Raw genomic sequence first — 60948 nt, forward strand, 5'->3', positions numbered from 1 at the left:
AATGAAGTACACTTTCAAATGGATGATGTTTGGGATGAAATCAGATCAAATAGCTTTTTCATGGCTCGTCGGGTACTAAAAGTTTTCCAGACGGTTTTCCACTTGAAAGTATCTATGAAACATTCCTCAAACTATTCAATATATATTTCGAATGGAATTTTCACACAAACACCTCGTAAAGGTTCTTCAGCGTGTTCGGTAGGTAGTGCAATTTTTTCGGACTGACTTAATTCATAAGTTATACGCATATGATAGCAGTTCAATTACGAATAAATTACAGAAAAAGCTATGGCCTGATGTATATCCTTATTTAATCATCAATAACTCGGGCTAGGTCTGCATCACTAGTGTAAGAATTCATTGGTTTGTATTTTTGGAGTTTGTAGAGTCTATGTTATGTTGGTCATTTTGGTAGTAAATATTCATTTGTGAGCTTTAAATTTTCGAGTGTAACGGGTTTTCGTAACCGGTTTACCGCCAGTAGCTCTTCTTTCGAATCGAAATAGATTTTCGCGATGACAAAATTTAACATAGCAAGCGACGATAATTAATTCGATGGTTAACTTTTGGGTAGCTTGAAGATTTGAGTTACACAACGGACATAAAAAGTTTAAATCAGTTTTGTATCCTCGACGACTGACTAATTATTATATTGAGATCTTTTGGAGACAGATCAAGCAGGAGAGTTTAACTTGCTGTTAACACAGCAATAGATCCTGCAGAACAATTCAAGATTTAACAACTAGGTTCATTTTAATACGAACCGCCGTGACAGAGGAGAAATAAACAGGTGTTGGCGTTGAAGCCTAGGCCATATATGACAGGTCACTGATTCAAGACATCATCAAAAAAATTGTAGTCAACTGCAGGTTTTGAGCCCGAAATCAACTGCTCCAATCTAACTTGTCTCTACTACCTGGTCACCTCAGTATCTCGATCAGAATATTCACAACCAGTCGCGGTTTACGAATTTACAGCTCGCTGCTACATTCATGGTGACCAAAAACACTCGGCTACCTAAAAAAAATATTCGCCATGCTTATAAAACTGAAGACACATGACATGTAAATAACTTAATTATCTCCGTGAAATCATCCCAAGAGTTTTTATGTGAAATTAAACCAAAATCTATTAACTAATTTAAGAGATATATCTTGGTAAACGAATAAATTGTAAGATCGCCGCGGGAATGTCAGAAGGGTTGTCCATTTTACAACACTTCTCTTTAACTTCACTTCTTGTTGTCTGTCTGCTACAAATGTTATATTCGATATTTAACACACTTCTACCTTTCCAATCGATCAGAAATTTTGCACACTTGCGTAAAGTTCGAGACAATGCAAGATTCAATTGACAGAATAAATAATTTTGAAAAATTTAAATTTTTTAATATTTGATAATGAAATTAGAAATTCATTGTACATGTGAAACATCGGAGACACTGAATTCTTTAGAAGGGTTGTCTTTGAAAAATAATTTTTAAACGCATATTATTACAGTATAACTCGGGACTGACGCACAAAATAAAAAATTTCTTATGACCCAAACACGAGAGAAAGTTTTTTTCTGAGTTTAAGTTCGAGGTTGTAGTTAGTTCTGTCAGTTCAACAGGGTGGATTTTTTATTTACATCAATTTAGCATAGACAACAACTTGTGAATATGGCTGAAATAAAAAAAGCTCACAAAGTAAACGCGACTACAATTTAGTTGGCGTTCAAGTTTAAAGTTCAATTCACTTTTTTGCGCAGTTTGGGAGGTATGTCTGAGCAAGTACAAATTCTTCAGCATATTGCCCATTGACCCGGGTTAAAAAAAATTACATTTACTGAACACGAGCGAACCGCAGGTACGGATTTATATGCAAATTTTCATTCATGCGAATTTAGTAGTTAAAGACACATTTCTTGTGCTTTGACTCTAGGTCAAAGGTCATCACTAGGTCATCACTGCAACTCATTGAAACCCCAAGCTCCTCTTGCACACTCATAGTATATAAGATCTGAGAGCATCTGCTAGCCCTGCACTCAGCACCTGGGTTGGCTGTTACCCTACAGTGGGTAAAAGGCCATGCTGGTATTCATGGCAATGAGGTGGCTGATAAGGTTGCACAGCTGGGCCACTCACATGACTTCAGTGTACTCTCGCATGTCGAGCAATCAGACCGTCTGAGCTGCCGGCGGAGGGGAATGCATGAGCGCTGCATGAACTTGACCAATGTAAGGACAACAGGAAAGGGCGTCCACTTGACCACAATACGCAGCAAACAGTCCCCTGTTCTATGAGTGATTGCCCCGAATCGTAGGGCTGCTGTCAGCCTGGCCGAATCGTAGGGCTGCTGTCGATTTGATATATCACCCTCTCCGATGTGGGACCACTGCAATGTGAAGGACACCATTGAACACTTCCTTCTTGATTGTGGACTATACCTTGAAACCCGAAGAATACCTGAAAGTGTTGTGGACCCCTTATGGGGTTAGCTCCCATACAGTGCGAGACCTGCCGAGTGGAGGAGACTTCACACGGGGATCGCCTGCCGTAGACCACAACTGCCCTGGATGCAATGGACCATCATGATTCCTGCCTTCCGGAACGTGGCCTTCAACACTTCAAGCCGTCCGTATCTAGGCCGTGGGTCGAACCAGCCCTCGGTCGAACGGCCACTTGTCGAAGGACGATAAATTTTGGAACAGAACTATGCTATCTGAAACCTAACCTCAGGTGCGGTGAACGTAAAATTACGTAATTTAACGATGCCCGGATGTCAGATTCGATCCGCGGCCTAAAGGGCACGGCAGGTGGTGGTCAAGGCCAGAGGAGGACAAAGCCGAGTGGTGCACGGCTGATTGATGGATATCCGGAGAGTTCCGAGGCGATCGATTCAGAGCTTATTGGTGCACAAAATTGGTGGTGCACGGCTGCGCTCACAGCTGACGTTAGAGCTGAAGTCTCAAATTCTTCGCTGCATGGGACATTGATTCAATTTACAAATATAACGATGAAATAATTCTATAGTATTCTTTATTTGTTTCCCACAGTTGATGCGAGCCAATATATTGCTGCACCGCAAAATTGAATGCGCTCGTCACACTTCACAATTGACGTAGTTAGGCTTGACCACATGCTAGCAAAACTCCAAGAAATTCGACAATTGGTCGTGAAAGACTCGTGATACGTGTTCTAACCAGATCAGAGAAAGTCAGTTGCGTTCGTGGCGAAAGCACGTGTGTAATTTTCGTTCCTTGAAATAACCGGCGAATTTTGAAGCTATAGATATTCAGATTTATTTGTAATCCCTTGCTCAAACCTACAATTAATACATTCAGACGCAACTGGCTCATTGCCACACATTTCCTACTACACACAGCAATCCCCCAATTGTGGCCTTTTCCTGTGTGTATCATTAGTGTTTAAAACAATCTTACATTAGTTTTATGATTTTACCTAGCTAAAAAACCCTAACATAACCGAACTGAACACAGCCCGACTTATTTATTATAAATAAGTGTCAGGCAGTCAGGGATATGTCAGGCCCTGACATAGGCTATCCTAAACCTAACCTAACCTGTCCTAACCTAATCTTACCTCACCTTAAAGGCTTAACCTTACTACACCTAACCTTACGGCTTACCTTGCCTAACCTTAAAGTTAAGGCTTACCTAACTGTCCTAATCCAACACAACCTAACCTAACCTATCCTAACAGGCCGGTCCTAACCTAAAGTCCTAAACTAACTTTGCCTTACCGGCAAGGTGGCAACCAGCTTACCCTAATTAACCCTAACCCTAACCCTAATTCCCTAACCAGTAACCAGTAACCACCCTACTCCCTAGCCTAGGGCTAGGCTATGTGATTACAGTGATTGTTGCCATAGGAACTTGTTCCTGGCTTGAACCTAACCTCAGCAAATGATGTAGGTATATTTTACAACATGTTTAATTTCCTAACTGTTCTATTTCGATTCTTCAATTTCCTTGCATGATTGTGGGCTTGTGGCCGGAGTTTGCATTTACAACACTCACTGAACATGTTGGAAATGCGAACTCCGGCCTACATACTCCAAACATCAATAACCTGGGTGTCAGTTTTCCTCTATCAGTAAACAGTGCAAAAAGTTTAAATACTTGAGTACCTAGTCAAGGAGAGAGGTGAGACCATGGTGCAATCTAGTCTGGAAAAGTCCTATTTTTGTCTGAAATATCGCGGCTCTAATATCATATAATTTCAGTAGGTATGAAATCTCGCGGCTCGAATGTCATAAATTTTTGTTTGATTAAAAAATCGCGGTTTGCACTTCGCAAACATGTCATTTCATAAAATTTTCAACTTCCGCAATCCGCATTGCTTTACCGTTTCCGCCAAAAATATCTTGCAGAAAAAACATAAACATCGTAATGTAAACAAATAAACAAAACGTTTGTTGAAGATCGCGCATAGTTGCGGTCATGTCAAAGCGGTCAGACTGTATATTAACACGTGCTGAACTTACAGTAGAGACAAATTTTATTGTTGCCGTTTGACTGTTTAAGGGTAAAATTAGAGATTTGGGGTAACACGTGCATAAACTTTGTAAATAAATTCGCATTCGNTCATGTAAAGTTTTCACTCAATTATCGTCTCGAAGTTCGGGAGCTTTATCTGCAGTAATGTTCTGTAACTACCTCACCCACCGTCAACTAACCACTAACCGTCATTACTAGATTCCCGCCAGTGCCGCCACTGTTGCACACGATTGATTCTGCATGCATGTATAATATAAAATATTTACGAAGGTTATTAAACCATTCTGATTTCCGTTGAATGTCAGTTACTGATAAATTTTTAATATAGAAGAATTCGTATCTCCGTTTTTCACATGACTATATTGATGTCGGTTTCACATTGGTTGCCGGTGCGGTTGGTATCCCTGCTACCTTCTTTGTTTATGTTTTTTGTTCGGCTGATCACAACGAAAGGAGATTCGGTGGTCAGTTTTGTATTTGTGGATTGAATCATATGCAGTTTTTCATGTATTTGTGAGTGAGTGTGCATAGTGAAGATGTTATTCTTTGCGATTTCCATCAATAATGACATAACTACACTATTGTATTACGCTCTTGAAATAAGAATTGTAGCATTACGCATTAAGTTAACATCAGTGCGTTAACATTGTGTTCATTTGAGGCGGTCCCTTCTAGCTTTCTATCGCTGATTGGATTCCAGTGGCTGTGATGTTGCACACGTTCTAGCGATGATTGGATCCCTGTGACAGTACGTTGGACGCGTTCAAGCGTTGATTGGATTCTTGTGACTGTTACGTTGGACGCGTTCAAGCGTTGATGGGATTCTTGTTACTGTGATGATGCAAGCACTGTTTTTTTCAAAGAAACAGCTGTGGCATCTTGCAGAGACTCATCAGTGATGATGATCGACTGAAAGTGGAAGTGTGCTGGACGTTCCAGATTTTTGGGTCCTGCTTTCCAATTTGCTATGTTTACCAGTTAATATATTACCCCTCTGGATTTCCACACTGCCGCCCCCAAATGGGGTAACTTAGACCACCTAATGTCAGCCCTGACAAGGTAACATAGACCGGCTTGGAAGTTAATATAAAATTACCATATATAACATATTTTATGTTTGACAGCCTATTTATAATTTTTCTTTATGTTTCAGACTCTACAGAGTCTTATATATGGTAATTTTAACTTAATTTCCAAGCCAGTCAATATTACGGTCCAGGGTTGGCAATGATTAAATCAAAATGATTAAATCATGTGATTAAATCACTTGATTTTTTTATAAAAAATCATGATTTTTTTTATTTTTTCGATTTTTTCATATATTTAAATATATTGAGTGGCAGTCTTTAACTTATATTGAGGTATTGTTATTCATGGTTTGGTATAAATGTACTATAAATGACAAATTGGTATATAAACTTGTTGCCTTTAGTGTGTATTAGGTTCCAATAAATTGAATGTTTTTGGTACAGAGGCATCAAGGGTGCAATACAATGTATGTAGCTAGCAGCTTAGCTAATTCTTATAAGGCTATAAGTAATCCTTAACTATTTGACTATTTGTTATATATTGATTATAATATACAATTTAAATGTGTTAGCTAGCTTATACAGGGTGGGGCAGAACTCATTGAACAGTTTTGGGGCAAAATAAAAGAGTAATGGAGGTATAGATCTATTGATAGTGCTGTGCACTGTGCTATCAGCTAACTATCTGTTATGTGACTCTTTAATGTTTAGAAGATCTGCATTCCTGATGTGTTTTTGTAGTGTTTGAAGTGAAGTGTTTGTTTTGTTTGAAGCCAGTTAAATGGTCAATATTTAGCTTATTACCTTGCTCCATACAAACTTTACAAAGCTAATGAATAGACATGGTACCAATAATTGTTTACCCAAAAATCCCTAAGTGGTAAACACCACCTTGGCCTGTCGGCCATTATTGAAGGCAATAAGTGCCCTTTTTAGCCATCCATTATGATCCATATACTGTTATTGTTAGTAGGCTAATTGCAACATAAAAAATAACACATCAAAAAGACAAAAAAGTTAAAAAAAATCAAAAAAATCAAATAAATAAAAAAAATCATGAAAAAATCAAAAAAATAATTGATTTTTGATTTTTTTGATTTTTTTAAAAAAATCAAAAAAATCGCCAACCCTGATATTACCCCCATCAGGGCTGCCATTAGGTAGTCACATTTCCCTCATTATGGGGCAGCGCCCCCTATTTGCAAACTATGACACTTTCCTCAAGTTTGTCATTTGCATATGTAACTAGAAGAGTTCTACTACAATGCACCAAAACCTGGAGTTATTTGGAGTTATTTTACCAAAAAATATAATTGATTTTACCACCCGGTCCTAGTATGGAATATATCTACTTGGCGAGCCGCGACTGAATTTTTTGAGCCGTGGTTGTATGGATTTGCCAGCCGTGATTCCATTTCTACGAGCCGTGATCCTATTTCACCGAGCCGTGAATTCCATATCTCAGCCATGAAAAGCCATTTACGAGGTGCGAATGCGAATTTATTTACAAAGTTTATGCATGTGTTACCCCAAATCTCTAATTTTACCCTTAAACAGTCAAACGGCAACAATAAAATTTGTCTCTACTGTAAGTTGAGCACGTGTTAATATACAGTCTGACCGCTTTGACATGACCGCAACTATGCGCGATCTTCAACAAACGTTTTGTTTATTTGTTTACATTACGATGTTTATGTTTTTTCTGCAAGATATTTTTGGCGGAAACGGTAAAGCAATGCGGATTGTGGAAGTTTAAAATTTTATGAAATGACATGTTTGCGAAGTGCAAACCGCGATTTTTTAATCAAACAAAAATTTATGACATTCGAGCCGCGAGATTTCATACCTACTGAAATTATATGATATTAGAGCCGCGAGATTTCATACCTACTGAAATTATATGATATTAGAGCCGCGATATTTCAGACAAAAATAGGACTTTTCCAGCCCTGCGTCATAATACGGCTTGAGCAAAATTCTACTTGAAATCTTGTTTGACGGCAGATTTCAAGGGAACGCCAGGGCCCTGAGCTCAACACTTGGGGCCATAAAAAGGGAATTTTTGTTTTATTCTCATTGTAATTTGTGTTAATTTTCTTCAATGCTGTACATTACTGAATTAAAAGACCTTAAGCACTTAGCAGTTAAGAATAATCCACTACAAAAAATCTGTATTGGACGCAGTGGTGGACTACAATTTAGTATAAATATATAAATTTAATAATGAAGTATAAACTTCAATTTAGATTCAGAAAAGTATTAATGGACATTTTATGATTGAACATTATTTAAGGAAAATGTATTTAATTAGATTAAAGAATAACCCATACTAAATGAATTAATTATTAATTGCAATTTTCAGTTAACATTGAAATTTAACAAATATTTGCTTGAAAAATAACTTCTCATACTACGATTGAAGGTTTTATCGGGAGAATGAATATTATTTGACATTATATTATGTAAAAAACTTTGACTTGGCAACACGGTTGAACTAGTATAGTTTATCCATGATTCCATTCCCTGTCATGAAGAAAATGGAGCGTCGTTTGAGGTGGACTGTCAAAGACGAAATGTAAATTGGTCAAGCTTCAGAAGTAAAAAATAGTGATGAAAGTAAGTTTCCAGCCTTTAATAACTTTCTTGAATTAATATATTATAGGGAAAATTTGTGATAATCTGCCCGAAACATGCGCTTCCACTACTTGAATCGACGGTTGTATCTTACGCAATGTAAATGAATCAAGAATTCACTAAGATGCGGCCTAAGGAGGAATTGTCACAGAACTCTTTAATCTTACAAATATTTGGAAAAAGAGGGCCTCGGCAGAACCCCCGGGGCCCCCCAGAGAGTATTTTAGTTTTTGTCTGATGATTATTTGCGTAAATTTTTTTCAATCTTGGTCTATACCGAGTTATAAGACCTTTAAAAATCAAAACATTTGAGTCAAAGACAATTATCATTCCTTCTCATCCCCCTTGTAAACAACAGCTTTATCAGCATGTCTTGCATCCAGTAATCTACATTCATATCCCCTGTAAAATGTAAATGGCTCCATTGCAAGTCTCATAGCAGTTCTCCCTTTCTTGACAATAATTATTGATTAATTTATGCTTTCAGTTTCAGAGCACCATTCAGAAAAAAGCGCAGATTATAATTAGTTTGTTAAATTTGTTAATGGAAAACTTTGAAACGTAGCGGGGAGCAAAAAAAAACCTAGATCTAGGTTTAGAAAGCTAGTGCTGTCAGCACTGCTCCCTGTGGAGCCCTTGAATTGCACCCCCCCCCTCTGCCCTTGAGGTTGGACCATCACGGTGTGCCTGTTTGAGTGCTGGGGCTAAATGCCCAAGCAGTTCCTAAAATTCCTCATTGGCTCCTGCTCCTGCCAAAATATCCAAAATAAATAACAAGTCAACCAAAAACCAAGAGAGGAGAAATTGTCTACCTTTAGGACTGCGACTGAAATGGCATTTCACGCCATTTCAGGAACCACGAGATTTCTGCCACATGATTTATCTCCTTTCTAATTGTTAACAAAAGTGCACGATTGGGCCGCAAGATTCGAATTGTATTAAAAATTGGTCACGTAGGAGCTGCGAGTCAACTAGTCAACTATGCTACCTAGTTAAAAGATTGCTCATCCACGTGCCTTGGGAAGAAACCCATATCGTAAAATTAAATACCATCAATAAAGTGGGTATATTCTATTTTTCATTTACTGCATCTGAATCTTGATACTCTTTTAAAATTTCCCATTCTAGACGATGCCATGATGTCAACATATACGGTATACGGTACTGCAAATTTGAAAAAAATAGCAAGTCACATCACTCCATGATGCTAATTATGATTTTTATTTTTAAATATTTTATTTGTTGAAGTTTATTCTGCGATGAATGATTCAGGAATGTTTTATGCTTAAATTTGCAGTAAGCGCGTGAACCACGGCAGTGCACTTCCGTAGTTATAATTTTTTCACTTGGTAACTGGTATTCATTGGATATTCCTGGGGAGAATAAGAAATTCACGAATCACATTTGTGTGTGGCTTGCATTCATCCAATGAAAGTTGTTACCTATATATTAAATAGAGTTGTGTTTTGGTAATTCTGGTGTAGTACCATCAAACGGGGTGAAAAGGGATGGCGGGGTAAATAGGGACGCGCGTCCCACATTTCGTAGAAATGTTGTAGCAGCTAAACTAATCAAAATATTGCAAAACTAAAAATAGTGGCATAAACTTCAAAATTTTTACTATCTATTATGTATAAAGCTAGTCAAGAAATGAAACATTTACTATCTCTAAAAAATCGCTGAAAAAAAGTGCGGAAAGTTGCAATTTTGGAAAAGTACCTCTGCTAAGGTCTGGAGCAAAAAAAAAAAATATATTCGCCGTATTGAAAAATTTCACTTACATAAAAGTTGCACCCAGGTGTTGGCTTGAAAACGTAATTGACAGAATTTGCCTATCTCATTCCAAAAAAAAAAAAAATGGCAGACATTTCCGCGTGACGGGGAAAAAAGGGACACCCCCCCGGNGCATTTACAGTAGAACCTCAGTTAGCAAAGGCTCCAGTTAACAAAAAAATTTATTAACATTAAAGAATTTTGATTACATTTACCTTGCTCAGTGAAAAAAATTCACTTATCGAAAAATTAGTGCATCATCGGTCATCACAAAATTTTACATAGAATGCTATATATAGAATTGTGCACGGGGCATCATAGAATGAAAAGTAATTGACCTAAACTATGATTTATTTCTTCAAAACATTTTCTGTTTCAGGTATGTTTTTCATGATCTTTTTTGTTATAGTGAAATCACTAGACTCGATTAAAATTGTGCAAAAACAAACCATCCTGTAAGCTTACAGATACAGAAGAAATGCTACATGGCTGCTGATATGAAGCTTGTAGTGGACAAGGTTCTTGTTAATGCTCAATGGCATGTCCATGGATACAGTAATATCACAATAATAATATGGTAATTAATGAATATGGTAATATCATATCGCTAAAGGAAAAACAAGTAAAAATGACAGAAAATGAAAAAATATTCATGAGGTTTGTTGCATATAAAGAATCCATTGTACATAAACTAAAGGTTATCTCATTTTCAACAGCTAGTGTTTTCATTGTTAAGTTATCAAACTACTGAAGAAACCTTTTGACTAACAACTGGATAAAGCTTATCGACTAACAACTGGCATCCGGTTGTTCTACGACCAGATGACCTTAAGATAAATTTTACAATGTCTCTTGTGTCAGACTATGGGACCTGGAAGCACAGCAGAATTATAGCAGTGAGTTGTAATTTCGAGATCACAAAATGCTGTGAATGTTCTGCGATGTTAAGAATCGCAGATTTACTTTTCCAAAATCACACTTCAGGGATTTTTAAAGGTAGTAAGTGTACGATTTCCTAACTTGCTTTATGCTACATAGATAGTAAAAATGTTTAACTTTACGCTGTTACTTGGGGGTTTTAAATACTATTTTTATAGCACAACCTACCTGCATACATGATCTTTATTCTCATTTTTAATAATATATTGAGAGGGCAGGTTGGGCATTAATTTTACTTTGTGTTACCGCCAACCGGGGCTACTCGGGACAAGCGGGGCTACTCGGGACAGGCCTCCGACACGGCACAAAACTGTTGTAGTAGCAAAACTAATTGGAATATTGCAAAACTAAAAATAGTGGCGTAAATGTCAACATTTTTCCTATCTATGTAGTATAAAGGAAGTCGAAAAATACTACATTTACTTGCTTTGAAAAATTCCTGAAAAAAATGGTGAAAAACTATATTTGTAAAGTTACAACTGCTAAGGTATGTAGCAAAAAAAATATTTGCTGTATTAAAAAATTGTAGGTACTTACGTAAAAGTTGCATCCAGGTGTCGGCTTGAAAACATAATTGACAGAATTTGCCTATCTCATTCCAAAAAGAAATGGCAGCCATTTCCCCATGGCGGGGCTAGTCGGGACACCCCCCCGGGGCTATTTGGGACACCCCCAAAAAACGCATTTACAGTAGAACCTCAGTTAGCAAATGCTCCAATCACGAAAAAAATTGATTAAAAACAAAGAATATTGATCACATTTTCCTTGCTCAGCGAAAAAAATTTCACTTATTGAAAAATTAGTGCATCATCGGTCATCACAAAATTGTGCATAGCATGTCATGTATAGAATTGTGCACCAGGCATCATAGAATGAAAAGTAATTGACCTAAACTATGATTTATTTCTCCAAAAGATACGTTGGCTGTCACTGAAACATTCCTTTCTGTTTCAGGTATGTTTTTCACGATCTTTTTTACCATAGTGAATTCACTTAACCCAATTAAAATGATGTGAAATTACGAGCCGTCCTGTAAGCTTACAGATACAAAAAAAAATGCTATAAGGCTGCTGATATGAAGCTTGCAGTGGACAAGGTTGTTGTAAATGCTCAATGGCATGTTCATGCATACGGTAATATCGCATCAATAATATGATAATTGCACATCAATAATATGATAATTGCACATCAATAATACGGTAATTAATGTATATGGCAATATCATGTCAATAAAGGAAAAACAAGTAAAAATCACAGAAAAAGTCATTTATTCTACCTCTACGTCATCTACAATGAAAGAGGAGGACTTCAGAGTACTGTTAGTAATGGATGAGTACGCTCTGCATGCTTCAAATTTTTTTAAATGAAGTTTTTTCCCATTGTCCCGAGTAGCCCCGACCGACGGGGCTACTCGGGACAATCTTTATTTTGCGTCTGGCACCTTACGAATAGCATATAGAATTTTTTTTGACAATGCCTTTCGATAGCCCTCGCAAAGAGCTATAAAATGAGCCTAAATTTGTTTATGAATTGTTTCATCGTAAGAAGTTATTAACAGTTATTAACAAGAAAATGATTAAAATATCATATCATTTAATAAAATATACAGCAATCCCTTGATTAGCACGGTTTTGAATACCGCGGTTTTGATTAACGCGGAAAAAAAATTTGCAACCTACCCTTAATCTACGTGGTGCCAGTTTTGATTAGCGCGACTTTTTTTCATGATGCATCATTTTCCCGCCTCTAGCCAGATGTGTTACGTTCGTAACTAAAGTGTTACTTTTTGCTTATTAGATCTTATGTTGTTACTTTTGTTACGACTTATGGAAAAATTCACCAAATGTTGTTACTTTATGAATTTCAGCCAATAATTCTTTAAAATAAGGTCCCGTTCCGTAGGCACTCGTGCTGACTACAGAGTCGGTTTAACCGCGCCTTGTCTCATTCATAACTCGAATGATTGAGTTCGGCAACGTTCGCCGGAAAGTGCGCCATGCCGGTGCTCTAGCCCTTTAAGCCCTGGTGTGACGAATTCGTCACACAGAAAATAAAAGCTTCTACCGAGAGTAATTACAGGTTTGGAGTCTAGCCGCAAGTGTGACGGTAGCGTCACATGTTGTGAACTCGTTCGAACGACGTTCGATGAAGTAGGTGCGCCGCTACTGCCAGTACAACACAAAGACTGCGCGTGATCTGAAAAGTAATTTAGATTGTTTTTTCACTTTCGAAACATAATTCAGTGCGTAAAGGGCTAGTTACTTGTTAGCCTTCAACTGGTCAAGATCGCTGCCATATCTACTGCTCACTTTTATCAAACTACATAATTTTCCTTTCCTTTGCTATTTTTGAGGATTCATTATAATTATTCCCATATATTCTTAAGTTTGATTAGCGCGGTTTTGCTTAACACGGTAAAACTCGGGGATTTATTAACCGCGTTAATCAAGGGATTGCTGTACATGCATGGTTTCTGAAGTAGAAAATTGGCACAAATCAGGAAATGTGATCAGGAAAGGAAATGGTGCAAGTAAAGACCAAATCAAAAAATTTAAAATAATCCTGAGGTATCAATAATTTGGCAAGTTATTGGAGAATTTTTTCAATTCAAGGAAGAGGTAATTTTTCATGATGATCCTCACCAGACTGGGAGAGCCAATCAGGATCAATGTATTGAGTTCATCACACCTGCATAACTATAGCTAAACGGCTACAATGCCACTATTTTTAGTTTTGCAATATTTTGATAAGTTTAGCTGCTATAACATTTTTACCAAATGTGGGACAACTGTCCCAAGTCACCCCACCTGTCCCTTATTACCCCATTTGACAGTATTTTGGGTAATGTGTTTTTGTAGCCTGTCTGGAAGGAAATGCCTCTAGTTCTGAACTTCTGAGTGCCTGTCATGTTTTAGGGTTCTGATTTACTGTGTTTTCTCCAAGTAGGCAATATTATGGTGTATGTGTGTAATTAATCCACCACATTCTCCTTGTTGCCTATCCCATGTTTGAATTATATAAGGTTGACCCATGAGGATTTTTGTCATTCAGTTCAGCTTTCTTGTTAAATCACTGAGATCAAGAAACGTAAACAATCCCGTCATTCCCATGACAGATTGGTTGACTAGTTTGATCACATTTCGGTGAATGGTTAATGCCTGTGACGTTACAGGCAAGTAACAAGCTACAATGCAAAAAATGAGCTTCTCATGGGTCAACCTTATACTAGTTCAATCATGGCCTACTGTGCATGATGGCAGTGTAGTTTGGGATGGATGGTGTCTTGTTCAGGTGTCTGAGCTTGGTCTCTTGTATGATGGCAACATGAATTTTTTTGGGGTGCATGTATTGTTTGAGTTTGAAGTGATTGGTGTGTAGGCATTAAATGTTGAGTTGTAGGATGTTGAGGTTCTGATGGCAGGTTGGCAGTGTGCTGGCTTGTGGTCAGGTGAGAAGGAGAGGAAGGCAGAGGTAGGGTTCCAGGTAGCAGCAGAAGAGTCAGAAGGCGCACAAGCAAGTGAGGTACCAGTGTACACCTAGGTAAATGTACAGGGACCTGGCAGTCAGCTCTCTAAATAACCAATCAGAAAAACCATTGGTTGAAGCCAAATGGGTAGCACCACTCAGGAAGCAACACTCTGGGGAGCCACTTCATCATGGCTCCCCAGTGTTTGTATGTTCTTTGTTTGTGTGCTAAAGTTAGCAACTGAGAAGTTCATATTCTGGAGACTTGGTCTTCAGGGATTCTAAAATTTGAAAGTTTAAACTATCTGAACTGTATGCTAGAATTTTATACTCACTGTATATCTGAAATAAGCATGTTACACTTAATTTAACTTCTGTCTCAGATTGTACATATTTGATGATAATAGCAAAATGAGCAAAGTTTCTGTAACAGCAACTTACCGTTTGCGATCTGATTATATGAGAATGAAGAAAGATCCCGTGCCCTATGTCACTGCAGAGCCACTACCATCAAATATTCTTGAGTGGTGAGTTGGAATTGAGATAATTGGAAAAATTTGTGCCTTAAAAATAGGATAATAATAATTTTTTATTAATAATAAAAAATTAATAATTTTTTAATAATTTTATCCAAGGTGTTTAATTCATATGTTGTGTTTGCCCTATTATGTATTCAAGCCAAGTGCTGATTGATTTCATCACTAAATCATTTATATAGCCCCCTATAAACTGATACAAATTACTTTTATTATATCAGCAATATGATAGTACTTTCAAATGCGTGGAGTTCATTACCATCAACCAGTCATTTATACCTATATGTAGGTATCTGTTTTTCATCATTAATTTCCACTTAATTGGATCATGCAGAGAAAATGTTACCTGAAGAAATATGATGATGATGGATTGAACTTGGTAATAATTATAGATATTATGAATACAGTAAGTTGACTGAACAATTGCAATGGGTAGACTAGGTATCAAAAATTCATTTAATGTTTTAGGTGATATGTGTACTTTGATTTTACCATGGGCATAATCTCTCTGCACAACATTGCAGGCATTATGTGGTGCAAGGTCCAGAAGACAGTCCTTACTATGGTGGCTTTTACCATGGCAAGCTGATGTTTCCAATGGAATATCCCTTCAGGCCACCCAGTATCTACATGACTACTCCCTCTGGTCGTTTTAAGACCAACACTCGACTTTGTCTTTCCATATCTGATTTTCATCCTGACACTTGGAATCCTGCTTGGTCTGTTGCAACAATCCTCACTGGTCTCCTTTCCTTCATGGTGAGCAATTTTATAATATAACTATAAATTCAATTTTAATCCCTATAATAAGTAATATGCTCATATAATATACCTATAATTGAAAACCAATCATATCCTCAAATGATATGAATTAGGAAAATTTTATAGGCAAATGGAGAAGTCAGACACCAATGGGCATCTTAATTATTTGATAGTTTGCTTACTAAATATTTCATATTGCAGATATAATGCTAAAATTTAATCAGTACTGATTATAATCCACTTAAATTTGGCACAACTTGTTTTTGGACTAAAAAAATTTATTGCTGGATTTCCATTTAATAAATATTTCTAATTTATTGCTCCTGCTTATTGAGGGTCCAATATCTTGGTTAAATAGTATAGGTAATATGAGGCAAATAAATAAACATCAATATAATAATTTTGAACCCATGTTTTTGTTTTGTACCACTTGAAATATTCAAATTTATGGCTTATTCATAATTGGGTCATGAGACATTGCTGCAATAATTTGATGGAACGAGGTCTTGGAATTGGAATTGAATAATTAACTGGAAATTATTGCAAATCTTTTGTTACAGCTTGAGAAGTCGCCCACCTTTGGCAGCATTGAGAGTTCAGATGCAGAGAAGCAAGCAATGGCCATCAAATCCTGGCAGTTCAACCTAGATAATAAAATATTCTGTGAACTTTTCCCTGAAATAGTGCAAGTAAGTTACATAGCCTCCAAGTCAACAGTTCACTATTTCTGCTCACTTGTAAAGTTTAAATTTATAAATATCTTTGTCACCAGATCTGTAGCAATACAAAACAGCATTTGGCATAGGTACGTTGCAAACATGTTTAGAAATTGAACAAGATAATTTTATTTTATATCAATGTAGGTATTGAATATATATACCTATAGGTATATATTTCTTTGTATCTATTTGAACTCACCTTCCGTATACAGATATATGTAGGTATGTTTGGACTTATAAAATTTTCATTATTATTCAATTTTCTTCAAACTTTTTTTAAGAACATGGCATTCAGAGGCCACATATATATATACTACTTGCTTTAACCCTCTACCGCCATACCTATGCCACTCCCTGGGCATGTAGGTAACTTTGTTAAATTAAATTATACATAAATTATTATACAGTTAAATTATACATAAACAATTGATGTAGCAGTTTGAGGACATTTGTACGCAACAGAGAAGATTTAAAAGTGGTCATACATGGCGGCAAACATCAGTGCAAATCATTTTGCGGTCACTAGCTACGTATCCTTTTTGGGAAGTAGGCTTCTGACAATATTGCACCGGTTACTCATGTCAGGAGGTAGAGGGTTAACAGTGCTGTACTCTGATGTTCTCTGTGTTTTTAATTTTAATCAGTTAACTTGATTATGCTAACCTCAAATTTATAAACAATATTTGGCATTATACATTAGTGCTACCTTATTCATTGAGTTAATACATTATGAAGAAAATATTACATTGTGAGTAGATCACAAGATCATGAGGTTTCCTTTCTGCCACAGGCATACTCGTTTTATTATTCAAGGTTGTTTATATCCTATTTATGCCTTGGAAAATGTGTACTAAGTAATGTTAGGCATTTCAAATTATTGCCTTGTGGCATATAAAGCTGGGAAACGCAAACTGCAAACATCTTTAGTTCATATTCATATTGCAATTCAAATGCCATAGAAACTATCTGGCTCTACGGATTTAACTCAATTTTAAATGAGACCTAATTGCTGGTTATATATCTAGTTTTCATTTTTTCAGATAATTAAAGAGAAGCAGCAAAAAAGGCTCGAAGAAATGGCAGCTCGTGTGCGTCTGATGGAGAAGAACAACAATGTGAGCTCTGCATGCGGCAGTCCGAGTAGCGCATCCGTGGATGCCAATACCAGCACTTCCATGGCGGTGCTCACGAACATGGCTGTTGTCACTGGTTTTGCGCTCATTGCCTGGCTTGTGCGATACATTGTACTGGGACTTTATGATGAAGATTTATAGTTATCATTCAGTAGCTCAGATATATGTAATCTCCAGAGACTATATAGATTTTTATCTCATCAATGCTATGGCTGGTGATGCTGTATGCTAATGTGTGTTGTGTACGGTATAGATATGGCGTGTTCATAGGAAGTGGTGGGGTTAAAGGAGTGAGCTCAATTTCTATACTTCCTATTATGAAATTATTCATTAGTTTTTGTCCACACATTTGGTAAAGGGCGCTTCAATTCAACGGCGAGCTACGAAAAATTCCTGATTCGTTTCTACAACTACAGTATTTATATAATCTAGACAGCCAAATAATATCCATGCTATTGGTAGACCTCAATTCGATTTCGCCTGCATGTTATCATGTGAAATTCAGCCGCGATATGTGCTGTTCTCTATTCTGATATTTTCCCTAACCACCCTAAGTTATTAGGGAATGATGAAGATGAAAATGGGGACATACTAACATGTTATGTTTTTTTCTATGACCAAGCTTCGTTTACAAAAGAACCCTCCATTCTCTGGTTGCTGAGTACCTTGTTAATGGTATCTTTGTTTTGGGTCGTTCTTCAGTCAACCGTAAAATTGATTCTAAGTCACACTTACTTGGTAATAAAGAGCGCGCGCAAATTTAAATGATTGGGTTTTGCTATTAGGTGCACAACTGCCTTCATTATTAGCGGTTTAAATACAAGTTGTTATTTTCTTCTGACTGCGGTTTGAGAAAACATGCTGTAGAGATGAGCTCACGAGCTGCCGAGCATTGGTGCGAATGGATCGTATGAGGTCGTTTATGTTATAAATTACACTCTTTCCACTGCTGCTTGTAACTTCCATTATAACTGTAAAAACATCTTTAACTTATTTATGCACTGAAGACATCATAGTAAAACGTAGGTTACTTATGTCTAAGGCAACAATGGAGTCCTTGCTTTATTTTAAATTAAGTACGGTAACATTTGATAATTATTTAGCATTCTGTCGCCAGTGTTTGCCCGCTTTGAGTGTTGAAAAATTCCCCACTTTTAATACCGTACCGTTTGTTTTTTCCCGTTGCGCTCTGTTATTTTTGGCTAGAAAAACAAAATGAAATTCTTGTACAATGCTTCTCGACTTTTTCTATCCATGATTTTAGTCCCAATTTATACCTCTTCTCGTTCTCAACCAATTAACTTGTACTTATTAGAATTCTTATCTAATTATATGCATGTTGTGTTATTATTGTATTTATCGCATGATAAATTCTTCCTCAGCTCAGACTGGAAGCTTGAAAATACATGAGCCTTGCATCATCGAAAATATCAGCTCTTCGGTATTTGAGGAGTTCAACTGCACAAATGCGGTATTACCATAAAAATGCTAACTGTGTGCAGAAATTTTTATTGGGTTCTTGATTACTGCTGTAGGTGGTGGGCAGACAGTATCAAGTTCCCGATTTTTGTGCCTGAGATTGTGACGAGACAGTTGAAAACCAGTTATATTAATGATCGTAACCGTGGCTACCGGTATAGTTTTTGTTGGATTATTCATCGGCTTATGTTGGCTTCATGAACTTAGGCTCGAGGACTGCAAAGATATTATAATTATTATGGATTCTTTGCATGCGCTTAAGATTATTCATGGTCAGTAGGATTTAAAATGACTCGTTCAAGTACTCATCATCTCACAGACACGTGCATGCCCCGCGGAGAGAACATTTTCGGTTGAAATTCGTCCGCAAATTGTGGTGAAGATTTGTATTGGTTTGTTCTGGGAAAATCTTGCTTGGTTTAGATTGCGTGGAAGAGATGGTACTTGGTACTTGGCAACCATTTGACCTTGCTGGGGCCATTGAATTGGGTTTGATGAATAATTTATTATGTTTGCCTGAAATAGTGATTGTAGTTTAGATCTGTGTCAGACAATTAAATTATAATCGCTCAAAGGGAGTAGTGCGGTTACTCGAACACGATAAGAATTCTAATGGTTGTTGTACTCCTTGTCACGGTGGTGCATCATCAGTCAATTTTTCGAAAGAGATTCATTATTTCAAAAGGAACGTTCTCTATTCATAATAATGTCGTTACTAATCAAACTATATCAGGGTTAAAAAAAATTCAGGCATCGAATATCTTAATGTTTTCAACTTGATATCATTGGAAAATCGTTCACCTGCATTCGCCTAAGACGTGTTTTCAACTAGGTGCTTGCCTGCCTCGTTAAAAAATGATTGATTTGTCCTGAGAATCTACGTAATGCGGTTGAATTTTCCGTTTGTATGCTGAACTAAACCCGATAGTAATAGGGCGTGTCTTGTAATTGTGATTATTGTCTTGTAATGAAGAATGTGCTATAGTAGCATTGGGACGGCCAATGTGTGATCATAGTCTCATGGATGTGAATGTGTATTCCTTGTCCTGTTATGACGGCTGGCGAATATTGGAACATCAGAATATGGTCTTCTGATTTTCAATGCTGCGCCTACCCTACCTCTCGTGTTTCCACTCGTGTCACGCAAGTCTTAAACAAAACAAGTTTTTGTCATCTTCCAGAAGCCGACATTGACTACTATAGAACTCAATTTCTGCCGCCTTTGATTCGTAAATTTTTATTATGATTATTGGCTTCAAGCTTTTGTTTGTTTAAAAACATGCCAGTTTTGTGTGTATGTTTCACACAGCGATATTCTGCTTAGTTTCTCTGATATATATTTTTAATTTAAAATGATGGTTTTTCTTTCCTAATCTTTAATTTTAATATTAATTCAATGCTATGATGGCAGAATTTTTTTCCGTCCATAAGACTAATTTTATATATAAAATTTATAATACTCTTGTGTCGAGCGTTGTGGCTGGGCTGGCGAGAGTCGAGGGATAGGTTCTTCAAGACTCAAGAGTTGACCGTAAGTATGAGCCACAAGTTTTCTCGTAAACTTCTAGGCAAATTTTTCATAGGTTCTCCGCGCATAACTTCGTAAAATCAAGACAAATCTTGACCTCATCAACAACAAAGTTGTTCATTGAATTTAGGCTCTAGCGAGCATTGCTACATTTGCTTTCGCTTCGTTTTTAATAAGCTCGCAAAGCGCCAAGTTCTAGCACGTTTTCTACGCATCGTTATGTCAACTCGAGATCAATATAGACCTAAATAACTTCGAAGCTATTCATTAATACAAAGCTCCTGCGGGCGTTTCCGCATTTTTTTTTTTTTTGTCCCCTTTGCTTCTACGTACGTAGTTGGCTGAACACTGCAATTTTAACTAATTTGGCGTTACGACCAGAAAAATTTTGACGAAGCTTGTAGGAGTGTAATGTATAAATTGATTCCTGTTTAATTAGGTAAGGATAGGTTTGGTTAAAGGCAACAAGCACCCGGATTAATTTCCAAGTGTTTAGAAGGAAATTATTGATACCGATTGGTCTTCATTTATGTTAATGCAGTAATTACTTAATTACGCTTCGAGTCAAAGACATGTGGAACAGCCTCCCTGATAGCATCGTTGACGCTCCGAGTATGAATGCCTTCAAGAATAGACTAGACGAAGCTATGCAGTTGCATATGTTCAGTCTTGAAATGCCTAGCACCTTACGGACCTGTGGCAATAAGTCCAGCAGCTATCTCAATCAATTCGTCAGTTATGGAAAGATCGGGTTCATAAGGCCTGATCCCTTGTGGAATCACGTCTCGAAAAGTACAAGAAATGGCAACAGGCCATGGGCCAATTGCTTCAGCGCCAACATTTCTATTCTATGTATTCTATTCTAAACAGCACCATGGCAGGGTGGCCATGTGGTTGTGAAATTTCTGCTTGAATCAACGAGCAAATGGTTGCGTTAATGATTGCGCCAACAAGCTGTACAAATTATGCAATGTCCAGAAGCAGTAACAGACGAAATACGACGCACAAAATTATGCAGAAATTTGAATTATCTGTAATCTTTAATTTAAAATAATATGAGAGTGCAATGAAAGTGGTGAGCTATTAGCTTGCTGCTGTTCGCGGAACGTCATATATCTATCACTATTGTACTGTCAAGTGGTCAAATAGACGTTTCTCATGTAAATGTTCACGTCTCGGACAAATTTACGGCCGGACTCGCGGCCGGTCTCCTTAAATTCAGTAAGCATGGAATATCTCCCAGAGTAATGAACGTAGCTCGATGAAACTTGGTACACGTATTCATTAGGACCTATCGGTGATGCTTAGCTTGTGAATATTTTTGAAATTTCACCCTAATTCGTGAGTTATATGACGATACGTGCCGAAATTTGCAGTGAGCATGACATTTCTTCTACACTACTGCACAGATTTGAACGAAACTTTCAATATAGAAACCTAATCTCCTAACGGTAATATTTAACTTATGACAATTTTTTGAATTTTGCCTTCTTTTGCGAGTTTTTTTTTACTTCTACCTCATTCGTGATTTAAACAGTAATATGTGCTTAAATTCGCAGTAGCTACGTTCATTACTTTGGGAGATATTCCTTGCTCACTGAATTTGAGGAAAGTCGTTATGCTGAAAAGTTCAAGCAAAACTGTGTTTGTTGGAAGTTTATAGTATTTTTTGAGAATTCTCTAATCATGCTGTGAAACTCGACGAAGCGAGAAATAGTTGCAAAACAATATCTAGGATTATTGACCGTTATGTGTTTCAAGAGGATGAAATAAGGATTTGAAAAATCAAAACTTATTTTTCCTTATATATCAGTGTTTTTGAAATGGCATATAATTTTTCTGGTTTATTTATTGTTCCGCGCTCTCGGAGCCTACGTTGTTCCGCTTTATTTGTTTACGTCCTCTTGCTCCTTCTCAACTCGTGGCGCTGGACGTGCCTTTGGGGCTCCCGAGTCCAGATCTCCCGTTATTTTATGAAAAATTTAGTGAACAACCACTACAACATACTCTGCGTGGCCACTATATTACACCATCCTGTTGTGTGGCAAAATTGCATAAGTCTTCAGAAGCTTCCATCGATTTTTGACTGAAAGAAAACGTGTGACACCGTGACACGTCTGCTTACTCTGTTGGACTGCCAATTGAATTTGTTAAACTTATTTTTAGTAGCATACACTTTTGGCATTGTCACATTGAATACGTTTGGTAAGTTTTCTATTTTTACAATGGAAATGATCTCTGTTAGACAGTTGGAGTAATCAGTAATAGAGTTGAATAGTTCGATCAAAAGTTTTGAATTGGTCATACCCATAGTCTAGTATGGAATATATCTACTTGGCGAGCCGCGACTGAATTTTTCGAGCAAAAATGGTGAAAAACTATATTTTGTAAAGTTACAACTGCTAAGGTATGTAGCAAAAAAAATATTCGCCGTATTAAAAAATTTTACTTACATAAAAGTTGCACCCAGGTGTCGGCTTGAAAACGTAATTGACAGAATTTGCCTATCTCATTCCAAAAAGAAATGGCAGCCATTTCCGCACAGCAGGGCTACTCAGGACACCCCCCCGGGGCTATTAGGGACACCCCCAAAAATGCATTTACAGTAGAACCTCAGTTAGCAAAGGCTCCAGTTAAGAACAAATTGATTAAAAACAAAGAATATTGATTACATTTACCTCACTGAGCGAAAAAAAGTTCACTTATCACACAAATTACAAGCATTCCTGTATGCTTACAGATACAGAAAAAATGCTATAAGGCTGCCGATATGAAGCTTGCAGTGAACAAGGTTGTTGTAAATGCTTAATGGCATGTTCATGGATATGGTAATATCACATCAATAATACAGTAATATCCCATCAATAATAGGGTACCATCAACTGGGGGATTCAGCCTTGTTCATAATGATGGCCAAAGCGGGGTCATAAACGGTCATAAACAATGGCCAAAGTCACTCCGGCGTTTATGACCTGGTTTACAACCCTGGCGTTTATGACCCGACGTTTATGACCCCTGCGTTTATGACCCCGGCGTTTACGACCCCGCGTTTACGACCCCAGCATGAATCAAAAACGAGGCTGAAGTCACCCCAATTGATGGTAATTAATGTTTATGGTAATATCAAATCAATAAAGGAAAAACAAGTAAAAATCACAGAAAATGTCATTTATTCTACCTCTACATCGTCTACAATGAAAGAGGAGGACTTCAGAGAGCTGTTAGTAAAGGATGAGTACGCTCTGCATGCTTCAAATGTTTTGAAATGAAGTTTTATTCCCATTGTCCGGAGTAGCCCCGACGGACAGGGCTACTCAGGACAATCTTTATTTTGCGTCTGGCACCTTAGGAATAGCATATGGAATTTTTTTGACAATGCCATTCGATAGCCCTGGCAAAGAGCTATAAAATGAGCTTAAATTTGTTTATGAAATGTTTCATCGTAAGAAGTTATTAAGTTATTAACAAAAAAACGATCAAATCTGTCACGAGTAGCCCCGGTTGACAGTAAACTTAATAAAGTAATTACAGCTACCGTGACTACTTTTCCATGATGCACACACGATGACACGAAACACGCAATTCATGGGAGCGAGACTAAATAGAACAACAGAAGCAAGCACCCGGCATGCAACTGCGAAAACGAATGACGATCGCGGCAGCGGCAGCACGGTTCACAACGTTAATATACTCAATGCAAGAGAATGATTAATTATGATATATCTGATAAAGATTTGAAATATTTTCGGAAGCCTAAAACTATAACAATTTATTTCGTTACTTTGACATGGTTGATTTCAAAATAAATATTTTAATGCGAATTCATGAAAAACGTTTAAAATAAATTGAATAATGTTCATTTATATCTATAGGTGGGAGTAATTTGAGTAAACAACTGCGAATCGATTTATTATCCTTTAAATAAGAATCTTTGCATTGAAACTTCTGGAAGATGTGTCCACCGCAATATTTGTACAGTGGTATCATGAGTCAAAGCCGTCAACCGATCGTTGGATGGCCGCAAATATGTCGCAACGTTCTACCTATTACAGTCAATAGAACCTAAATAAACTCTGTTCATCAAAAGGACAAGAAGCTTATGTATCAAACATACGTGGTAGTACAATAAATTTTGAGATCTCCAGTCATGAGACTTAAATTCATACTCATAGGTGATCTTGAATTTCTGCACTGCGTTCAATTAAGCAATTTGTAAAATCATAAATTTCAAATAGGTACCTACTTATTCAATTTAATTCTGAATGAGTCGCGTCTGTTGAATTCTAATAGGGATCATTAATTTTTGCATCGTATTTCTGAAAATCAAGTATTGCATTTCTTTTAAATTAAAAACATTCTTTTACATCCAAAACAACGATTTTTTTCTTACGGCTTCTTTGATAATTGATGATCTCACTCATATAACTTGATATTTTAAATTTAATGATTTTGTCATTTCGATGACTAAACTTTCTTTGGTTCATTAAAATAAAATAATTACTGCTTATAAACAGGTGTTTAAATTTTGAAACAATTTTCCATCATTTAAATGTCACTGTGATATGTGGATCAAATCTATTTATTATGAAATTGAACTTTACAAGACCAAAAAAAGGTGTCTGACACCGTCTTGTCTAATGTCAACAGTCAACACAATGTTGCCATACGCCGTGAAAGATTAACAGTTTATCCCATCATTCCGTGTGGATTCGAGAACTTTGTTGGTATTGGTGAAATCGTGAGAATTTTCTGCGAAAGTTTACGTAATTTTTATTTTTATTTTGGAACATATTATTCTACAAAATTTGTCGATACGGATACACAACTAGTGTATGACTGTATGTATTGGAGGGAAGAGTCGCCGACTTTTTATCGGTTTTCGAACCACACACAAGCGAGTTAAAGGAAGTGCAGCTGTCCGGGTCACCGGGTGTCCGCAGTTTCTGACAAGCTCAGTGTAAGAGTATCAATTGTCACTTCGGTGTAAGGTGGTAAATTTTTGGATACATTTTCTTTTGTTAACATGATAATATATTACCTATACAGAATTCCATACTGGTTTCCGGTACGTTGGATGGATCAGGACGAGGTAAAGCTTGTCCGGGAATCTGTTGCGATGAGTTCCCATCAAAAAAATGTAAACAAAATGTAGTTGCAGTCACATTTACACATTAGAGTGGTCAGACTGCATTATCACATGTTCAGTTGACACTTGCTGTACAATTGGACTATTTTTAGGGTAAATTAGTTGATTGGCGTAACACATGCATGCAAACTTGTAAATAAGTTTGTGGCTTGTAAATAGTTTTTCATTACTCTGCGTAAATGGCTTTTCAGCAAAAATTACTTGGCGATGCATCTTGAAAATGGTTGGCGACGCTTTGGGCTTAAAAATCCATATATTGGTGACGCTGCTTCCACCTTCTGCACCCTGGCATTTTCACATGATAAGTTGCCTCTTAAGTCAAGCATGGAAAACATCTACCTTTAGGCAAATAAATAAATAATAGGGCCATGACTAGAGCTTTCCTGCCATTTCAGGAATTGTAAGCTTTCTGTCAGATGAATGCTTTCTGTCTAATTGTTAACAAAAGTACACAATCAGGCTGCTAGATTCCAAATGTCTAGATTTGTCACTTTGGAGCTGCCAGATTTCAGAAACAAGTAGGATTTCCAATCCTGAGTCATATGTTAAGACAAGTGTTAATATTGACTATTTTTAGTGTAAAATTAGAGATTAGAGGTAACACATACACAGGACTTGGTAAAAAGTTTGAGGCTGTTGGCTCGTGAATGGCTTTTCATGGCTGAGGTATGGAATTCATGGCTCAAAGAAATTAAATCATGGCCTGAAGAAATGAAATCATGGCTGGCAAATCCATAAAACCATGGCTCAAAAAATTCAGTCATTGCTTGCCAAGTAGATATATTCCATGCCTACTGTAATATAATTAGCAGAAAATAGTTGTTTTAAATCTGAAAAGCTCTAATAGAATGTACAATTTTATGAACAATTATTTGAATTAGCTTTTTGCTAAGATTTTATAGCTCCAATAATATATTATATGTGTTTCAAATGTTGAACTCAATTGCGCTATCTTATCAAAATTACATTTGTAAGTTTATCAGTAGTTAAAAATCACAGGTTGAAGAAATGGAATCATGGCTTGCAATTCCATAAAACCACTGCTCAAAAAATTCAGTCATTGCTTGCCAAGTAGATATACATTCCATGCCTGCTGTAGTATAAATAAGCAGAATATTTGTTTAAAATCTGAAAAGCTCTAATGGAATGTACAATTTTATGAGCAATTACTTGAATTAGCTCTTTGCCAAGATTTTAGAGCTCCAATAATATATTATATGTAAGTTTTAAAAGGTTGAACTCAATTGTGCTATCTTATCAAAAATTGTATAAAGGTAATTCATCTGATAAAACATTTTTTTGTTCACTTCTGGACGAGTTAACTTTCATGGTCTCCAAACTAGACAGAAGCCACCTTTGAACCAGATAAAAATGCCATGAATCTGGCCAGTATTGGAATTTTTCTACTTGTTTCTCAAATCTCACAACTCCAACACTACAAATTTTTAATACAATTGGAATCTTGCGGCCTGATCGTGCACTTTCCTTAACAATTAGGTAGGAGTTGATTCATCTGTCAGAAATCTTGCAGTTTTTGAAATGGCAGGAAAGTTCTAGTTGCTACCCTAAAGGTAGATGTTTTCCACGCTTGGCCAATTTAACCCATTCCCATAATCCCATGCACCATGGATTTCACCCTATTTATCTAGTGAAAAAAAAGAAAAACTATTTTTACCAGCAATTTTTAAAAATCACCTGTGAACATCAGAAAGTGGTGCTCTTCAAGCTAAAGGATTGGCAGTACTTATTTGTCTTGACAGTACTTATCATTGTTGGGCCCCTAGTCTTGGCCCCCCTGGGGGGCTGGAGGTGTGTAGTGACTTTGGGGGAGTACCGGTAGGGACTAATAATTCTCAGATTCTCAGATCAAAGACAGCAATTAATTGAAATTATTTTTATTAAATGTAAAGTTACATTCAAATAAATTATCTAAAATTTAGTTATTTTTCAAGATTTTATATTTAGAATGAAGTATAACTTCACAAGTGTCAATGTCAAAGTACCAAAAATGGGAAAGTTGCCAGTTTCTCTGAGTTGGCTGAGCAATACAACACAAAGTACATGTATTCAATACACCATACACAAATCATTATTCACTAAGTAAATTAAAAAATGAAGAAATAAGCAGTAAAATATCTTTGTTCTGTAGGCTGCAAAATCCTTCCATGCTGCACAGATCACAAGTTATGACAAGATGAAGTTGGGAGCTTGCTGTCAGACATTGCACTGTACATTGTTCAGGGCAAGATGGCATTTGATGCCATCTTGACGCAATACTGGTACTTTATGACATGCAATTATTTTCAGAAACATTTTGTGGGCAATTCTAGACTTGGAATATGCATTTATTCTTATTAGATTTTATAACATTTTATTTAGCAATCTATGTCAGGAGACTTTTGTAAATCATACATTTGATCTTATTAAGTGGACCTAGACTGAGTGCCCTTTGCCATGACCAATCAGTACTGCCAATCCTAGATTTGCACCATGCCAGAAAATCTAAATTGGCCTAATGATACATTTTTGCAATTGAAGTGAAAAATTGAACAGAAGCCATCTGTGAATAGGACAAAAACATCTATCTAATAAATTTGGCCAATTTCACCCATTCTTATGGTCCTTTTTTCAAGTTCTTCAGTGGAAAATAGGAAAAATGACTTATTCCCAGCTGAAATTTTTTAAAATTACTGTGAAGCAAAACTTTTTATTAATTATGATAGTACAAATTAGTCCTGCAATTGGCAACAGTTTCAGTTCAAATGTTTGTCTTCATCTTTTTAATGTTGTAAATTAGTAGAAGCAAACATGATCTACATATAGATTAATTAACATACCATAATATATTACCTATATACAGTAATATGTGCCAAGTTCATCATTTAAAATAACAATCAAGGCTTTCTAAAAAATGTCCTCGAATTATCTGTACATTGTGCTGTTTTCAGAATAGCCATATATTGATCGTCTAAATTGCTCATGCATCGTGATAGTTATATGCACGTGCAGTCGTTAAATTTATAGTTATGTATGGCAAAATGATTGGAAATGAATAACATTTAATTTCATTCAAAATATTCAATGAGGTCTGTTTCGAGTTTACTTGATATTTTTCTATGAATTGTAATCCTTAAAATTTCAATTATTGTGACATATTTCTTTAGAATTAAAAACCTCTAACGTCATTCAAAGGTGCTGATAAGATTCTTTTCTCCTAAAATTTTTACTGCAATGTCATCTTTTGATCCATTGTAAAAGGTTAAGTGTATATGTACTATACACACTCAATCTAGTTCATCATATCGAAGCATTCATTATGTCCTTAAATACATTCCTTTTTTTAAACTGTTTGATGATAATTGTTTCATAGTTATTTCAAAGGTTGGTTATTTGTAAATCTGTATCTATTACCTACGACAGTTAAATGAGGCGACATAAAAACGAAATATCACACGGATTAAAATTATAATATTGATAGGTATGTACTATAGTTTGAACGTTCTGACGTTTGATTTATTTGATTTGATTTATTCATTTTACAATATGCTTTTTATCATATTTAATTCTATAGGTATTAGTTTATAAATTTCAGTGCTGATGGGACGAAGGTAATGAGCACGCGTCACGCGACGCTTGCAGTGTGTTTGAAACACGCCTGAAATTATGATGTAAATTTGATTCTTCTCGCTGCACGACCAACTTCTGTGCTGCTCTCCGTAAATCGAGAATCGTATCAAGTTAAAATGTTAGTTGGTATTACTTGTGAAAATGTAACACTTATAGCAAGATGAGGTATAAGGATTGATCAAATTTCAAATGTGCATCGTGTCATTGATGTCACATAAAATGAAATTGGTTTTGGCGTCTATTCTAGCTGTAAAAGCTTCATCATTTTCGCATTTCAATTTGATGATTCATGTTGTGCTGTCGCAATCGATTCAATTAAGCATGCATCGCATTCAAACTTCTTGCTATGTGACGCAAAGCCTGCCTTCATATTGACTAACTTGGGCGTTATTTATCAATCAAAAGCTCAACTTTAATAAGTGTTTCTAACATAAATACATCATTCATAAATAATAACATAAATACATAAATGTATCATTCTAGGTTTTCTCTGAAACATTGAGCGGACCATGATTGTTTCCTTCAGTAGCAATTTTGAAATACCCGTTGGAATTTAATTGGTTCGCGAGTTTTTTTTGGTGACGAATTTGCGAAGGATTGTTTCCTATTAGGATATGCTCGTGATCAAATAATGTTTATGTCTTTTTGTTGAATCCATTTATGATTTCAGCCTGTCGTGTATTCACGTTTCATTTTTAGTGTTCGGCTAATTTGTTAAATTCGCTTTTGATGGTCAGTATTTCATTTCCAATGTTGTCATGTCAAATTTCATCTGGTCTGTGTTCAACTTACGACTTCTTAAGTTCAACATCGTCTTTTAATTGTGTTGAGTCGTTGTGTCCTTCTCTGTGCAGCTACGCTTGCTTTGTACTATGGCTTCTGTGCTGGTCTGGAGCCGCAGTAAGTCTTTTATTTCATTTAACCATCTAAGTATTTGCAACTTGTTTTGTTTTAATTGTTTGCGTTTCGAAACTAGTCTTGAGTACGGCGTTGAGTTTCCAGCCGATTGTTTTTTTGAACAGGTTTATAGTTTTTTAAACATTTCTGCTAACACGTTCTGTAATATTTATAAGATTGCTATAATAAGAAAGCTTTCGGCTTTCATACCTATGCCTACTGTTGTTAAAAAATGAATGCCCTAAAAATGAATGCCTCTCTTCAATTGGTTTAATTATTATTAAAGATCAACTGTCATTTTGAAGCGTAATTTTTCTGTTAATAATTTAGGCAAAATCCATATAACCTGACAGCTAAAATGGGAAAAATTTGCAATTTTTAGTTTGCATGGAGTTTTCTTAGTTGCGGAATTGAATTTTTTTCTTTGTTTTATTTCCAGACAATCAAGTTTCTGAATTATATAAAGTTACGTAATAAATAGACCTCTAATATGAGTAGCTTTGCTGATAAGAACGTTTCGGAGGCAGCTGGGACTTGAGAACTTAGTGACGTTGTAAACTTAAGTGTGCTTTGCGTATGACACTGTTGGATGTATTTCCTCACTCGGGCTTCTTATAAATCGCAGTTTCTAACAAGTATCTCACCCGTAATGTGTTTGTTTTAAAAATTGTGAACTGTACAATGGCGTCTCTATATATTAACTATTATTGCTTTTTAAATTGATCACTATATACCATGGGTTTGACAAAATATGGGAAACGCCTGACATTTTGACATCGTAATTTTTGAACATGTTATAAAGATATAAAAATCGCCAGATTTTATGTTTTATTGTTTATTGTTGCGGCTAATTGATACTTTATCTTTTCACGTATATTTTTAGTAAATTCTTTGTCTATCACCTAACGTATACCCTAACCCATAAATGGCAATCCTCTAACTTTCAAAGAGGCCTTGACGTTTCTAGAGGTACTTTCTCAAAAGTAATGAATGCTTTTGTGCTTTTGAAAGGGAATGAAAAACGTCCTCAGCAAAACACAGGTCTGGCCGAAGTTGCTTGAGACAGACGGTACTAAATCGAATTGTGAGGGATAATCGAAAGACCACGGCTGTTAGAATTGCTGCAGACCCCAATATACAGGTACATAACAGTTTCTATATATTAAAGATTTTCCGCCGAAAGCGGCACTGATTTGGATTCTACGGAAGAGCTGCAATTAGAACACCTCCGGTTTCACCTACAAATGCTTCAAAGCTTTTAGAGTGGTGTAGGAACCTTCAGAACTGGTCCCTCAGCAGTGGAAAAATATGATTTTCTCTAACGATACATAGCTTACTTTATTCCCGACCTCCGGCCGAGTTTACGTTTGGAGACAGTTTAAACTCTAAAGAGTCATTTAATCCCTATTCCCTCCTCCCAACTGTCAAACATGGCGGGGGATCTGTGATGATCCTGGGTGTTATTTCTTGAAAGTCTGACTGACCAATGATTTCTCTTCATGGAAGAGTCAACAGCAGTGACTATTTAGGAATTTTGGGGGACCAATTTATTCCAATGGTTTAAGCACTGTTTCCGAAGGCGAGGGGAACGCCATCTTTCAAGATGATAATACCGCGATCCGTAACAATTGGAGACTTTGGAGTTGTTGGCACGAGGAACAGTCTAATGTAGTTGAGTCTCTCATTTGGCCACCACAATCACCAGACCTGGGGCCATACTTTCAAAACTTGCTAAGTGAACGTAAGTACTTACGCTCTATTTTCTTGTCTATGATTGGTGGATTTTGCTTGCGTGGACGTCAATGATTGGTGGATTTTGCTTGCGTGGACGTCAATGATTGGCTGATGGACTTACGATCTCTTAATTTTTTTTGAAAGTATGGGCCCTGAATAATATCGAACATTCATGGTCGGTTTAGAGATGCCAGTCGGAAGTCGATTCCCGCCGCCATCGAATCTGGAAGAGCTGGTGGGAGTTTTAACTGAAGAATGGGTTAAAATTCCTTCGGAAACAATTCACAATTTGTAAAAGTCAAGGCCTACACCATACTAAAATATATTTTGAGGATTTCTCAGGCGTTTACCTTATTTAATCTAACTCGTGTACCTCTGCTTTGTGTTATTTATGCTGCTTCTCTTTTTCAAATTCTAGCGTGTCAACGCATCAAAGTGTTATTATTTGTGGTATTGGTTTACGTATTTGGTCTACTAACTTGCTTCTCTTATAAAATATGCAAGCTGCTTTAAGATTTACGCATCTTCTGCATGCACCATAAGCTCTCAAGGAGTGAGCTACGGGTTCATTAGATGAATCCGACCGACAGATGAAAAAATAAAGCCAGACAAGAATCGTAATCAATTAGTGAATTGACTTCGATTATCTAGCGAAGGGCGATGGGCCGCTTTCAGATTACTTATTGATGAACGCGATCGAATTCTGTATCGAGCGTCCGACACGCGATATTGCTGTGCCATGCAAGATTACCAGCATGGCCGCGACATTGTTATAATTAAACAGTCTAACATCTTGCATTTCTTCAGCAATCGGTTCAATTACTGATGAAATACTTAAGTTTTGTTGTTTCTTCAACCCACGGTCGTCGTGAAGATTTAAGTGAATTTCAGTCATACCCTATAGGACTTAACCGTGACATTGCGTGTTTGTCAGAATGTCGTTACTGAGTGCACGTTGATTTTGTTTCATGCCAAATTATCGTACTACATGAATTTAAGCACGCAGGACAGAACGCAAGATATTTTGACAGAACGCAAGTCAGAAACGCAAGAAAGTCATTTTGACAGAACGCAATATCAGAACATATTTTGACACAAGACAGAACGCAATATTATTTTGTTGCTGGGCGGGTCCGCTCTGGTCTGGACACCATTTAGCGTAGAGGAAAAAAATGTAGCCTCCTGGGTTTCAGAAAGGGGGTAGTTGTTTTTAAGTTTAATTTAGAAGTACCGTTTTTCTTTGTGGAATGCAATTCAATGACAAATCTATTCATAGCAACGCAGAAAATTATCGTAAAATACTTTTAGTTCACGTTCAAATTTCTGGTTATATTTAGTTCATTAGTTAATTATTTCAATTGTGTGTAGTTTTGTTATTGCGTTGAATTGAGTAATTAGTTTAGCCTCATGGTTTGAATTTGTGGCAGAACTCGGCTGTCTTGCTTGGGGTTGAATGTTGCTTGTGGCCTGCAGTGTGTCGCGAGCTGCCGCCCAGTGCGTGCATACATGCGCGTCTTGTCGCATCTTGCATTACCACGCGCAACTATGATCAGAAAGATTTTATGAGGCCATAAATCTTAGATTTCAACTTTTACACGATGAAAATGCAGTAAAGATTAATATGTTGAATTAACAATCGAAGCAAGTACCACCGAAATAATGATCTGAAGTATTTCACATACACGATGGAAATGAAGTAAAGATTAATAAATTGAATTAACAATCGAAGCAAGTACCACGGAAATAATGACCTGAAGTATTTCGCGGTGCAAATTGTATTACAAGTTATACATGTTGGTAACACTCTCGCAAATACATTAACTTCGCCTTCTTATTCCTTTCTGAATAATACCGGGAAATTAAGGATTATTATTGAATACTTAAGAATATTGAACGAGTCTGTAAGAACAGTGTAAGATTGAGCATCTAAATATGTCAGGGTGTTGCCTTTCATGCTCCTCAGTTTTAAAACTTGATAATATAAATTAATAAATGACTTGGTAAAGGTTTCAAATGTTTTAGAAATGTCAAATTACTTGCCAATCTGGATTTAACCTTACAGATATATATTGTCTTTAGGTTACGATATTTATGCGCATTGTCTTGGTGGCCCAGTGGTTAAAGTTCAGAGTACCAAGATTGGCGCAGAGAGGCGCGGGTTCGATCACAGCTCTGTGCGTCAGTTTCTGGTCAGAATCGGCAAGGAGGCCGGGCGGTTAAGCATAGCAGAATTGTAGCAGTGAGTTGCGAGTTCGAGACCGCAACAAGCTGTGAATATTCTGCTGTGTTAAGAATCGGCGACAGGCCTACGGCCTAATAAATGCTGAAACCGCTATCATTATTTATTATTATTAAACTCAGGATGGCATGCATATTATATATAAATAATCTAATCAAGGAGAAATGTGTTATTAATTTGTGTGGGTATGTACTTTGATAACCTGCGTCATTGGCGCTGGTCTCTCCTGTAGCATTATGACTCTGGCCTGAAAAAATTAATAACGCGTGTGACTTATTCTTGTAAGGAAAGAATTATCCGTACTGGTGAACTATAATCTCTGTTGATTTTTTATTTTAAACTTTCTTTCTTGACTGAATTCCTTGCAATTTCCATTGGATATAAAATATTAATTAAATTGCCGTGAATCTTCGAAGAGTTTAAAATCTCATTCCCACAGCACTTCATGCTACAACTATATTCTTGAAATTTTATTTTGACGTTTTATTGTCATTAAAATAAGTGATATTGGTACACTTACATCTTCGTTACAAGTTGTCACTCGAATGAGCTTCCTTGCTAAATTTCGTTGACGAGCCGAAGTCTTATTACCGTAATGAGTGATGAAGCTAAATATGACTGTGGTGTAAATGTAGAAATTTTATTCTCCTTGTTAACTGCATCGGGATTTTTTCTTCTATATTCGAGCCGGAATACTGAATTTAATGGAGCTAATTTATCGTTCGTAATAATGATTGTTTTTAATATGTACGAGCTGATACAAAGAATTTGGGCATATTTTTTGCTATAGTAGACCCTGTAAGTGGAACATGTTTCGTTCCAGATTCTTAGCAATGATTCGTATATTGTAATCCATCGGGCAATGGCAATCTGTATTTGTAACCAAAACATACACTTGCAGGCGTGAGAATGAAATTAGCAACAGGATTACCTCTGATCCTATTGTTACCTCTCTGAGGTAGTTACTGAACAGCTTGCATGCATTCAAAGTGGTATGGTATTTTTAATTGTAAAAAAGGTTATCTAAGATCTAATGTTTACCGCCAACCATTACATTTGGAAGCCATTACAATGTAATTTCAATGGCTATAAAGGTTATGATACGTTATAACTTGCCATTATTTGTCTTAGTTTTGCTTCTCATTTAAAATTCAGAATAGCTGCGTGAATTCTCTAAACCATGCATGCACCACTCCATTGAAGAGCCTTCCTATAATAATAAAATCTGTTTTTAAAAGCAAGTACCCAATAAAACTAATTATCTAATACGGCTGAAAGTGTTGCTGCTAATAAAAATTATACGGTATTTCAGGTGCAGCTAGTCGTCTGTTTTCGGTGGCCGCTGTGAAAAGAATGGCTCCCAGACCTCTGGTGTTCTGCGGCCCGTCGGGTGAGAGAAAATAGCTTTATTCTCCTTACAAATAATCTGGCAGAATTTATGCTGCCTGGAACTGCCTTACCTACTTAATTTAGTAACAAATTATTCTAAAAATCATCCTTCTATTTACATAGCGGAATAAATATTTCAACAAAGTGTGATATAGGTAGTTTTACATCTGGTCGTGACATGCGAGAATATTTCTTTGCACCTCATTATAATGCCTTTATAAATAAGTAATTAATGTATTTCATGGTGCACTAAGCAAAAATGCATTATGTTATATTTCATGTCAACTTATTAATCATACTAGCCATTCAACTTAGACAGATCGTCATTCATTGTAAGCTTTAATAATTAAATTATAACCTACATTATAAGAGTCACAGATTATATAAATTTAGAGAATATCAACTAATCGCTCAAAAAACGGGAGGACAATTATTCTTTACCTTATCTTTATCTATTTACTTTAAAACCAAGTCTATGTGTAGTGGTTCCTGAGACTGCTACGTCCAAAACACATACTAATGGTACTTAGCGAGCCAAAACGAATAACAAATAAGATATTTCCCCGTCTGTCTGTCTGTCCCAATATCGGTATCTCATGTGAGGCGTAGAAACCAAATGACAAATTCATCATTTCCTTGTCACTGATATCTGATGCCAGGCGCAGGCAAAAGCACGCTGCTCAAGAAGCTCATGGCCGACCACCCTGACCGCTTCGGCTTCTCGGTGTCACACACGACGCGGTCGCCTCGCTCCGGCGAGGTGGACGGACGCGAGTATCACTTTATAGACACGGACACCTTCACGCGACAGCTGCAGGCCGGGGCCTTCCTTGAGACTGCCATGTACAGCGGTGAGCCGAGGGCATCTACGACCAAAATTTAGTGCGTCTGTCGCTCCGTGATAATATTAAAAAATTTGATTATCCGCGAAAGTTACTGGACAGAAACTAGATGTTGTATTGATTGTCTCTTAATGTCCCCTTTGTAGTCATTTTTCTTCTAACTATTGGTACCCCTCAGGGGGGACTTCTGACGTGTGTCTGTGCTCGTCAGAAGTCCTATGGGATTTCGCGTTCCTAGGCGGATTGTTCCTGAGCGCCCCACCGCTGAGCTCGCGGTGTCTAACTGTAGGTCTCAGTTGTAGGGTTAAGTTATTATGTAGGTAGGATTCCTTACATTAAGTTATTATGTAGGTAGGATTCATTACATTAAGTTATTATGTAGGTAGGATTCCTTACATTAAGTTATTATGTAGGTAGGATTCCTTGCATTTCCCTTCTCTGTCTCTCTCGTGCGGGCGGCCGACGTCCCGTGTAAGCGACCTCTTGTTCGAGTGTCTTCGTTTCTATTGCTTTTCACCTGTCCCTCCTTGTCACTTCGTCTCTTTTGAGATGCTAACGCTGCTTCTTTCGAGCCAGCTTCAGCGGGCTTGACATACGAGACCTTCCGCCCCTTGTGGGTGATGAATAATTGAGACCTTTCACCTCTATGGTGATGTTCATCTTGACTTTCGGTGCGAGATAGCTAGTAGCTGAAGCGCTAGTAAACATTTGGCCACTAAACTATCAAACTAACTAACTGTTGGTAATTAATTGTATCATATCTGCATGATTTTCTCATTATTTTATCATCACGAATTTTTTTCATATTGCAGTGATGTGTTCATTGCTCACCTCTTTGAAATGAATGTTCATCAAGTTGTTGAACTTTCAGGCAATCATTACGGCACGAGCTACCGGGCGTTGCTGGACGTGCTGGAGAGCGGCCAGTGGTGCATCCTGGACATCGATGTGCAGGGCGTGCAGCAGGTCAGTGCTGGACATGACGTGCAGCAGGTCAGTGCTGGACATGACGTGCAGCAGGTGAGTGCTGGACATGACGTGCAGGGCGTGCTCTTACTCACTAATTTTCATCGATTTCCACCTCGAAGTGTCTCCTTTTGTGTAGCATATGTAACCGGGAATAACTCTTCCAATTAGGAATTGTTTTTCTTTTATAACGTCCCCACTTGCACATTTGTACGTTTTGGCTTAAACGTTGTCACGGAGACGTTCCAGTCCAGCAATAATCTCCTTTTCCAACCTTCACCGTCACATGTGGTTTTTAATGTAGGTACTTGAAAAAAGTGTCGCTATTTCGAGACTCTAATTCCCGGTAATTAAATGTCTGATTGCTCGTTATATACGCGCCTCGTTGAAGGCTAGACACATGTACATATTCGACTCCAGTGCTCATATCAGTTAGTATTAAACTGGTGTTTTCTTTTTCAGTTGAAGCAAAGCAAGCTTCTAACTTCTCAGTACGTCCCCGTGTACGTGTTCATCTTCCCTCCGTCGATCGAGGTAAGCGGGTTACTTCCTGGTCGGAAATTGGGTTGAATTTTCGGAAATTGGGTTGAATTTTTATTCTGGGAGTTAATCTCAAGATAAAATTTTTGATTACCGACCCGGTTAGAAATTACTGGCAAAATGATACATATATCCGTAGAATATAATCCTATTTCCTAACTCTGTGTGTGTAAGAAGAGGAAGGGATTTTCGTTCGTAATAATGTGAAATGTGTATGATTATTTTTCCTGCAATCTGATTAGAATAATTATTGAAGGTCAACATTCCTTCAGCATGCATCACTTACGTTCGCAGAATTCAGGGTCTGGCAGGGAAGAATGGATGATATGAGCAGACAATATGAGAGGGATGGGGTTAAACAGTGGGCATTTCTGCGTGTTTGGAGCCGTCATTTCTGTAGCAATGGAAACGTCGTTGATATAGAATACACCCACCAGACATAGACGTTGAATTAAACCTTGTTTCGTTGAATCAACGTTGATTAAGCGTCGTTTCAAGGCCATTTTTCTGTGGGTTGTGTGTTCGTATATAATAAACGGGTCGTTCTGTTACAAATCAAAGAGACGTTTCCTGATTTATTTCAACATTTCCCACCGCAATCATCAATTCTTCCTTGCCGGACCCTGTTTTACGTCCACTCGGTCCACATAATAAGTCCTTGATATTTTCACGATATTTTGATCATTGCAGCACCTGAAGGAGCGGCTCACAAGTCGCCAGACTGACTCGGCAGAAGCGATTGCGCTGCGGCTGGCGAAGGCCGAGGCCGAGATGGCGTACGGCCACCAGCCCGGCAACTTCGACCTGGTCGTCGTCAACGACGATCTCGAGGCCGCCTACGCCAAACTAAACGACTTCTTAAGTCCTTTACTGGCCGAGTCTGGTGACAGCTAATATACTAATCAGCACGCAACCTACGAGGAATGTTGGACCAATCCCTAGCATTCATGTTAGTGGCTAACAAACACGCATTTTTCACCGAATGAAATGTTTGTATTCAGTGGGACTCATCTCATTCCAAGTTCAAATAGTGACTGATATAAATTGATCTATATGAGGTGTCACTGTGTGGGAAGTTTATTGCGTTATGCTCTCTGGTCTTATTAACATCATTTTATATCATGTGATCAATTATGCTTTGTACCATTGAAAAACCAGTTCGAATCATGTTGAAAATGAAGTAAACTTCGAATTCTTCTGTCAACTTCCACAAATAAAATTTTATTCATTCAACAGTGTATCTACTTGGAATAAACAAAGTTATACGGGATGACGAGCGTCATTTGGCCCGGAAAACATAATTTGAATTATAATTGCCTGGTGTTAATGCTAATTAAATTCACTGCCGCCTGTAAAATGAATGAGCATTTAGAGGACGTCGATTTGTGGGGGCTTCTGTGTACTCTTTATGGGCATCGGGTTCGTATTGCAGAATAGCAATCATTTTAAAATCATATTGTCAATTAACTAACCTAATTTTATCAGCAGGGATACAATTAATAAGCTCCCAAGCATGCATTTTACGGTTATTTTGCTGCTAGGCCAGTCGAAGACACAACGCTTGTTTTATATACCACTACATCCTATGATTGTGACTCTCGCATTTCAACTAGTCTTTATATGTTGTGCTGGATTCTACTTACGTCATCTGACGATAGTTTTGATGCATGTTTTATGCCTTTCACTCATTCAATACTCGAACTGTGTGTGAAATATTGCCTAGTATTTATATCAATTGAGTTGTAACACTCAGCGTAGATCCGAATTCAAATCGTTATTACATGACTGTTCAGTTAATGTTTAATGTATGGAGCTAGAAATTCCAGTACAGTTGCTCAAAAATAATCGAATTTTCGCATGCATGCTATGTTTAGAAAGTAAATTGTGCAAAAGTTTACTCCGGCTCGTGAGCAACTAATGCGTTACTAGGAAAGAAAAAGACATCATTTTGTAAACAGCGGTGAGGAAAACATTGTTCTCTGTAAGGTGAAGGGCTACTTTTGATTGGGATACACCATAAATTAGTCTAACAAATATAAATTTGTTGAGTGTACCGTATAGTCCAATTTGGGTACGTTTTTCATTGTTACTAAGGCTTCTTTAGTCTACTAATTATTATTTAAGTTTGTGACCTGCATTTCTCGTGAGTGTACTTCAATTATTTTACATTTACTAATTTTGGGCATTATTTGCACATAACGACAGTACCATTGGTAATATTTTTAATATTGGTTCGGACCTGATAATAATTACCATGTGTCGTTCACAACGATATCTTGGCCCCATTTTTTTGTTTTCCATTTGATCGTTTCCATCGATACATGAATTTTTTGTTGCCAATTTACGAATTTGTCTACACGTGTCAAGTGATTATCACCTAAGTTTATTAGCAGCAAAACTGCCCTGTGCCCTGCACCAGACTCGGGTCATTTTTTAGCAGATTCACGCCTGAAATATGATAATTTTCTCGTCTGCATCCTCGTTGATATAAGTAGTACGGTACTTCCTGCACTGAGCTTGTACGAGTTTTTATTGCACGAGCTTTCCAAAAGATGCAAGATTTCGTTGAGTCTGTACCAATTTCTTTTTTGTGCTGACGAAAATGCGCTACAAATCGCATGTGTGCGTGTGACCTAAAGTTTTAACTTTGGTAGAAGTAGGAAAATAATGACTTGATATTTATGGGATTAAAGTTATGGATCAGACCGTGATAAATGATGTTTAATTCGAGCTCTTTCGTTCATAGCATTTTAATAATTTAATGGTTCAAATAATGGTTCAGTCAAAGATGTACTTCGATGAACAATATAGCATCAAGGAAATTGTTCGCCACTTTTTGTGTCTAAATAATGTACGTGTTTTTTACGCCTGCGTTGCCATGACATGAGTTAAATGAAAATATTCCTGCTACTTATAAGTAGAATCTCGATCGTGTATTAATCCATGTGTTGGTAACAGGTGTTTTAGTTCGTGCTTAGGTCGATTTTTTTTGCACTTTTTCTATAATAATTGGTTTGTTGTTGATAGCTATCGGCACCTGTATTTTATCGCGGGATATAATTGTTAGTGGAATGTTTTCGTTATTTCTGGTGTTTTGCTTGGAAGTAAGTAATTTCCGCAATGTAGGACAATAATTTGATGTAGTTACCGCGTTGTTCGTCGTATATTTGTTAATTGAGAGCACACAATGTTCCTGTCTCATGATAATGCTCAGGCCAATCTCCCCACTATGGTGATAGTCAATAAAATAACGATAATAATAATTCAATGGTAGCTCTGCATTTATAATCTTTGTTGTGACTTCAATACGTGTTCACTCAGTCCGTAACTGGTACCTGGCGTTGTGATGTTTCAAGAGCTACGTAGAAATTAATAAATTTGCGTACCGGTTGTATAGTTGATTTATTACCTTTACTTGTCAAATACTTTATTGCGAGGGATTAAAATTTCTAGAATAAGCTTACTGTGACTTGCAGGATATTTTTCTGTTGAGTCAATATTTTTGTTTCTTCTGGAATTTTGTATTTATTTTTGAGTAACTATCATTATTTGGGCATCAACCCCAGTTTCCGGATATTCTGAAATTTTAAAGTCAAATAATTAGTGTTGGATAATTTTTCTAATGTCCATGTAATAGGAACGAATATACAAATTATATTGTCCTATCTAGTTTGCAATTTGGTATTATATAAGCTATAAGCATATGGGTAAATTTATATAGTTTAATATGTTTACCAAGTTTGCGATGGTTCAGTTATGATTTATTCTAAACGAAATTTTCTAAATCGTTCACTCGTAATACGGTGTACAACTGAGCATTCAATATTGCATTGAATATACATATTTTTATTTGTTATTTGATTGTACAAAGGAAAAATGTTGATAGAAATGTATGTTTGCAAACATTGAAAATATCGATCAAATAATTTTTATTCCCGAACACTGATCGGTTTGTGGCAATCGCAAGTGAAAGTGCGGGCCGGGAAAGATCCGGCAGATGATTATTGGTAATAGTATTAGCGGTGTCACCATTGATTTGGCTAATTTTTAGAGTACAAGGATGGGAGCAGCAATATATGGGTTCGATCCCCACTTCATGCTACATTTCTGGTATAATCGAGGAGCAGGCCAAGTGGTTTAGCAGCGCAAAATTGGAGCAGTGTGTTTTGTGTTCGAGACCCGCAACAAGGTGTGAATTATATGCGATATTCAGTATCGTCGGCAGGTTCAACGATCTAATTAACATTGACACTGCTATAGTATTGGGTCTGTCTCTGACTCTGAACATCGCAGAATTTTAACAGTTTATTAAAATTCTCCAATATGAAGCTTACTGCTTTAGTATCCATTGTACGTAATTAACCGCCCGGACGCCTCACTGATTTCAAACAGTAATCTACACAGTTGGCTGGATGGATCGTGTATACAACCCAATGATCCTATTCTGTTACTCATCGTACCAAACTCCTGGGCTATCCTGACGAGTGGTTAAACTAATTTTCAGCTTTTTCTTAGAATAGAATAGAAGTGTCGGCATTGAAGAAAATAGGCCCATAACCCTGTTGCCGATTCTTGAATTCTTGCTCAATTATACTTTTCCAATACAAGTTAGAGGGCAGATATTCAAGCTCTCATGCCATTCTTAGCCTAAAAATACATTATTTATCAATGTAGAGAAACCTGCAGAACAAAACCTCGTGTTGCGTTTAAACTATTTACATCTGTTCTAGAGCTTCATGAAGGTAAGATGTGTTCGATTCCTTATACCCAACTTAAATCCAAATTAATCAAACATTATTCTACATTATATGCAAATAAATTTTGAAGATCGATTTCTTCTTCTGCGCAAGTTCATTTTTGATAGGACTCGTCCAGGAATATTACATAATATTACATATTTCCGTTGACAACACAGCCCGAATTCTTAGATCGAAGCCTTTACTCATTGTAGGCAATTTTCATCACACGTCTGGGAGCCACGTCATTAGACGGTCGTAGTGGCAGTATCGCGTCCTGCAGTTACTAAAGTTGGATTGCAAACATGAATATTTTTAGACTTGGTGGTGACCTAGCTCACTTATTAGCTATAATAATTCTTCTTCTAAAAATATGGACGACAAGGTCTTGTGCTGGTATGTATTATTAATAATTGAATCAGAAACCTTGTTATTGTTTACTCGCTCTATTCACCGAAACCGAATGCCGGGTCAAGTTTCAACAGGAAAGACTGTTGTGGCTATTCTCCTGTTGACTAAGGCTTTAAAGAGGCATATACCTAATTCAATATACTAGCTTGATTCCTGCAATTTGCAAATGCTACCTATATATAATATTTTTGTGCCTGATTTCCTGTTGTGGAATGTTCAAAACTTCAAATGTTGGCCTACCGACTTCAGACTTGGGATTCTTCAACTTTCAAGTCCCATTGAAAATTGTTACTCAATGCAAGATTGATAAAAGTTTCACACAAATATTGTTTAATATTTTATCAAACAAGAATTGATTGTTCCCACTTCCTAGGCTAAAGAGGCAGCTGAGCCCTCTGAGCCCTGAGGCACTGGTGGTGGCCCTGGTGGGGGGGCTGCCCCTGCCAGCCTGCCAGGGGCCTGGGGCTGAGGGTGTGAGCAAGCTCTGGTGACTGGTCGTAGCTTACAAATCAGGATTGGATTTCTAACTTGTTACTGAAATCTTATGGCTCATTGGCTCCAACCTCCAGAGGCAGCAATTTTCAATTCATTTGTAATCTTGTGCTTGTGGCCATGGTGCCAATCCATAGACCATAGGTTATTCAAAAGAACCTGTTCTTAGGGTAAACGCGGTATATTCCGACACTTTAAGGACGTATCAAGAAATGAAAAACTATAAAAAAAACCGCATGCGTTACGTAAGTTCTGTTGCCTTCACATGACTCTCAAAACACTTCACTACGCGTCAGCAACAATGAAAAGTCACAAAATGTTGCCATATTTATTAAAAAGCCTTTAGAATGGAAACCTACCAAATCCCTATATTCCGTCACTTTGTGTGGCAAAATAATATCGTATTCTGTTTAGGCACAGTCTCTTAAAGTGTTCCAGCAACATATTTTCCATTATTAATTATTTAAATATATTAACTTGTGGTGCAGTAAGATACCAAATTGTTTGAATTCTAAACAAACATGGCGCATTCATCCAGATCCTAGCGCCAGCAGTGGCCATTCAAGGAACTACTTTATTACTTAGTATATTTACTATGATAATAATAATATATTATTCTGCTTAGGCACAGTCTCTCAAAATGTTGCAGCAATACATTTTCCATTGCTAATTATTCACATTTATTTATTTGTGGTGCAGCGAAAATGCGAAATATTGCATTGTTTGATGTCATGTTGTGTGACGTGTTCTTTTGTTGTTGTGTGACGTCACCGCAGTTAAGGCAGTGATCCCAGTGAATATGAAAACAGTTTAGTATTGCGATCGATGTTATTTGTGAATAATATTTTCGATTGTGCTAATACTATAACATATTTCTGATGGTGAAATAATTTTGATTGTGATATTGACACTTGCCAGTAGTATCAACATTTGAACATCGAAGTTCTAACATAATTAATTACGAGGTAAAAGGACTGAGCAGAGCTGAGATCATTCATGGCTGAAGCTTCTTAACTGATGTCATAATTGTCATTGTCATTTTTTACGTCATTGATATCATTCTGGAACCAACGTAAGTAACTAAGGAATTTCCCAGTTCAAATATTTATTGATATATATATATCAATTTCAAAACTTTACATATTTCTAAAGGGAGTTGTGATGAGACCATGGGAGTCGAACCGTTGAGTTTAGACCATTGCATTGATTGCAACTTGCAACAGGGGCCCAAGGGCCAAGGGCATGGGGCCTTGCGAAGGGTTAAGACCGCGGACCGCCGCACGGCGGTGGACCGACATAAGTACCTCTCTTCATAGACTTCCACTATGCATGTGGCCCAATTGTACTCTTTATAACTATCTAAAATATTAAGCAGAAGCCACCCATCATCCCATGCTGAATTGTTGTTGGTTGTTGCAGAATTTTTGTCTAATTCACTGCACTGGACACTGGTGCTGGTGGGCTTCTTCTCCACTTCCTAATTGTGCTAGCCTTCTTTCCAAGTGGACCAAGCCATGAAGCCCATGATAAGCTTTCCAGCCATTTTTGAAGCTGAGATTCTTGACAGATGAATTCTCTTATTTGATAGGTTTAAAAATGCAAAACTGGGCTGCAAGTGCAACCTGCAAGATTAAAAACTTATTAACAAAAATTCAACTATCAAACTACCGTCAAACGGGATAAAAAGGGATGGGCGGGGTAAATTGGGACATATGTCCCACATTTCATAGAAATGTTGTAGCAGCTAAACTAATCAAAATATTGCAAAACTAAAAATAGTGGTGTAAACGTCAGCATTTTTACTACCTACCTCATTTTACGGTATGTATTATGTATAAAGCTAGTCAAGAAATCAAACATTTACTATCTCGAAAAAATCGCTGAAAAAAGTGTGAAAAGTGCGATTTTGGAAAGGTACCTCTGCTAATGTCTGAAGCAAAAAAAATATTTGCCATATTAAAAAATTTTATATACATAAAAGTTGCACCCAGGTGTCAGCTTGAAAATGTAATTGACGGAATTGTCCTTTCTCATTCAAAAAAAAATGGCAGCCATTACCGCATGGCGGGGCTACTCGGGACACCCCCCTCCCAGGGTAATTAGGGACACCCTTAAAAATGCGTTTACAGTAGAACCTCAGTTAGCAAAGGTTCCAGTTAACAAAAAAAATTGATTAACAACAAAGAATTTCATTACATTTACCTCGCTCTGTGAAAAAAATTCACTTATCGAAAAATTAGTGCATCATCGGTCCTCACAAAATTGTACATAGAATGCTATACGTATACAGCAATCCCTTGATTAGCACGGTTTTGAATACCGCGGTTTTGATTACCGCGGAAAAAAAATGTGCGACCTACCCTTAATCTACGCGGTGCCAGTTTTGATTAGCGCGATTTTTTTTCACAACGCACCATTTTCCCGCCTCTAGCCAGAGGTGTTACGTTCGTAACAAAAGTGTTACTTTGTGCTTATTAGATCTTTTGTTACTTTTGTTACGACTTTTGGAAAAATTCGCCGAATGTTGTTACTTTATGAATTTCAGCCAATAATTCTTTAAATAAGGTCCCGTTCCGTAGGCACTCGTGCTGACTACAGAGTCGGTTTAACCGCGCTTTGTCTCGTTCATTCTTGTTCATAACTCGAATGGTCGAGTTCAGCAACGTTCGCCGGTAAGTGCGCCATGCCGGTGCTCTAGTTACTCGTTAGCCTTCAACTGGTCAAGATCGCTGCCATATCTACTGCTCATTTTTATCAAACTACATAATTTTCCTTGATAAATTACCGTCATAATTATGGACAAAAAGGGAACGCGTAAACATAAAAATATCACTTTGGAGACTAAGCTTGAAATAATTAAGCGTTTTGATAATGGTGAAACGAAAACGAAGATTGGTGAAGACCTAGGGTTTCCCGTGTCAACAATACGCACGGGAAACAATACGATAATTCATTCACATTTTTTAAATTTATTTCCCCTATTATTTAGAAAAAAATATGATGAATTTTAGTGGAAAAAAAATTATTATGTAACTTTGCTATTTTTGAGGATTCATTATAATTATTCCCATATATTCTTAAGTTTGATTAGCGCGGTTTTGCTTAACACGGTAAAACTCGGGGATTTATTAACCGCGTTAATCAAGGGATTGCTGTATAGAATTATACACCGGGCGTCATAGAATGAAAAGTAATTGACCTAAACTATGATTTATTTCTCCAAAACATATGATGGTTGTCACTAAAACATTATTTTCTGTTTCAGGTATGTTTTTCACAATCTTTTTTGTTATAGTGAAATCACCAGACTTAATTAAAATTGTGCAAAATTACAAACCATCCTGTAAGCTTACAGATACAGAAGAAATGCTACATGGCTGCTGATATGAAGCTTGCAGTGGACAAGGTCGTTGTCAATGCTCAATGGCATGTCCATGGATACAGTAATATCACATTGATAATACGGTAATTAATGAATATGGTAATATAATATCAATAAAGGAAAAACAAGTAAAAATCACAGAAAATGTCATTTATTTTACATCTACATCATCAACAATGAAAGAGGAGGACTTCAAAGTACTGTTAGTAATGGATGAGTAAACTCTGCATGCTTCAAACATTTTAAAATTAACTTTTATTGCAAGTGTCCCGGATTACCCCGTTCCCAGGGGTAAATTGGGACAGTTTTATTTTGCGTTTGGCACCTTACAAATAGCATTCGGAATTTTTTTTGAAGATGCCATTGGATAGCCCTTGCAAAGAGCTATAAAATGAGCCTAAACTTGTTTCTGAAATGTTTCATGGTAAGAAGTTATTAACAAAAAATGCTCAAAACCGTCCCTTTTTACCCCGTTTGACGGTACTATGTAGTGTGGTGGCTAGATATTATTAATAGGTATGAATATTCTAATCTAATTTCATAAGGATGGAAAACATTTAAAATATTTCAGGCTTTCAGCTGCCACAGCACAATCTTTATATCAATAAAATTTAACTACAACTTTATAGCAAGATCTCAAAAAGCTATATTTTTATTGTTTGATAGTCAAACCCTATAAATTGTAGTTTTGATTAGTGTTATTTGAATGGCTTTTATTGACTAAAAGCCAGATAAGTGCAGTACCATCAAACAGGGTAATAAAGGATGGTTTTGAGCATTTTTGTTGGTAACTTCTTACAATGAAAGATTTCATAAATGAATTTGGGCTTATTTTAAAGGTATTTGCAAGCACTATCATATGGCATCTCTGAAAAAATTCCATATGCTTTTTGTAAGATGCCAGACACAAAATAAAAGCCTCCTGAACCAACCCTGGGAAAGGGGTAATAAGGGACACTTGAAATAAAACTCATTTTTAAAACGTTTGAAGCATTAACAGTGTGCTTATCCATTACTAACAGTACTTGTCTTCCTCTTCCTTTGTAGATAATGTAGATGTAGAATAAATGACATTTTCTGTGATTTTTACTTGTTTTTTTTTATATTTTCTTTATCCATACATTACCATATTATTGATGTGATATTACCTAATCCATGGACATGCCATTGAGCATTGACCACAACCTTGTCCACTGCAAGCTTCATATCAGCAGCCATGTAGCATTTCTTCAGTAGTTAGGTAAGTTACTGAATGGCTTGTAATTTTGCACCATTTTAATTGAGTCAAGTTAATTCACTATATCGAAAAAAGATTGTAAAGAACATACCTAAAATACAAAGGAGTATTTTAGTGACAACCATCATATTTTTTGAGAAAAAAAATCATAGTTAAGGTTAATTACTTGTCATTCTATGTTGCCCAGTGAACAGTTCTATCTGTCTATGACATTCTATGCACAGTTTGGTGATGACCGATGATGCACTAATTTTTTGTCAAGTCGCTGAGCAAGGTAAATCTAATTAAAATTCTTTGTTGTCAGTTGATTTTTTTTTTTTTGTTAACTGGAGCCTTTGCTAACCAAGGCTCTACTGTAAACACATTTTTGGGATATCCCTTATTACCCCAGGGGGGTCCCTTATTAGTTATTACCCTGTTGTGCTGGAATTAGATACCGGTACACTAATTCTGTCAATCACATTTTTAAGCCTACACATGTGTGCAACTTTTAAGTAAGTACGTACAACTTTTTAATACGGTGATTATTTTTTTGCTACTGTCAACCAGGGCTACTCGGGACGGGCGGGGGTAACTCGGGACAGTCCTCCGACACAGCGTAAAACGGTTTTCATAGCAAAACTAATTAGAATATTGCAAAACTAAATATAGTGGCGTAAATGTCAACATTTTTCCTATCTATGTAGTATAAAGGAAGTTAAAAAATACTACATTTACTAGCTTTGAAAAATTCCTGAAAAAATGGTGAAAAACGATATTTTGACAAGTTACTTCTGCTAAGGTCTGTAGTAAAAATAAAATTCACCGTATTAAAAAATTTTATTTACATAAAAGTTGCATCCAGGTGTCGGCTTGTAAACGTAATTGACAGATTTTGCCTATCTCATTCCAAAAAAAAAAAAAAAAATGGCGGTCATTTCCGCATGGCGGGCTACTCGGGACACCCCCCCGGGGCTATTTGGGACACCCCCAAAAATGCATTTACAGTAGAGCCTCAGATAGCAAAGGTTCCAGTTAAGAAAAATATTGATTAAAAACAAAGAATACCTTAATATTCTTAATCAATAAGTATTGATTACATTTACCTTGCTCAGTGAAAAAAAATTCACTTATCGAAAAATTAGTGCATCATCGGTCATCACAAAATTGTGAATAGAATGTCTATAGAATCGTGCACCAGGCATCATAGAATGAAAAGTAATTGACCTAAACTATGATTTATTTCTCCAAAACATAAGATGGTTGTCACTAAAACATTCCTTTCTGTTTCAGGTATGTTTTTCACGATCTTTTTTTTTTTATAGTAAATTCACTCAACCCAATTGAAATGGTGTGAAATTACAAGCTGTCCTTTAAGCTTACAGATACAGGAAAAATGCTATAAGGCTGCTGATATGAAGCTTGCAGTGGACAAGGTTGTTGTAAATGCTCAATGGCATGTTCATGGATACGGTAATATCGCATCAATAATATGGTAATTAATGTATTTGGTAATATCATATCAATGGAGGAAAAACAAGTAAAAATCACAGAAAATGTCATTTATTCTACCTCTACATCATCTACAATGAAAGAGGAGGACTTCAGAGTACTGTTAGTAATGGATGAGTACACTCTGCATGCTTCAAATGTTTTTAAAATGAAGTTTTATTCCAAGTGTCCTGAGTAGCCCTGTTCGATGGGGCTACTCGGGACACTCTTTTTTTGCTTGTGGCACCTTACAAATAGCATATGGATTTTTTTTGGAGAAGCCATGGGATAGCCCTTGCAAGGAGCTTTGAAATGAGCTTAAACATGTTTATTAAATGTTAATTTAAGAAGTTATGAATGAAAAACGTTCAAAATCGTCCCGAGTAGCCCCGGTTGACGGTAAGTTACCATATAAATATGGTAATTAAAATGGTAGTAAAGAAAAGGCCCCCCAAATCACCCACATTGCTTTGGGCGCCCGCCAACAAGCTCCAACCAATCACAGATCATGTATGAGTTAAGTCATGTATGATGTAGCACTCTATGACGTGTTCTTGTGTCTGTGTGAGCTGACTTGAAAACTAAGTACTCAGGAGCATAGTGGCAGAGCAGAGAGTTCTTCAGAAAAATCTCAAGTTGAATTTTTTAGACAAGTCCTCAAGTCAATTTTGAGTCCCATGAGTCAACCAGCAAAGTATCATGATACCAGCATTATCATACATATGATATCAATTAGTTTAAATCTTGACTAAATGAGGAAATTAGAAATAAACTGATTCCAAAAATTGCTGGTTTGCCACTCTGTACTCAAGTGTTGATTATGTCATAGTTTGCAATTATATATGATAAACTGACTTGGTTGACTTAATTTCTATCACCTGTGCAGGAATATCCGGCAAATCCCAGATCCTGTTTGCTCTGACCTTCACAGCTCGTTACCTTGACCTATTCACAAACTTTGTGTCAGTTTACAACAGTGTAATGAAGGTTGGTGCTGTAGGTTTAAGAATTCTTCATTTTTTCCTATTGAAGTTTTGCTGATGAAAATTTCAAAATTACAGATATTCAGGGTTATTATAAATGATGGATCCATTTGAATAAATTTCTATATATTCAAGTATTAATTCAAAATGAATAAATTATTTACCAATGGAAAGAAAAAATTAAATATTTTTACATATTTATAAATGTTTAATGTATGGCAAACATTTAAATGGTAGCCAAACTCATCCCACATGCATAGGATAGGACGCATAAGAAATGAAGATCTGGCACCACACTTCTGGACCTATACTTTGAAAAAAATTAAGATATCGTAAGTTCATCAGCCAATCATTGACTGCCTTCCAAGCAAAATCCACCAATCATAGACTAGCAAATAGAGCTAAATGAACTTATGTTCACTTAGCGAGTTTTGAAAGTATGGCCCCTGGCCACCGAGATCACCTGATCTCACCCCATGAGACTATTTCTTATGGGGTTATGTCAAGGAATCTGTTTACGTCCATCCTCTACCAGCAACTGTGGTTTATCTAAAGAACCATATCACTCCTGCAATGCACTCTGTAACAGAAGATATGCTTTATTGTGTGTGGGACGAGTTTGGCTAGCATTTGGATGTTTACTGTGCTGCAATAGGGTGACATATTGAACGTTTATAAATATGCAAAAAATTAATCTCTCTCAATTGGTGTACATATAAACTAGGTACTCATTTTGAAGTGTATATTGAATAAATACAAATTTGTTTGTTAAATTGGGTTCATCATTTAGAATAACACTATAGGCATATATATTTGAGATTCGGTCAATAGCTGGATGGATTGGCCACATTACCAGCCAGGGGTTAAAAATCCAGACAAAATTGCGTCTGATTATTTACTCTGTAACTAGTTTGTACGGTACTTGAAAACTGGACACAAAAATAAATGTACTAAATTACCGGACATTCTGAAAAACCCCAACCACGGTAGGTTTGGGTTAGAGTTAGGTGTGTAGAAAAGACTTCTTTACATTGCTAGACACTTTTCTACAGAGTTTAGGTATAGCCAGGTCAAGTTTTTTTTACAGTTTTATAAAGGTCATTGGGTACAACATAATCATTGCCTGGATATATGTAACTTGTATCCATATCCTTGTAAAGGAGGAAATAATATGCGCTGTTGGAAGTACCAATGCAAAGAAAATCAAGTATTAAAATGGCAATAAAAAAGCAACTTATTGGTGGTCTTCACAAGGTTTTTTCTGTTGTCTGATTCCATGATTCAATTACTTGATCTATTCACAAATGACTGATATCATCACCTTAAGCTCAATATTCATTAATGCAAAACCTGAAATGAATTGCTCTAAGATGCCCATTTTGCTGCTTGTTAGTTTCTTTTGTGTATAACTTCAGTAGAGCGATTTATCTCCCTCTTCTCTGATAATATAAAAAAGGTTTTTATATTTTTGCCCTTACTTGATAAGGTCCACTTATGTGCAGGTTGTGTACCTGGCTGCTGCATATGCCACTCTCTACTTGATGTACGTCAAGTTCAAGGCTACATACGACCACAACCACGACACCTTCCGCCTTGAATTTCTCATCCTGCCTGCTGCTGGCCTAGCCCTCATCATTAATCATGAGTTCTCTATTATTGAGGTAGATGCTTGCTCTATGGTACAGTTCTTTTTCAGATGTCGATGGTTCTGAATAGTTTTAATATAAAACTATGTACCTACTTTAATATTTATGAGAAATAAGCACGTGTTGCAACACAGCTGATATAATAAATATTTTACTACATTAATAATAAATTAAGCTACTGGGAGTGACTTAAGTAAGAAATTTCTCAACTATAGCAAGCTGCAGAACCAATAAGTGAAAGTACATGTATCAAAAAGTGATTTTGCTGCATGAAGTTATGGACTCCGTTTCTTGCATAAATTTGAGAAGTTATTTGTATAATCAGAGTTAATTCGCTGTAATGAATTCTCATAATGACAAGTTCGTTTTATATCCATGAGTAATTTTGCTGTTCAGGTGATGTGGACGTTTAGCATTTACCTGGAGGCCGTGGCAATCTTGCCTCAGCTGTTCATGGTCTCCAAGACTGGGGAAGCAGAGAGCATCACTTCTCACTACCTTTTTGCTCTGGGCTCCTACAGGGCTCTCTACATCGTTAACTGGGTAAGCATTGAGAGAAGAGATTAGCTCCTCTATAGTAGTTGAATGGAAAATTAAATGGTACGTAAATCTGTGACATCCAACTTGACATATTTTTATTCAAATAAAATCAACAGTGCTTGTAAAAGTAGTTGAGTTCTTGTTACTTTAATATCAAGAACTCTAATGGTTGTGTACATTACATACTAGGTATGTTCGTTCCGCAAAAGACTGTCCGCTTCTGAAAATGTGTAAATCGTCAGTTTAGAAATTCTGTATAATTATTACTCCATAACTAAACTAGCTTTACGTGCATTAAAGCCGAGTACAAGATATTTTCATCATTAGAGTTTTATTGAATTTACTAGTTGGCTAATAATATTTACTCTGGTAACTGGCATAACGTGAATATACAATTTTTGTGGCTTAAGTCAGTTTTAGTGATAATGATAATCAATAACCTGGTTATTCATTGGCAGGCATTTTGAGCATGTTTCCGTATGATTTTGTCAGGTGTACCGATACTACAGCGAAGGTTTCTACGACATGATCGCTACGCTGGCTGGCGTCGTGCAGACGGTCTTGTACTGCGACTTCTTCTACCTCTACATCACTAAGGGTACAATATTTACTGCTTGCCACATCCTTCTTTCCTGCAATGTATTTCATAATTGTGTCTGAAGCATTATTTAGTTGCATACAGGATTGATATATCTCTTATAAAAATCACTTTGAGGAGAATTGGGATTCTATGACTAAACGTAATGGATAAGTATAGTCGCATTCATAATAGACTTGTCTAAAAACTGGGTGGTAAGTAACATAGTCCTTACAGACAGAGGTATACACAACTAAAACCATCAACCGTAAGGCGTTCCTGTAATGAGTGCAACATTGCTGTGGTTGAGAAAGATATATACTGGAGCTGTCTTATACAATTGTATAGCATTTTGGAAGTAGTGGTGCTTCCGCCCAGTGAGAGCTCGTGTCCTCGTGACTCATAAACTGTCTACTCAGCGTCCCAGTGGACTCAATGTTAGCTAGGTCTGCTGGTAAACACCAGAATTTGCCTCCATAAACTACTCACTGACAATAGTCGGAGTTGTGAAAAACTCCTTGTTGAACTATTCTCAGCATGTTTCCCACTTTCTAATCCGTACGTTTCGATATGCCTATTTGTTTTACAAGTTATGCTTTGCTATTATGTGTTACTTGGGTAATTTTTACAGTTAGCTTGTTTTACTTCATACCAGAATTGAAATATTTTAATGTTGAATTTGCACATTTAAATGTAATCCAGCATATTCTTGTAATTTTCATGGAAAGCTTGCCATGTCAAGTTTAGGCTCGAAGGTAAATCCCTGTTTAATCGTTTTGTAAGTGAAAATCTTCCTCTCTATTATGGTTAGAAAAATTAATAGCCGCCTGCTATTTCTTCAGTTTTGAAGGGGAAGAAGCTGCAGCTGCCTGCATAGGAGGGACAATCGCCCTGCATGGCTTGCAGTTCTCCTCTTCGCTTCTCTCAGCGACGCTTCAACTTCTCAAGACCAACTGGTGGAAGAGTCAGTGTATGCTGCTGCAAAACTCTGCCTGTTAACGCTGCTTGTTAGACAGTTTCCTTTATCAAGTATGAAATGTGGCTGGACAAAAATGTATACAAGACACCTCGTGCACTTCTGCTTATAGAACAGATTTGACAAAGAAATTTGTTTCACAGATTGTTTCTAAATTTACGGATTGTTTCTAAATTTGAATGAAGTTGAAGGGTAAACGAGGTAAATTAGTTCCTGTCGGGATGGCGTACTACCAGCTAAACTTGTCAACAATCAAGCTTGAGCCATTCTTTCCCATGAATACCATAATATAGCTTCATTCATACATGACTTGATACAACAATCATGGCTAAGTTAATTTCTGTTTTGAGGGCTCAGTATGCGCCTTAATGATGTTGTCTCTCTAATAGTGTTGAGCATTGGTTGCATTGATTGGTTGATGAGTACATTTTATGTGCACTCAAGTCATTGGGGTTCATTTATTTCCTTTTGCATTACTTCCTTCGAGGATTGGCCGCATTCGTTGATTAGTTATGTATAACGGATAAAACTTTTTGGGGGATATAGAAGTACTTATTTTATAGTTGTCTTGATATAAATTTATTAATTGTTTAATGAAAGAAGAGATAATGATTGCATCTGGCATCGTATAAATTGGTTATTTACTAAACATTAATTTTCACTGTGAGAATGCGCAAATTTCGCATGTCTTCCTCCAGTGCCTGGAAATTTAACTACTGGCAAAGTTATTTTAATTCGTTCTCGGCTCCTTTAGTTCTTTTGCGCATTCATTTTCAGTCATTTCTTCAATTGTTCACTGTAATATTTGTGTGTAGAAAAATGAAGATCCTGATGATGTGAATCATTAATTTCTCTGTATTGTATATCAAATGATCTAGAGATAGCACGTCTTTTTGGGGTTTTCCTACCTTCTGCAGTTTTTAATGGCGATTCTCTAGTATAATTTTAATATGGCGGTACAAGGCGTTAATCAAACTGTAAGTTATTGGAAAATCTTATCAATCGCCAATTAGATTTGAATGTTTAACATTCCTTCTTCTGTGTCCTTAATTACATTATCTCGCATTTCTGATTGCAGAATTTGAAAGAGAAGGGGACATTTATGTATGAATTGAGTGAGGTAGTCTTATTTTAATTTTTATTCGTCATTACTTTCTCACTGTGAAATCAGCTTCTTTCATGCCAGGATTTTCTGCCTTCTGTCTGATTTTCATGTTCTTTGCTTGAAAGTCAACTTTTTATTGCCGCTAATTATATTTTTACTAGAATATTGTGGTGGCTACCACGCAGGTTTGGCTCAATTAGATGTGCTCTGATGAATGAACATCGGTAGCAGCAAGTTCTGGAGTTCTTCGTCCTTAATATCGAGACTTCTAGGCAGCTTTCTAACGATGGAACTACATCAGTCCAGCTGCTGTTCAATAATCATCGTTGTGGAAAGATACCTCAGAAATACTTTAGATAACTTACGAGTGTGGCAGAAAAGCGGTTTGATATGTGTGTCACGATGTCTAGATAGTGTCAGTCTTGTTAGAAGTTGAGTCGTTCCTACACCTGCTGCTTCTTTGTTTGCATTATTTATCTTAAACATCATACCGTATGTTATTTCTTATTAGGCAAAATTTACCTTTGGTTCCCTGGTCTTATTTTTCAGGATCTTAATTTTTTTCTTTCCAAGTTCCATCTTAGCAACAAATATTCTTTTGGCTTTGCGCACAAGGTTTAATGTTGCAGTTGGTTGCTGGGTTTCGGAGTTTGAATGGAAGCTTCATGGGCTTGGATTTATAACTGGATCAGTTGACTGCCGCCAAAAAAGCCGCTACGGATACGTGTACAGTTGTTTTCTTTAGAAAATATAGTATTGATTTTTGTTATTATAGAGCAGTGTCTGAGAACACGTCGGAAACTTGTGGGTTTTTTTCATTTGAGAAGTCTATTATTACATTTGTTTTTGTTAATGCTGAGATGACGAATCTAAAGCCGTATATTTCGAACTGAGCGGTTATGTTTGCACATTAATTTCGGTTTCATTTTTTATTAAAGCCAAATTCTTCCAGTTCTAGATTATCTGTTATTATCTGAAGCCTACTTTTTGTGAGGCAGCATTAATACAAACGTTCAGGTACAGCAGTCGATGTTACATCATTGTGGCGAGTTAAATAAAAAAAAAAACATTATTCGGGCCCAAAACCGATAAACTCTCTTAAATTTTAGAGAGTTTTGGATTCGGTGACTGATTGGTTCGCAACAAATTTGTCATCTTGTTATTAATGTTTTCAATCAATGTGAAGGACTCGTGTCAATAAGCGCAAGCAGCCGCCCATACCTCCTCCTCGAGTCGTGGAGCCTCAACGCTTCTGTATCGTTGTAACTGTGCCCAGGCTGTCTGGAGGTTCCATTTTATTTATTACCTGTATCTTAAGTTCAATACTTAGAGGTAGGAATGTGGCATTAGTTTAATCTTGTTAAAACTTCATTTTTATGACTTATTTGATGTTGAACTCGAGCGTCACACTAACTTGCTTCTTCCAGGCGTTTTTGTGCTTTAGCAAATTTATCGTAATAAAATTCAATCTCTTGACAACTTGACGTTAAATGCTTGATAATTAGATGAATTAGTATCTAATGGAACATTAAGGTGCCAGTCTCATTTAGACGTATTTTTTTTCATCACTGAGCTTTAGCATTATTCGGTGTTTTTGCAATAGTTAGTAATTTAAGAAGATATCTAGAAATATTATTGCCCTGCGGTCAAAATGAGTAAAAACTTGGCAGTTTTAGAAAGTATTATTATCATTACGTCGTTGAATGAAGAGCTGATTATTCACGTTGAACATTAGAAAGGACTACCGTAGCTTACGAGGGCCCACCGCAAATTCTTACGAAACAGCTGCCATTATGGTACCGAGGCATGTATATATACACCAGGTAATCACAAGCATTGCTCGCTTCACGTTCAACGTACAATCGTGCCGAAATTTAGCTGCGTACCAACTATACATTAGCTGGGCAACGATTTTGGAATCATTGCGGCAAACTACGATTTTCAGTTCTATGTGAATGCAAAATTGACGGCAGGAAAAAATGCAACACGTCAAAATATCCTGAATGGCTGTATGCATCAAGTACGAGTGAATTCGGGCTTACGTGAGCGCTAGCAGAGAGCATCGTCTCCTAGTCTTTTTTTGCTTTGTTCAAAATATTTGATTCAAAATTCTATCTGACCGACCAGCTAACTCCTGAGCAAAAACGCCCCTGTGCAAGTAGTCATTGGTCGACTCTGTTAATGCTGAACAGAATCAGAGCTAAAATCTTGTATGTTGAAAACCCCGTGGAGTTGAAATTATTTCAGTTTGCTTCATTCTTAGTAGACATGCTGATTCGCCTGCTCAACAGTCTTACGAATCTAGGTCAGATAAAAAACGGATGCGCACGTGTATCTGTGTGCATGGTTTTGAAAAATTACTTCGATGCTTCACACTTACCCACTCTGTGTCCTGCTGGATACTATGCAAGTCGAAGATAAAATGAATGTGCACTAGACACGTGCGAGTGTGTGTCAAACTACAGTTCAGGCAAACTCATTCAACTCAAATTGGTTCTTAATACACAACTGTTCCGAGGAAGTTAACATCCACGCAAGACTATTAGAATTATAAGGCCCAAATTTGTAGGGAGCAAGGTAATCAAAGTCAGCAGTAAAATCGAAGGACATCGTTTATTAAAAGCTATTGCAAAGATTAAAAGAGAATTTGCTTAAAATTGCGAACATACATACTCGGCAGCCAGACCAACTTGGCGGACTTCCCTTAAAATCTTGTTAAAGTGAAAAAATTTCTAGTGGCCCAGACTTTGCTCCATTAGTGACTTTGGACTTTCAAGCAAAAGAAGTTTCATTCCGACGTTCTCGAGCAATTCATCGACGTTCACTATTTTGCGCTTGACGAGCTTCTTTTGCCACTGGTCCTGTTCAATGCAATTTAGCAGTTCGTCTGGCACCGAATTGCCGGAAGTATTGGGAGACGGCAATGCACCATTTGTGAGATCTGAAACGAAATTGAAAAAGTCAATGGTAATCTTGCTATGAATCAGGACCTGGCAAAAATGGAGGGCAGAAGAATGAAAAGTTAACTTTGCAGCTGAGCAACTTCATCAATTCTTAATGGAAATGGTCGAATTCACCTTAATGGGTAAATTTTATCACATGTGATGAGATGTAATAAATAGATTCTTTATAAATTCCAGCAGCAATGGGCAAACAGTGATGCAATTCAACTCCTATTCCATGTCAAGTCAGCCTATGAAAATTTTGTCAAATTCCCTAAAACTTAGTTCGTCCACTGCTCTGAAACTTTCAGGACGAATATTTGAAACTAATTTTTAGCGCTCCCTTCCACACATAAGATTCGTCAAATCTAAACCGGTTTTTATCAAATTTACAAAGCTTTTGATTCAATCTAACTTTGCGTTCGTCGGGCAACCTGAAAACAAAGCTGACTAAGGGAATCTTACAACACTGAGCAGATTCTAAATAAAACGACTCATTCTCAATTAGGCCAGAATCAGTTTTAATTTGGCGATCTCGCACCGAGTCAAAATCCTTGAGCTCTTATTACAAGAAATCGGGAAGTTGTTTTAACGTGCTTCAGCCTTTCCTGAAATGCTTCAGGAAGGATTTTACCCATCAAGTTCAAAGTGCCTTCTCCAACTTTGACGCGATATGCGCATCGTGGGTTCTTAATTTCATCAGACAACTTACGTTGTCACCTGACAGCACAGAAAACGCGATATGGCTCGTTAAAAATAATAAGATACTGAAGATTAAAAGTTAGTTACCGATCAACTCGACATCCTCTGACTCAGTTCCGCTTATGTTGCAATCGCTCATGCGCTGTGCATCAGGCGAACATGCATCAATTTTGTCCTTCACTTCATGTGTAGGTGTTAGTACGACTTCGTCTTGCTCCACAACAGTTTCCAATTTTTCATCGTTTATTCTAGCAGGCTCTGCAGTTCGACTGAAATCCACGTCGTCCCGGCTTAACAAGGCTTTCAATTCTTTTTCATTCGATAATATCTCCTGCACCCAACGAGAATCTTGAATTTGCTGTTGGAGTTTTGTTTCGAATAACAAAGGGCCTGTCGATTTTTGTTCATTTTCAATATCTAATACAGTAGTCACAGGAGCGCAAACGTTGTAAACGCTTTGACCATCTGTTGACAAGAAAATCAGATTAGCAACTCCTGTTTCACAATATCGAATCGAGGATTAACTAATCCGTGCTGGCTCACTAAAAATGAAATGAACCAGTAAAATGAGAAAATCGAGAATTAGACCGGAATGTTTCAAATCGCACGTATCGTCAGAACGTCAGGATTGCTATCCGTATTGGCTATGAAATTCGATGGAATATTTGCAAATTAAACTTCAAAGAGTAGATTCTCTGACTGGGATCAGTTGGTTGTCTACTTAGTTTTATTCAAGGAAGGCCAATTAATTCTCAACTCACCCTCAATCATGCTGATAAAATCTTGATCTTCCATGTCTCCCTTTATCTTCTTGTTGCACCCTTCTCTCACAAGCTCAATGCGATCGTTTTCCCTCACAGCTAATGACTCGTAATACATAGTTTCTTCGCTAATAGGCATGATGATAGTTTTATCCGAAGGCTTGGCTACTCTACTAACTACAACTGCTAGGAAGACAAGGAAACGACGAAACTAAAAAATTTGCCCCAAATAAAAATTTTTACAGCGGCGCCCAGCTTTTCCAATATTCAGTAATTTTTCAAATTACCCTTAAACAAGTTTAGGTATTATTGCAGATTAACTACATCCAAAAAAAAGGGTGTTTTTTTTTTTGAATTATATGTTTTTTGGGGTGTAGATTACGAATCTGAAATCCATTTTTGGCGGTCGGCATCGGCAAACCGATTTTTTTCCGACCCAAAAATCGCGCTAAAAATGCCTAAAATCTGCGAAATCGGCGAAAAATCGGAAAACATTTTTGAACTAAATCGATCTGGGAATGACTGTAAACCTATTGTTACCCGTTGTACTGCAACGGGTAACATTTTCGTCTTCTTTGTCCATAAATCTGGAGATACATTGCCACATCGAGAGATCACAACCTAACGCCAACTCGCAGGTTGGGTTGGTTCGCCCAGGTTCCTTTTAGATCAAAATGCTATCTAAAAAAAGGAACTTGGCTGACTTAACCCAACCTAAGAGCTTTTTGTAAAATTTCGATGAACAATCCGACCCTTTATATAAAGGTGAGTGGGTAACGTAAGTTACGTAACCCCCATGTTAGTAAATAAAGGTGAGTGGGTAACGTAAGTTACGTAACCCCCATGTTAGTAAGTCGCGAAAAAAATCGGTTTTCCGATGCCGACCGCCAAAAATGGATTTCAGATTCGTAATCTACACCCCAAAAAACATAATTAAAAAAAAAAACACCCTTTTTTTGGATGTAGTTAATCTGCAATAATACCCAAGTTTATTAAATCGAATATGTCCTGACATAATCGACGACTACACGTGACGCGAACCCACTGACCTAGCTACGGTACGTTCGACTGTTAATGAATACCAGGAGTGGCACCACCATGACTTCCTTCGA

General features: G+C 36.9%; 4 protein-coding genes across 5 annotated transcripts; 3 read left to right on the top strand and 1 right to left on the bottom strand.

Moving 5' to 3' along the window:
• The first annotated feature begins 14686 nt into the window (after window positions 1–14686).
• On the top strand, window positions 14687–18723 carry LOC108673448 (ubiquitin-conjugating enzyme E2 J2-like). The gene is made up of 4 exons (XM_018161285.2): window positions 14687–14866; window positions 15400–15634; window positions 16198–16326; window positions 17397–18723. The coding sequence occupies exons 1-4, from the start codon at window positions 14751–14753 to the stop codon at window positions 17628–17630; spliced, it is 714 nt and encodes a 237-aa protein (XP_018016774.1). The 5' UTR covers window positions 14687–14750; the 3' UTR covers window positions 17631–18723.
• A 3643-nt stretch (window positions 18724–22366) lies between these two features.
• LOC108673447 (guanylate kinase) lies at window positions 22367–41266 on the top strand. Of its 2 annotated transcripts, XM_018161282.2 has the most exons (7): window positions 22367–22701; window positions 30124–30169; window positions 35452–35529; window positions 36188–36379; window positions 37242–37336; window positions 37799–37870; window positions 38567–41266. In XM_018161282.2, the coding sequence occupies exons 2-7, from the start codon at window positions 30142–30144 to the stop codon at window positions 38768–38770; spliced, it is 669 nt and encodes a 222-aa protein (XP_018016771.1). In that variant the 5' UTR covers window positions 22367–22701; window positions 30124–30141; the 3' UTR covers window positions 38771–41266. The 2 variants fall into 2 exon arrangements, with proteins under 2 accessions (XP_018016771.1, XP_018016773.1); XM_018161284.2 differs by lacking the exon at window positions 30124–30169.
• Window positions 41267–42822: 1556 nt separating this feature from the next.
• Window positions 42823–57104, top strand: LOC108673442 (ER lumen protein-retaining receptor). Its single transcript, XM_018161276.2, has 6 exons — window positions 42823–43008; window positions 50491–50591; window positions 52090–52248; window positions 52630–52776; window positions 53266–53371; window positions 54193–57104. The coding sequence occupies exons 1-6, from the start codon at window positions 42918–42920 to the stop codon at window positions 54225–54227; spliced, it is 639 nt and encodes a 212-aa protein (XP_018016765.1). The 5' UTR covers window positions 42823–42917; the 3' UTR covers window positions 54228–57104.
• Window positions 57105–58025: 921 nt separating this feature from the next.
• LOC108673430 lies at window positions 58026–60080 on the bottom strand. The gene is made up of 3 exons (XM_018161258.2): window positions 59837–60080; window positions 59163–59540; window positions 58026–58372 (listed from the first exon to the last, which is right to left on the bottom strand). Exons 1-3 carry the CDS (start codon window positions 59973–59975, stop codon window positions 58164–58166), a joined length of 726 nt encoding a protein of 241 aa, XP_018016747.1. The 5' UTR covers window positions 59976–60080; the 3' UTR covers window positions 58026–58163.
• Window positions 60081–60948: the final 868 nt, after the last annotated feature.

The sequence above is a fragment of the Hyalella azteca genome, unplaced genomic scaffold (assembly GCF_000764305.2).
Source record: "Hyalella azteca isolate HAZT.00-mixed unplaced genomic scaffold, Hazt_2.0.2 contig17967, whole genome shotgun sequence".
In the NCBI taxonomy this organism is placed as follows: Eukaryota; Metazoa; Arthropoda; class Malacostraca; order Amphipoda; family Hyalellidae; genus Hyalella; species Hyalella azteca.

Bases quoted from the DNA above. Each gene is read 5' to 3' on its own strand.
- LOC108673448 (XM_018161285.2), top strand. From the start codon at position 14,751: ATGAGCAAAGTTTCTGTAACAGCAACTTACCGTTTGCGATCTGATTAT. The intron at 14,867-15,399 runs GTGAGTTGGAAT...ACAACATTGCAG, and splicing joins CCATCAAATATTCTTGAGTG to GCATTATGTGGTGCAAGGTC. The intron at 16,327-17,396 runs GTAAGTTACATA...TCATTTTTTCAG, and splicing joins TTTTCCCTGAAATAGTGCAA to ATAATTAAAGAGAAGCAGCA.
- LOC108673447 (XM_018161282.2), top strand. From the start codon at position 30,142: ATGGCTTCTGTGCTGGTCTGGAGCCGCA. The intron at 35,530-36,187 runs GTGAGAGAAAAT...ATCTGATGCCAG, and splicing joins GGTGTTCTGCGGCCCGTCGG to GCGCAGGCAAAAGCACGCTG. The intron at 37,871-38,566 runs GTAAGCGGGTTA...TGATCATTGCAG, and splicing joins TCTTCCCTCCGTCGATCGAG to CACCTGAAGGAGCGGCTCAC.
- LOC108673442 (XM_018161276.2), top strand. From the start codon at position 42,918: ATGAATATTTTTAGACTTGGTGGTGACCTAGCTCACTTATTAGCTATA. The intron at 50,592-52,089 runs GTTGGTGCTGTA...ACTTATGTGCAG, and splicing joins TTTACAACAGTGTAATGAAG to GTTGTGTACCTGGCTGCTGC. The intron at 52,777-53,265 runs GTAAGCATTGAG...TGATTTTGTCAG, and splicing joins CTCTCTACATCGTTAACTGG to GTGTACCGATACTACAGCGA.
- LOC108673430 (XM_018161258.2), bottom strand. From the start codon at position 59,975: ATGCCTATTAGCGAAGAAACTATGTATTACGAGTCATTAGCTGTGAGG. The intron at 59,541-59,836 runs GTGAGTTGAGAA...TCTTGTCAACAG, and splicing joins TTTTATCAGCATGATTGAGG to ATGGTCAAAGCGTTTACAAC. The intron at 58,373-59,162 runs GTAACTAACTTT...ATTTCGTTTCAG, and splicing joins AGAGGATGTCGAGTTGATCG to ATCTCACAAATGGTGCATTG.